The sequence below is a fragment of the Tenrec ecaudatus genome, chromosome 8 (assembly GCF_050624435.1).
Source record: "Tenrec ecaudatus isolate mTenEca1 chromosome 8, mTenEca1.hap1, whole genome shotgun sequence".
Lineage (NCBI taxonomy): Eukaryota > Metazoa > Chordata > Mammalia > Afrosoricida > Tenrecidae > Tenrec > Tenrec ecaudatus.
In genome coordinates, this window is record NC_134537.1 from 97066281 (window position 1) to 97138369 (window position 72089).

Here is a 72089-nt window from a genome sequence, read left to right on the forward strand (position 1 = left end):
AAAATCCAGCTTTGTCCTTTGCTGGCTCTCCTGGGCATGTGTAAATGGACTTTCCCATCCCTGATGCTAGCTACCTAACATTCCCCCTGAAGAGATATGGACCCAAATCTTTGGGGGTACTGGACGACGACATCTCTAGCTGCTTCCTGCTGACAAAGGGGCGTAGTGGGGTTTTGGGTCCATACCCTTCCTACTCTGTTAGAAGGGGTTGTCCATTAAGAGCCTAGGATAAATAAATACGGTCGAGGTGGGTTTAATAGGCAGTGGTTCTGCAGCTAGCACACTTAGTTTATAGGCCTTTGTAACCTGAGAATTGGAAAACAAACAAACAACAGGTGAACAGATTAAGTGAGACATGGGTAAGATTGTAAGGTGGCAGTGCCCTTGAAGTTAGGTTAGTGTCACAGACTTTGGTCATTGTAAACACAGGAACGGAGGAAAGGTGTTCACTGGCCTAAAGGCAGTGAGGGGTCTGAGGTAGACTTATCTGTCCTGGGGTGGTGATGAAATATCATCCTCAGACCATCCAGTGGCTCACAGGAGTATTTGTCTGCCCCCACGGTTCCTGTGGGGGAATCTGAGGCTCCTACACTGTGAGGAACAACTGGAAAGCTGTAGAGGGACCTGGATGAGGCCTGATGACTGCAGATATGCAGTTTGGGCAGCAGGTCTAGGCCTATGAGAGGAGCTGGACATTCAGGTATCACTAGGAAGCTTTTGCTGCTGGGCCGTCCGGACCAGGTGCTTTCAATCCTCCTCCTCTATTACCAGCTGCGCTGTGGCCTGTGGACTCCTCCCCTCCAGGTTTTGGGCCTTAGGACAGAGGCCAGCCCAGTGGCCAGTCCGCTTGCAATGGATGCAGGAACAGATTACAAGGTCTACATATAACCTCCTCCCTGGGGGACGGACAGCAGAGAACTGGGTGAGGGGGAGGGGGAAGGGAACAGCGGTAGGGAGGGGGAAAAAGAGGAGCTGATACCAAGGGCTCAAATAGAAAGCAGGTGTTTTGAGAATGATGATGGCAACATATGTACGAATATGCTGGACACAAATGATGTATGTACAGATTGTGAAAAGAGTTGTATGAGCCCCTAATAAAACGATTATTAAAAAAAAGAAATACAGGTGTCATAGCTAGCCTGGAGCATCATAGAAAAATGCAACTGCCACAGTATGACAGACAGACAGAGGGGGCGTAGCAGCTAAAACTAGTTAGTCTTAGAGGAAACAAAGTTAGATCCACGTGGATGCACCTCTCTCCAAAGGCAGACAGGTACATTTACATTTAAAACACCCTTAATCTAATTGGAATGCTTTTTATTGTTGGTAGTTCCTTTGCTCAGCACATGACTAGACAAGTATTTATTAGGCACCTCTCCTGTGCTTACAGCAATGCTTGATACTGAAAAAGTCTTATGAAGGATGGAGGGTGTGATTTCTGTCAACAGAGGTGCAGTGGTTTTGTTCGATGAACCATCTTTTCTATCTGGAAAGAAAGTAGTGAGTGTGGTAGTTACATAATGGCACTTGGATATATTTATTAAAGTGGAGGGGTGGTATTCTGTCAACCAGGTCAGAGCCTGATGGTGCATCCGTGTGGGCGTGGCCTTCTCACAGGAGGGACCTGGAAACCTCCCCTGTTCTCTCTGCTTTCACCTTCCTGCTGGCTCACCTTGGTTGCTTCCAGAGCCCTGTGATGTGTCCATAGCCATTGCATCCACATGGCTTTGCATCCACCAACCTGTGATCACCCTGCATTCTGCATCGTTGCTTGTGACTGTGTGAGTCTGAAGAGGGACTTACAGATTATTATCAGATTTATGGACTTGAGTTGGACTGGACTGGGATGTTTCCTTGAAATATATTTACTTTTGATATAAAGCTCTTCTTTACACATATGAGTATCTCTGGATTTGTTTTTCTAGTCAACCCGCCATAGCATAGTAAGCCCTATTGTGAACCCTAACCTACAGTTGTTTGAGAGTGTGGAGGATTCGGTTGCTTGAGGGCGTAGAAGTAAAGTGAGATTATTTGTATTTTACTGTTTTGTTTCACGTTGGTCAGACCCTACACATGGTCACATCTCTGAACTGAGGTTTTACCAGTTCCTTTCTAGCAGGAATTTCATTTTTATGAAGGCAGGGTCCTTAGCTCACCTGTTCACAGTTGTGTCTTCTGTATTCAATGAAATATGTAACAAAATATCTGCTAAATTAAGGAATTAATAAAAAACAACAACAACTGGTGTAGTTCTCTGGCTCACACTCTGGGTAGCAGTGGCATGGCGGCAGCATCTAACCTCTGGTACCTTCATGCAGGGGCAGAGAGAATCAGCACCAGCAGCACTAGCTCCCAAGGCTGAGGCCTCTAAGGAGGAGGCATGTCTGACTACCCTCCAAGCTCTTTACAAGTGTGAATTCCAATCATCCCTAGCAGGGCACTTCATACCTTTCTGCTGGATTCAATAATTCTTTACCATGTCTACACAGAACTCACAGCCAATAGTCACAAATGTGGGATTTATTGGGATGGAATAAGTTACAATTAAAATTCAGCATACAGTCCTTCAATCGGGACAGCTTCTTTTCAGTCGCACACACAGACCCCCAGGTCTGGTCTCCAGCCCGCTCAGGCTAGCCTTACACAGCTATTTTCGTTCTGCCAATAAGTGCTCAGAGGCATCCTACTCTGCCAACAAACTTCCTGCCTGAAGGCGCTCAGCTCTCTTGTTCTGTGGGCAGGTAAGCTCGCTGCACCATCTCCTGCCAGTCTCCTGTTACTGCTGCCTCTTCTTCTTTTAAAGTACATTTTATTGTGCATTGGGTGAATATTTACAGAGCAGATCACCGGTTTTACATTTGTAATTCATACACATTCTGTTTTTCTTCTCATTCATTGCAATGACCTCAGTGGTACCATTACTTATCCCACCTCTTGTCTGTGTTTCCTATTTCAATTCTTTCTCCTCTCTTTTTTCTCTCTTCCATTTTATTGGAAGTTCTTATAGATATTATCACAATTCATAGCTCAATTAGATCAAGCATGATTGTACAATTGCTGCCACCATCATTTACAAGACATTTTCTTTTTTCTTGCACTCTTCGATACCAAGTCCCCTTTATCCCCACCCCCCCATTTTACTCCCCAAGAATCCTTGGTATTATATTAAACACTCTTATTAGTCCTATTTTTGCCGTATCTTACACCATCCAATGTATCCATTCACCTACCATTCCGTCATTCATTCCCCTGGAGTGGGGCTGTACAGTCATCATTGCTATCAGTTCCTCCTTCCTTCCTTCCCCTTCTCTTTCTAGAACCTCAGGGAATCATTACTCCCACGACTGTTTCTGAAGGGTTTATCTATCTTGGATTTCATGCATCAAATGATCTTAATTGTACAAATGAACATACACAGGTCTAACAGGATTAGTGCAGTAAAACTAAGACGGTAGTGGTGGGGGTAGGAAATAGTAAAGAGCTAGAGGACAGTTCTGTATTCCAACAGTGCTGTGCTGCACCCTGGATATAGCATTCCTTCTGTGGGGGACTATCCAATTATCTTGCAGGTGGTTTGGGGTCTCTATTTTGCCTATGCTCCTTAACATCAATTTGGTTATTTGTGTTTGAACTTCTGATACCTATTCCTGTCTACACCTCATGATCACACAGGCTGGTGTGCTTTTACCATGTGGGCTTTGTTGCTCCCCTCCTAGATGGCTGCTTGTTTATCTTTAAGCCTTTACGACCCCAGGCACTATATCTTTTAATAGCCGGGTACCATTAGCTTTCTTCACCACACTTGCTTATGCACTCACTTTGTCTTCAGTGATTGTGTCGGGAGGTGAGTATCATACATTGGCACACTTTTAGAATAAACTCTTCTTGTACTGACGTAAGATGAAATTCGAGGCCCAGAGTTCATCTCCTTCCTTGTTGTATTTATACAACTATCTTTATACATGTAAACATATACATATCTATATTTATACTTATATGTGTAATTTTTACTTTCTTATTCTTTCCTCTTTGCTCCTGCCCCACTTTCATGTTTACCCATCATTCACCTTTCAGTAATTCCTCTCGGATACATTTTTATTGATCAAACATGACAGGAACGCTTCCCCCTCCTCACCATCACTTTTAGATCCCTTGCTATTCCCTGTCCCTGTGGTTATTGGCTCATTGTTCCTCTTCCTCCCTCCTTCTTCTCTCCCATGCTTCCCCACCCCCCCCCCTGGTCCCCTTGCTGTCTCCTTGGGATTGTTTATCCTGCCTGTCTTGTATAGATAGACACCCATTTCTCTTTCTTCCCTAACCTTTCTGAATTTTGTTTTTGGGTAAACCCTGCCCCTTTGATTGTGAATGGTTGCATATTTCCTTAGTGTTATTGTCCCCCCCTAAAAACCGGTCTATTATTAACTGAAAATTGAGCCATGGAGATGAATATGTTCTCCGAACTACAGGATGACTAAGGGCCATAGTTTCAGGGGTTCCACCCCCCTCTACCCAGCCAGTGTGTCTGTTTTGTTTTGAATGATTTTGAGTTTTGTTCCACTTTCCCCCCACTTTCCTCAAACCTGTCCAGTGTGGTCCCTTTCAGAGCACTTGGTAGTGGAAACTGGGCTCCTTCTTACTCGGGTTCAGGGTAGTGAATGGAGGTTGGGGTTGTATTAGGTCTCAGGGTAGTGAATGGAGGTTGGGGTTTGTATTGGCCTCAGGGTAGTGAATGGAGGTTGGGGTTGTATTAGGTCTCAGGGTAGTGAATGGAGGTTGGGGTTTGTATTGGCCTCAGGTAGTGAATGGAGGTTGGGGTTGTATTAGGTCTCAGGGTAGTGAATGGAGGTTGGGGTTTGTATTGGCCTCAGGGTAGTGAATGGAGGTTGGGGTTGTATTAGGTCTCAGGGTAGTGAATGGAGGTTGGGGTTGTATTGGTCTCAGGGTAGTGAATGGAGGCTGCGGTTTGCATTCGGTCACTGCTTTTTGCAGCCTCTCATCACCTCCAGTGCCACAGCTCTCTCTCCCTCTCTTGAAGAGAGGAGGGAGGCTCTGATCAGGGGTCTCATGTCCAAAGGCTGTTCATTTCTGGCTCTTCTTTTCTGATGGTAGTCAGACCCCTTCTCCACCTCAGGGATGGCTCATTTTTAGCCTAGCAGGATGGCAACACTGACTAATTCCTATGTTAGGGCTCCACACGCTTTATTTAAGTGGTCTTATCCCTAAAAGTGCGTCATCTTCTTATTGGAAAGTTACCCCACCCCACTAAGCCATATTTCCTAGGCTATCATATGTGTAGGTCTATTCAGTCATTTGGGGTGGTGGTTATAAAGACTATACCTGGAAGGACACATATCAAGCAATTCACTCCTCTTCTTCCTTGTGGGCTGTCTTTGCATTTATTTCTGAATAAGCTCCCGTTTTTGTCCTCATGTCCTCGGCACTGGGTAGGGGTTTCAGGGATGACCAAAGTACGCCACCGCAGGAGGGACTGTATTGCAGCCACTCTTTCTTCTGTTGCTGGTCTGAGGGGCCCTCTAAGAGCTTTGCAGGAAACCCATGAGAGAAGGGAGGCATGTGGCCTTTGCTGTCTCTAATGGGTGTTATCTGAAAACTGCCTAGACTTTCCATCTGAACTGGATGAAAGAGAAGAATGAAATGTTTCTTCACTTGATTCTGGGGGTGACAACACAAACTATCTCCTCCCTTCCTGACCTCCCTGATAACTTCCTGCAGAGCCAGTTTGCTGCCTCCTCCATGCAGGGAATGGGATTTGCCGGATTCCAAATGATGCCCCATCTCAGGGAGATGCACAAAGGGTTTTTGTAACAAGCTTCCATTTGGTGGAAAGGGAGCAGCCCAAGCTTTCTCTCTTGCTTTGTGCATTGTGTTACCTGTGACGGGGTTACGGGGTTACGGTGAGAACAGAGCATTTCAGTGGGACAGTGGGAGGTGGGTTCCAGCCTCCTTTTGGATTCCTGTCTAACTTATTTTCATTTTTTTAAAAGGAAAAAACCGAAACAATCCAAACCCTCCTTTTTATCCCAAAGCACATCATGCTGAGCATCCAGCCAAAAATACAAATTTTTGCCTTTTATTAAACATGTTGCCTCTTAGATCTTATATTAAAATCTATTTCCTTTCTGTAGGGGAGAAGTTGAAACCAGAAAAGTTGCCTGGTAATCGTTTCCACTCTGAGTCTGCCATGCGCAAAGGGCACCTCCAGCTTGCCAGTTGCAGGAAGCAGTTGCTCTTGTGGGGAGGAAGGGAGTTAACTCTTAATATGCTTCCTCCACAACTGGACACGACTGTTGGTGGACACGCCCAGCTTTGACTTGGCATTCAACAGAATGAGTTAGGAGGCATATCGGCTGTGAAAATTAAATGGCATCCAACTCTCCCTTCATCTATGTCACAACCAAACAGAAACGGCTATCTACTGTTTCAGGCCCAGAAGGGGTGCTCCCAGTTCTGCGAGGTCTTCCTTGAGCACTCTGCGGCCTTCAGTGAGGGCGCCCTCCAGGGGTCTTCTGGAACATATGCCTTTCGTGCTGGGCATTTGAAGGTCAGAAGGGGTTCAGTCTTTTTCCGGAGACTGGACAGTTCCCCCGAGGAGAAAAAACAAAACACCCCCAAACTCACAACCAGTTCATCCCATTGCAGACCTCTCTAACTACTAAGTTCTTCCCTCTGCTGAGTTGAAATTTGTCTGTCTCCAGACACCTAGTTAAATTCTTATCACAACACCCCTCCAGCAAAGAACGGAGCAGTCTGCTCCTCCAGAAAGGTGTCTATTCTCACCCCAAGTATTCAATCTGTATGCTGAACAGGTAATCAGAGAAGCTGGACTATATAAAGAAGAATTAAGCATCAGGATCAAAGGAAGGCTCATTAACACCCTTTGATATGCTGACGAAACAAGCATGCGTGTTGAAAGTGAAAAAGACTTGAAGCACTTGCTGATGAAGACCTTCAATATCTTCACTATGGATTGACCCTCAGTGTAAAGCAAAGCCAAATCCTCACAACGGAACCAATAGATAACATCGTGATAAATGGACAAGATTAAAGCGGCCCAGGGTTTCATCTTGTTTGGATGCAGCAGCAATCAAGAGATCAAACTCTGCATTGCATTGGGTAAATCTGCTGCACAAGACCTCTTTAAAGTGTTGAACAGCAAGGATGTTAGTTTGAGGACCAAAGTGTGCTTGACCCAAGCTATTTAAGATGCCTCACATGCATATGAAAGTTGGACATTGAATAAAGAAGGCCAAGGAAGAATTTGTGCTTTTGAATTATGGTGCTGGTAAAGAATATTGAAAGCACCATGTACTGCCCCCAAAACCCCAATCTGTCTTAGAAGAAGTACAGACAGAATGTTCCTTAGAAGTCAGGATGGCACGACTCTGTCTCAAGTACTTTGGACATTTTATCAGGAGAGATCAGTCTCTGGAAAAGAATATCATGCTTGGTAAATTAGAAGAACAGAAAAAGAGGAAGGCCCCCAATTAGGGGTTCACAGAATGGGTTCAAACAACAAGAGTTACGAGGATGGTGAAGCACAGGCAGTATCCCATTGTGTGGGTCACAGGGTCCCTAGAACTAGGGACTGCCTAGACAGCACCCAACCACAACGTCTATCTACCTATCATATCTTTGCCTATGAAAATGGAATTTCTGAGACACAGGGAATCCAGGACAGACAAACCCCTCAGGACCAGTGGTGAGAGAGATGATACCGGGAGGGAGAACAGGGGCCTAGAAAGGGGGAACCGATTACAAGGATCTACATATAACCTCCTCCCTGGGGGCCGGACAACAGAAAAGTGGGTAAAGGAGGACATCGGGCAGTGTAAGATATGATAAAATAATAATTAATACATTATCAAGGGTTCATGAGGGAGGGGGAAGCAAGGAGGGAGGGGGAAAAAAAAGAAAGAAAAATGAGCTGATTCCAGGAGCCCAAGCGGAAAGCGAGTGTTTTGAGAATGATGAGGGCAACGGATGTATAAGTGTGCTTTACACAATTGACGTATGTATGGATTGTGATCAGAGTTGTATGAGCCCCAATAAAATGATTAACAAAAAAGAAAATAGAATTTCCAAAACCAAGCCCACTACCATGGAATCAACTCGGACTCAGCACCTCTGTCTAGGGTCTTTGAGGCTGAAAATCTTTATGGGAGCAGAAAGCTTGACCTTTCTCTCCTGGAGCTGAAGGTGGGTTTGAACTGCCAATCTTCCAGTTAGCTGTTGAACACTTAACCAACAGCGTCATATAAACTGGTATATACTCAGAATTAAAAAATTCACGACTGTTTGCAGATCGGTGTTGTTAATTGTCCTCGAGCCTCTGACTCCTAAGACTTCATGCACCACAGAGGAAACACAGGGCATCTTCATTATTGTGGGATGTTGAAGTCTGTTGTGGCCACTGTGTGTTTTGAATGCTTTCCAGGATAGGGGGCTCATCTTCCAACATTATATCCAAGAGCATTCTCTTGCCTCCAAAGGATTACCACGAGCTCTATTTCAGAAGTAGGTCACCAGGCCTTTCTTCCTTGTCTAGAAGCTTTCCTGAAACGTGCCCACTTGTTGATATTTGAAATGTATGCTGGAATTGACAAGTTATGGTCGCATAACTTTCAGTGACACAGCAATATACAAGCCCCTAGGGTATGCCAAACTGATAGATGAGTGATGGTTACATACCTATATTCAGAAATAACTGCATCATATTTCAGAAGATGCTGAGATGCTAAGTGTCTAGACACAGTTACGGGTTGCCATCGACTTTAGGGATGCTCTTTGAAGTTCCTGAACTTCTCTTTTATTCTTCAGTAAGCCTTATGCCTTCTGAAAGAATCATTACATCCGTAGTGCATTCTTAAATTGCTGTAACTTAAAGAAGGTCATATGAAAAGAGAGAAGGGTTTTCTTACAGAAGTTATCTACTTTAAAGGTATTTGAAATTCCAGATGTTGATATTAAATTCTGGTTTTTAATTCATACAAGAACTGAAAGAGAGAATACGTTGGGCCTGAATTGAATTGGTGGTGGATCTTTTTCTGCGTCTGTCAACCTGGGGCACAGAGAATCTATTAGCCAATAGTGACAGGACCTGTGGTAGGGAGAGAGGGAAACAAACAAACAAACAGACAAACAAAATCCAAGGAGAAGGCCCTTCCTTTTTTTCTTTAAGACAGCTGGCCATGATCATGTCAAACCAACCGTGGCTGCTTTCAGAGATAGTGGGGAAGGCGCTTCCCTCCGGAAGGAGCCATGGAGGTTCTGCAAAGGGCTTAAGTGGAGAGCAAATGCCTTGAGAATGATTGGGGCAGGGAATGTATGGATGTGCTTTATACAATTGATGTATGTATATGTATGGATTGTGGTAAGAGCTGTTGGAGTCCCTAATAAAATGTAAAAGAAGAAAAGAGAAAAAAATGATTAGGCCAAAGACTGTACAGATGTGCTTTATACAATTGATGTATGTATATGTATGAACTGTGAAAAGAATTGTATCAGCCCCAATAAATTGTTTAAAAAAAAAAAAAAAAAAGAATGCCTGCCGACAAGGGACCAGCTGGGCCGAGGTGAATAACACAATGTGGGGGTGGGAGGGAGGAGAGAGGAGAGAGCGAGAGAGAAAGAGTTTCAAGAATGTTATTCTCCAGCGACCCCAGAAATTCCATGGTCATGTGTCCTTCCTAAGGCTAGAAACAGAAACCCCGAAGATGCAGAACATGATTTACTGCCTTCTCAGACAAACTGGCCCCACAGGTCTCTCGGCACCACGTTAGCTGGGCACTCCTTCGACTCTGCTTCCATTTGGTTCACACCAGGTGTCAGTTTTTTCCTAGTTCAGTTTTTTTTTAGATAATCTTTATTTAAATCTAATGTACATATTCTGAGAAAAATTTTCAGCAACCATATCCAAAATTGAAAGTCATCATATACAAAACTCACAATAATTACCAGTAAAAAAAACCTTAAAATACACTGTCAAGGTTGGTTTTATAAGAACATTGGTGTTTGTAATATTCACAACCCTACCCTCTCTCTCTCTCTTTAAATACCAATTGAATGGCTAAAGTATTCTCATGATGTTTTCATCAGATTTTATAAGGCTTGGTTAATTTTAAGAAATCTGAGATCTCAAAAGTGAAAGCATAATTCCTTTATAATTTTATCACTCTGCACTCATATAAAGAGGAAATACAGTCAGAACAACATAAGCAAAGGATAAAGTTCAGAACACACTGTGGCATGTCACCAAAAAAAATAATTAAGTGGGGCTGGATCATCCATCGACTTGTACCTGTAATCTGTATTATCTTCTAATATCAAAGCAAAGCCGTATTAATTATTTTATGGCAGAGAAATGGAAGAGGAGATCTCTTTGATCAATTCATACTTTAGGTCAATAGTATTTGCAACGTGTGCGATGAAATGGAATTCCTTTCATGTCAGCCCTGTGATCACGAGCATAGTCCCATAAGTAATAATCCAGAAGGACAGAATTGATCTCTCCGCTAGTTTTTGCACCTTTTTTTTTCAATAAGCACCAGAAAATAATCCCTGATCAGTTCAACACACCAAATTGAGCATCCTCGAATTTCAACTTCTTGCTTATCCCCGTATGAGAGCATTTCTCCTTTAAGAAGCTTCTTCAGTAGTTCATCGGAGTATCTCAGGGCCCCAAGGTGAGCAAGCACCTGAGGTACTCTATAGTCAGCAAACATGGTGATACTGGAGATGTCCTTAAAGCAGCCATCTCCTTTTCCTTCGAACACACCCCAGGTATCTGCCACAAGGATCTGAGCCCGTTTATAAAAAGAGATCTGTTTTCCCTTCGTCGAGGGCTCGGTTGACTGTGGCGCACAGCAACCAGAATCCGCTGTACGTTGTCCCTTTGTAGCCCACCCGACACTTGTGCTCGTCGCTCTCCTAGTTCAGTTTTGTCACCAAAAGTTTCTTTTCATAGGCTTTCCCCATTTTGTCCTGGATTCAAGAAGAACCCTAGTGTGTGACCCTCCAGCCGGCCCTTGGGGGGGCCTTTCAGTTGGCAGAAGGGGGATCCCCAAACAAAAACCAACTGACTGCCATGGAGACAAGGCTGACCCATAGGGAACTTACAAGGCAGGGTAGGACTGCTCCTTGTGAGTTTCTGAGACGGTAAATCTTTATGGGAGTAGAAAGCCCCATCTTTCTCCCAAGGCCCATGTGAAATCAATTCTTGTCTAAGTGTTCTTTGATATTTTGTCATTTACAATATTTATATACTATTTACTATATATATCAATCTGTCTTCCATATAGGCATGCCTTGTCTTATTGTGTTTCACTTTATTGATCTTTGCAGACATTACGGTTTCACACATTGGAGGCTCCTTGTGTGGAGCTAGTCTATTAGGGCCCTTTCCCCATCGCTTCTGCTCACTTCGTGTCATAGTTTGGTAATTCTCTAAATATTCCAAACTTCTGCATAATGCTATTGCACACTTAATAGACTATGTTTTTCTGGGCAGGTGCCGTCAAGTTCGCTCCAGCTCACAGCAGCCCTGTGGACAACAGAGTGCAAGACTGCCTGGTCCTGCCCCATCCTCATCAAATCTGTCCTGCGTGTGAGGCCACTGTGCCGATCCAGATCTCTGAGTTTCTTTCTCTCTTTTTTGATGATCCCCCCACTGTACCAAACACCACTTATCAGGAGCTAGTCCCTTCTGAGGACATGCGCAAAACATGTGAGATAAAGTCTCACCACTCTCTTCTAAGGAATATTGTGGTTGTGCTGCTTCCAAGATAGACTTGCTTGCTTTTCTGGCAGTCGTTTGTGTATTCCACATTGTTCCTCCACCCCATAATTCAAATGTAGCCATTCTTCCGTGGGATTGTCTTACTCATTGCCTATCTTTCACATGCACGCGAGGAAATTGAAACTACTATACGTGGCTTCAAAGTGACTTCTTTACTCTCTAATACGTTAAGGAAGTCTTGTGTAGAGATTGGCATGTGATTTCTTGACCTTTGCCTCCATGAGCACCGATGGTGGTTTTAATAAAATGAAAATGTGGGCTTCATTTTTTTCTCCGTGTAGCATGATGTGGTTTTATTGGACCCATTCTGAGAGTTTTCTTTCTCTCTACATTGAGGTGAAAGTGTATTGTCTGATTTTCATCAGCAAATGTTTCATGGCTTCTTGTCTATCAGCAAGCAAGGTTGTGTCAACTGCATACAAACAGCTGTTGATAAGCCTTCCTTCAACCCTGTGTTCTTCATGTAGGACAGCTTCTATAATGTAGTGCGAACATAACTTTTATATGAACTGGGAAACAAAGACAATTGTGCAGCCTGTTTTTGTATGGTAGCCTAGAATCAAACCTGCAGTATAGTTGGGTTTACGTTTGCATTTATGCACCTCTGTCTTTTACTTCTATTTTATGCAGAATTTTCAAATCATGCCCAACTATTGAATTTTTCCATCTGCTTTTCCAGAATCTCTTATAGCAGATGCTATCCGTACCTTTTCACATCTCAGTGATTACCTCTACATGCCAAAGACGATTAACTCTGAACAACTGTGACTGTTTGAGAACTTTGTTTCCTGGCCATGAGAACAGGAAGGTGATGCATTAGAGAATTAACATTTTCAACCAATGGCAGATGGGGAAGCAGTTCTCAACCAACGGCAGATGGGGAGTTGGTGGGTAACATCTTAGTTGATTTGCCTCTTGGTAGAAAGAACTCTAAAACATGCTTGCTGGTGTCTCCCAGAGCTCCACAGAGAGACTGAGCCCCAGCGCGCACACTGGTAATTTGTTGACCGTGCGTACTTTCATTGTATTTCTTTCCTACACCTCTCATTTTTTATCCCGGTCTTTCCTTGGCTTGTGTTCTTACCAAATGACTTGAATTAGAATTCGTATCTTAGGGAACGGATCAGGAGCAACCTAGGATAAGACAACTGCAATAGCCACGATTTTCTCCATTAATTGATTGAGGTAATGCAAGTCAGAATGCCAGGTGTCTGTTTTTATAAATAAAGTTTTATTGAATCATAACCCTGAACATAATTTACTAATGCATATGGATACTGTGTTAGGCAGGGTTCTCTAGAGAAACAAAACCAGAATCCTAATAATTTTATATATATATACACACAGATAGATATATGACATAAGAAATAAAGTTAATTAAATTATAAAGCAGTACAAATGGCTCAGTGTAACTCACTCCCGTGAGACAGTTGTGAGACGCTGGCAGTCCTTCAAGTCTCGAGGGTCACTGGGTAGTCCTCTGTAGAGCAATTCAGGCTATCCCGGCACAGGCAGCAAACAGCGAGGCAGGTCACCAACAGTGAGCCAGATGACAGGGTCCCACAGCCATCTAAATTTACAGCTCAAGGGATGCAAATTCCAATCTTGTGGAGAAGCAGATCTTGAAGGAACCTCAAATTACAGTGAGAAGGTCCACAGAATAGGTGTCCCACAGGTGGTGTAGCTTGCAAATTGAGGCACAGAACAAGCAAGGCGCCTACACACTGGTCTGATGATCAAAGAGCAAGAGACATAAAAGGGAAGGCTTGCCGAGCAATTTATCTCCTCACCCTTCAATTAATCCCTCATGTGTTTATCGGCCAGGTTGACACAATAAACTAACTACCTCAGATACTTTCACATTACAGTGACAGTTGAGTAGTTGCAACCAAGACTGTCTAACTCAAAATCTAAACTATTTGTCTGGCTTTTTAAAAGAAAGCTGTACAATACAATTGTAATGGGCTATTTTGATAGTTACCTTGTTACTTATTGCATGTTACATAAAAGCAAGACTCACTGTCATTGAGTCAGTTTGACTTGTAAGGACTCTATACTTCACGCTCACTGCCATCGAGTTGCTTCTGACTCACGGCCGTCCTACAGGACAAGGTCGAAGTGCGCTGTGGGTTTCTGCGACTGTGGCTCTTACAGGAGTAAGCCCCTCGTGCTTGCTGCAGAGCGGCTGGTGGTTTCAAACAGATGCTCCCATGAGGAACAGCCCCGGGCACAGCACTGCACTCACACGACTCCAGGGACTCTAGGGGACAGAGTCAACCTGCCCCTTTGGGCTCAAGGCTATAGACTTTTATGGGAGCAGAAACCCGTCTCTTTGATGGAGTGCCTGATGGGGTTCTACTTCTGACCATGCCCCTAGCAGCTCCTGTGCCACCAGCGCTCCTGTATGCCACACGTGTTCCTGAAATAAACTCGATTCGATCAAAGTAGACTCTTCTTTGGAAAATTCCTTTGCGTTTCAGAATTCGTTAGAAAATTCCTTTAAATTGCGTGTGCTTATCCATCCATCCGCAACCAACCTACTGCTGCTGAGTTAATGCGGACCACAGTGACCCTATTGCTTTAAGACTATGCCAGCTGAATGTAGGGGTTGCCAACATTCTGGCAACATTGAAAGTTTTCTGAACGTGCAACAACCCCAAATTCATTCAAAATCAAATGTGTAATGAATCCCGGTAATCCTGGCAGCGCTTACCTCTGGTGCCTCATCCACTGCAGGCTTGATTCTGAATGTGCCACAGATGTAGTTTGCAGTGTGCATGCCTTCATAGCATGCCATGCCACCGAGCGCCGCCAGAAATGCCTCGACTCAGACTAGACCATTGCATGTTATGAATTGCCGGGTTTCCACCACACACACAAAGTTTCCTGCTCTTACAGAAACGTAACAGTTCAATGATGTAAAACAAAGACAAGATTTGCCTGCCATCATTCCTCAGCATGTCAATATCAAATTAGTATCTCTTTGGATTGGATTGTGTTAGAATGTTTGATTTTTAAAGTTGCTGTTATCTCATTCTTTTATAGACCCGAGCCTTTAATTGCAGTAAGCAAAGACAAAGCTCTGTAATAGTTTCTCCCCACCATCACTGCTGTATGTGCATGTAAGTGTAAACATCAACTTTCAAAAGTAAACACAAACACATGTAATCGCACAAACTAAATGTAGAATATTTGGGGGAATTACTAATGATATTTATTTATATTTTAGAACAAAATATTTTTAGGTTGTGGATAATTGGCTACATTTAGACAGAAGAAGTAAAAATACTGATAACAATGTAGCAGAGTTTTTGCCACCAGGTTGTAATATACTTAAATTGACAAGAAATATATGTCAAATAAATTTCTTCAGGATTGACTTACTTGTAATAATGATGATAACATGGAAAAATCTTTTGCTGAAGATTTGGCTGTCGACATCATGAACCAAGCAAACTGAACCGATCGTCTGAATACCAAGTGTGCAGTGCACGGCAATTAACGCAAGGAATATCTGGAATGGCTTTAAAAAATCTTACACTAAAGAAAAACAAGGATTGGAGGAATCTGTTACTGGTAAATGAAAAGTATTTACTTGTATCTTCTGAAAGTTCATATTTAACCTCAAACCTTCCAAAGCCTTATATTATAGGAATGATCATGTGTTTCCTACTGCTATTAAAAATAATTCAAAAAGTAGTTCATGAGGAAAGTATGAGGATGAAATTTATAAAATTCTTTTATTGAATATTTATGTTTCTAAAAGAATTTCTGAACTTAGTAATGACCATTTCCAGAAATTACCATGCTTAATGGCAGAGCAAAGTTTGTGATTCAGTTAGATTGGAAAAACTGGTATTTCTAACCTGGCACAGTTGTTACTTTATGTGAAATATGCGTATGAAGGAAGTAAACATGAAGTATTGCTTCATTGCCCTTTGGAAGGGCACACAAGAAGGGAAGACATGTATCTTTAATTTAACAGTCAACAAACATGTTATTTACATATTCTTTTGAGATAATAGGATATTTTCAAAGGTTTCCCACACACTATTTCCAAAGGAAGTATGAACATATTTTCAAGAACTGATGTTGTAGCTCAAATGTTTTACTCACCACAATGAAATGAAATTTAAAAGATATTTTAAGATCACACCTATATGATTCACTTGGACGATATGTTTCCTAAACTCAATAAATTTTTCATAACTGAAGTTTTACGATGGGAAAACTGCATTGGAGACTGTGCGGCAGGTGTTGGGGCCATGATGGGTGAGAATGCTGGATTTGTAGCAAAAGTTAAAGCTGGTAGTAATGAGTCACTTTTACTCACTCATGATCCATTGGAAGGCACTCACCAAAAAATTATCACCAGAGAAAGTGTTGTGCTTTGTGATACCATCAAAATCATTAACTCCCTTAAAAGCCATGCCCTTAAAAGTTGTTTGTTTTTCAAACTTTTGCAAAGATATGGAGTGCAATTACAAATTACTACATGCAGAGGTAGACTGGCTCTCTAGAGGACAAAATTTAAACAGAAGGTTGAAATTGAAATATGAGTTTGTTATCTTTTTTGAGCAGTAATTTTATTTTGTTTTTTTTTCCATAGTGAGTTATGGATTTCAAAACTGTGTTATTATGTGGATAATTTTTAAAAACCCTCAATGATTAAAGAATGTAATTTTAAAGAAAAAAGTGTAACATATTTGTGTTAAAAGATTAAATATAAAGTTTTACTAAAAATGTTAACATGGAAGAATAGGGTGGGAAAATGGTACTTTAGAAATGTTTACAGCTACAGGTTATTTTATCATTGAAAACATCCTTCTCAAAGATTTAATGGCAAGAGGTATAAATTATCATCTGAAGAGCCTGGAGATACAATTTCAGAAATATTTCCCTTCAAATTTTGGCTCTAAAACACTAAATTGGATTCAAAAATCACATTCAACTGAAATAAAAACTGTCGGTCACCTGCAATCAAAAGTTTAAGAAGAATTTACCAAGTTATCAATCAACACAGGTTTAAACTCAAGCTTCCTAAAATATTGTTAAATGAATTTTGGCTTGAGATTAAGACCAAATTTCTAACAATTTCTGAAATGGTCCTAAACATACTTATGCCAGTTTTTTTCTTCTATTCATGCAAAGTGGTGTTCTTAGCATTCATGATTATAAAATAAAAATGTCGATCAACTCTGAAAAACGTTGAAGATGCTTGATGCTCTGCCAAAATTGGGCTCTTTACATAAGAATAAATGATCCCATTACTATGCAAATTTTAGTCTTTAATAAATGGCAAAATTATATGTATACCAAATTGTTTTAAAATAAATTTCTCTATGATTTATTATCTGTAAATGTTTGATTTGTATACCTATTTTACATACCTACATACCCTGGCCTGTACAAACATTTCCTGAATAAAAGGGAAAAAATCTCAAGTGAAGAAGGTTTAAGAAGCCCTGAAATACAGGAGTAGGTGTAAGTAAAGCAGTTCTTATGGCTCTGAGTTAAGTCTGGGTGCTTACCACAGGTCAGAAGTTCAAAGCTACCAGCTGCTCCATAGGAAACAAATGAGGCTGTCTACGCTCATAAAGATTTGTAGTCTCAGGAATCCCAAGTAAGATCACTATGTGTTAGAAACAACTCAACAGTAATAGCTAGTGGTGATGTAAGTAAGAAAGAAACTCTAATGGTACAATGGATTAAGTGCTGGCTACCAATTGAAAGGTTGGTCAATGGTTCAAACCCACCAGCTGATGGGAGAAAGATGAACCATCTTACTTTTGAAAACATACATAGTCTCAGGAACTCTTTGGAATAGTTCAATTCTATCCTCTAGGGGAACCATGAGTCAGAATCAACCCGATGACAATGTTTTTCGTGCATATAAATAAGAAATCTGAAACTTAAGCTTTATTTGTGTCATAGTAAATCAACCTATGACTAACTACTCTTACAGTTATTTGGCTATTCATATCTAACTTGTTATGTGTCTCATAACTAGTGGTAAAAAGTCAGTGGGGACACTTACATAGACCCCTGAGTACTTCCAAAGAAGAATCCTACACTCAACCTCAAGATAGCATTCATTTATTAGGAAAGTGATGTTTCTTTGTAGAGACGACTTCATAGAAAATATCACCTATATACCCAACCTAAGAAAATATTTTTAAAACATCCAAATAAAAAATAAAGAAGCAGAAAGGAAATTTCAAGGTGGGAGAACATGAGAAAAAATGTTCAACCATGAAAAGAAAAGAAATACGAATTTATAAGGATAAATTGTCTGGATCTGAGTACCATAAATTCAAAATAAAAACTTAAAAAATATATCACTAAATTATCCCACCGCAAAACAGAGACTGGTGCCAAAGGGGAGAGGAGGTAAGAAAAATCATTCCAAATGCCTCAAAAGGGGTAGAGGGAAGATGGCCTCTATCGTTTGTATTTATCAGTCAGACGATAAGACCACATTTCATTATGGTTTAAGAGTACCAATTTTATTATTGGCATTATACTAATATTGTTCTTCCTTTGTTACCTTGACTGTTAGTACAGTTGAGTAGTCTTAATTTAAAAGAAAATGTCATGAGAGTTTAATTATTGAGTGTGATGCTTGCTGTATGGTTTTGAGAATTTTTCATTAGGTTAGGGATACATGCTCTTAACTTTTTTAGGTTTGTGAAGGTATTTGAATTTTGTTGAAATCTTTTCCTGCATCTGCTAAAATGTTCACATGGCTTCTATCATTTAAACATTTGATGTGGTAGAGTATATTGTTTGATTTTAAATTTTGGGTCAACTTATTATTTCCAGAATTAACCCAAATTGATTATGAAATATTAACTTTCAAAAGACTTACTGCTAAGATGAATGGACTATACTCACAAATAAAAGATGGTTTAAAAAATTGATGGAAAAATGAAATGATAATGGAATTTTCCCCAGAATATTTTGAAGTTTTTTTTTATGTAGGTTTGCCCAAAGCAATTTCTGCTGATAGATTTGTATGTGCTGCAGCTAGATCCATGAATATAATGGGACATACAGGGCCCGAATCATGAGCATTTCTTAGCCACAACCAAACCCCTTGAGGGAGTGAGTCACCAGGCCTAAGTGCTCAGAACCATAGGTTTAGCAGATACCAAGTTCAACTGCATAGTGTAGTCCACAAAGACCACGCTCTACAGTCTACATTGGTGAGTGGCAATGGAGGTCTTAAAATGTTTAAGTGGCCATCCAGAGCAAAGAAGAACGAAGAAACTCAAAGATGCCAGGAAACAATAAATCCAAAAGACTAATGGGCCGTATTAATCTTCACCCTGAGAGAACTACATGATGCCCAGCTATCACTGCCAACCACTTTGAAAGGGCTCACAATAGGAGGTCCTGCATAAATATGGAACAAAACTCAAAATCAAAAAAGACTAGATCTAGTAGCGACTGGTGGGAGTCCTGAGCATATGGTCCTTAGTCACCCTTTTGTCTGAAACTGAGCTCACCCCCGCAGCTCAACTTTTAGTTAAACAATGAAAAGGCCTATAAAGTGAACAATAACACCAGAGTGGTTCAAATTCCTTTAGAACAATCAACCATGCAAGATCAAAAGGCAGAATCTGCCTTGGGATAAGCCTTAGAAGGCAGAAAGGGATAAGAAAGGAAGTCAAATGCTAACCACTGGGAAGAAGTGAGGAGAGTACTGTTACACTGAGGGGGATTTCAATCAATGTCATGAATCAAAATGTTTATGAATTGTTGAATGAAAAACCAATTTGTTTTGTAAATTGTTACCCAAACCACAACAAAAAGTTAAAAAACCAAAAAAAAGAAAAAAAGAAAGGAAAAATACTCCATTGCTATATTTGGTAAGATATTTTGCTTAGGAATATTTTCCCTCAAAGTTTATAAGTGAGTATAGCCTTTTTTTAAAAGAGAAAATTTCAGGCTTTGGTATCAAGATTATAAATATAAAATAAGTTGAATAAAGGTTCTAACTTTTCCAATTCTATGGAACAGTTTATGTATATTTTGTAGCATTCACCTGAAGTTCATTTAGGCATGGCATGAGGTATCATCAAGAGCAGGTAACAGGCATCAGAAGATTCACAACAAACAGTAAACAAACAAACAAAAGTGCATTGGTGAGAATGGAGGGGGGTTGGAGCAGAGATCCAAAGCCTATCTATGGAAAATGGAACTTCCCCCCACAGAGGGGTCGCAGGGAGGGAATGAGTCAATCAGGGTGCACTAATGGGTCACGCAAAATATCTCTGATCTCTTGAGATCTCCTCACCCTACCCTACCCCTGTCATGACCCCAGTGCTACTTCCCAATCTACACTAGAAGGGAGCATGAGAGAAAACTCACAACACATGGAGCCCAGGAACGGGAATGGGAATAGAGATACTGAAAGGATAGGAAAAAGGAAGGGAGAGGGGGAAAGGGGAAGCCCCAATCACAATGAAAGGCACATAACCACACACCCTCATCCAGGGAGAAGAACAACAGAAACCAGAGAGGAAGGGAGACAGCAGTTGGTGTGAGATTTGAAAATAATTAACAATAATATATAAAATAATATATATAAAATAATTATAATCTATCAAGGGGTCACGAGGGTTGGGAGGGGGTAGGGAAAAAAAGATGAGCTGATCTCAAAGGCTCAATGGAAAGTAAATGTCTAGAAAAGAACGATGGGATATATGCACTAATATGTCAGATACAATTGATGTATGGTTAGTAACAAGAGTTGTAAGAGCCCCCAATAAAATGATTTAAGCATGGTGTTTTATTGAGAAAGATTTTTATTTGTAAGTTGAAAAATATTTTTTAAAAGAACTTATCTAGATTTCTAATTTATTTTGAATCAGTTTTTATAAATTATCTATCTCTAGTATTATGCGTATTTATCTGATCACTTATTCAACTTTTCATCCTTTCTTATTTTAAACTGTATTTCATTTGTATAACATAACCAAGTGATACTACTACTTAGGATTATTTTGTATTTTGTTTGTTTTTATTGTTTCTTTTGAAGTTCATCAGACTTCACAAAAGCCCATCAATTTTACCTACACAACTATTAACTTTTGACTTTTTATTCAGTCTCTATTTTACCTTTGCTCTAATTAATTTCTCTCCTTCAATTTTCCTCTAATATATTTGTGCTAATTTTCTTCTTATATTTTTAAAGCTTTTTGATGTTAGATACTAAACTTATTAATACCCATCTTTGTTCTTAAATAAACAATGCTATCAATTTCCCTTTGGTGCTGCGTTGGCTGTTCCTCTAAATCTTGTTAAGTAATGGTTTATTATTATTTAGTTCTAAGTAGATCTAAATAGCCATTATAATCTCTTCTTAGGATCACTTATAACTTAGATGCATTATAAAATTTGGACATCTACACATAGGATAATTCAAAATTATTATGTTATTTCTAGCTCAGTTAATACTAATTCTCTGAAATTTGTTAGCCCTACTTTGTATTTTTGTGTGTATGTGCTTATGATCCTGGAAATATTTTCCCCAATTTTTAGGCACAGAAATCTGTATGTATGTAGATAAAAATATGTATATGCTGAATATGCATAAATGTGGATATAGATAAAGCGCATTTATGTGCTTTTAAGTATTCTATATCCCTACTGATTTTTATTTTCTGCTAGAGCTATTAATTTTACATTAATTTGTTAATTATATAACTATAATAAGGATGTTGTCAATTCTTGGTTGGAAAGTTTTGCAGTTTTTATACAAATACTATTTTGTTGTGTTTTTAGTGAAGGTTCACACAGCAGTTTAGGTTCTTTATAAAATCATTTTATTAGGGGCTCATACAACTCTTTTCACAATCCGTACATACATCATTTGTGTCCAGCACATTCGTACATTTGTTGCCATCATCATTCTCAAAACACCTGCTTTCTACTTGAGCCCTTGGTATCAGCTCCTAGTTTTCCCCCCTTTCCCCTCCCCCTGAATCCTTGATAATTTATAAATTATTATTTTATTATATCGTACACCATTCGACGTCTCCCTCACCTACTTCTCCGCTGTCTGTCCCCCAGGGAGGAGGTTATATGCAGACCTTGTAATCTGTTCTCCCTTTCTCCTTCACCTTCCCTCCACCCTCCCGATATCGCCACTCTCACCACTGATCCTGAGGGGTTCATCTGTCCTGGATTCTGTGTATTTCCAGCTCTTTTCTGTGCCAATGTACATCCTCCAGTCTAGCCGGATATGTAAGGTAGAATTGGGATCATGATAGTGGGGGTGGCAGGAGAAGGAAGCATTTAAGAGCTAGAGGAAAATTGTATATTTCATCATTGCTACACTGCTCTCTGACTGGCTCGTCACCTCCCCACAGCCCTTCTGCAAGGGGATGTCCAATTTACCCCAGATTGGCCCTGGGTCCCCACTCTGCCCTGCCTCTCATTCACAATGCTATGGTTGGGGTTTTTTTTGGGGGGGTCTTTGATGCCTGATACCTGATCCTTCGATGCCGTGTTATCTCACAGGCTGGTGTGCTTCTTCCATGTAGGCTTTGTTGTTTCTCAGTTAGATGGCCCCTTGTTTATCTTCCAGCCTATGGGACCCATATTCTATATATTTTGACAGCTGGGCACCATCAGCTTTCTTCACCGCATTTGCCTATGCACCTGCTTTGTCTTCAGCATTCGTGTCGGGATATGCTGGTGTGCTTCTTCTGTGTGGGCTTTGTTGTTTCTTAGCTAGATGGACGCCTGATTGTCTTCAAGCCTTTAAGACCCCAGATGCTATATCATTTGATAGTCGGGCACCATCAGCTTTCTTCACCACTTTTGCTTATGCACCCACTTTGTCCTCATCGATCGAGTCTGGATAGGCTGGTGTGCATCTTCCATGTGGGTTTTGTTGTCTCTCAGCCAGATGTCTGCTTGTTTATCTTCAGGTCTTTAAGACTTCAGGTGCTATATCTTTTGGTAGCTGGGCACCATCAGCTTTCTTCACCACATTTGCTTGTGCACCCATTGTCATCAGCTATCATGCCAGGCAGGTGAGCATCTCAAACTGCCGAATTATTAGAACAAAGTGTTCTTGTGTTGAGGGAGTACTTGAGCATGGGCCCACTGTCCATCTGTTTTCTTATTATTCAACCTATAAATATATGTACATAGATCTATTTCCCCTTCATCATATATAAATATATTTACATCTTTATATGTCTGTATTTAAATCTCTATGACTACCCTTTGCCTCCTAGTTTTTTCCTCTATTTCTTTGTAGTTTCCTCTTATCCCACTATCATGTTCTGCCTTCATTTGGGTTTTACGAATTCCTCTCAGTTACATTGCCCTTGATCCAGCCCTACCAGACCTCCCACACCCTCCTTGACACTGATTTTGGATCACTTGTTATTCCCTTGTCCCAGGGCTTGTTAACACCCTCTTCCTTTCCCCCGCTTCCACTATGCCCATGTTCCCCTGGAACAGTCATCCCGTTGTTCCCTCTTCTGGCTTGTTTATTCTGCCTCTCCCTTCCAGGTAGATATGCTATGTACTATCACATGACTGAGTACCACGAAGCAACAACAGAAAGTAAAACAATAGCTACAAAACAACAACAACAACACACACACACACGCAAACACACATAAACGTAGGAATAGTTCAGGGTCTGTTTGTTTTCCTTCATGGGTGCTTTTCAGTCAAGTCTGATGGCAGGCCATGCCTTGGCACCGCCTCTATCCCTTGGAATTTCATTGCTCTGCTTCTCCCGCTGCTCTGCTGCATGCCCCAGAGGCTGGCTTCAGCGTGGTGAGCTCATGGTGGGCATAATTCCTGCCGTGTGTCTCTAATGTTGCCCCCAATGGTGCTATGGGTCAATGAAGAGTGCTGTGTCCCATGGTGGGGTGGGCCTGTGGTCATCTCTGTGCATTGCTTTTCTGAGCAGGAACATTGTCCTCAGCGCTTGGTGAGCCAGGATGTGCTTCACTCTCTTGTGTTTCCCTATCCTCCATCGTTGATTGTATCTCCACAGGGAAAGAGGGACCAGACTTCACCGTGGAGCTCCAAGACATGAATGCAACACACTGACATGAAGCAGGGAACTGATAGAGAGGCCTGAGGGGCCGGCCCCATTACCAACTAAGTGTACAGCACCACCCTCCCTCAAGAAGAATTCACTTCAGAGGACAGCACTGACGCTACAGCTCAAGAAGAGGGGAAGGGAGCTGGTCTGGTCAGAGCACACAGTTTAGGTTTTTAATGAATAATTTCTATACAAGTTGTTCAGTGACATCGGTTACTTTCTTCACAATTTTTACTCATCTAGAGCAAAGGAAGTGACATAACCAAAGACTCGGAGAAGAAACTGGTCTATGAGATAATTGCTCTTCATAAAACATGGCCTTATCTGCCGAGACCAGAGGAACCGAGTGCCCCACTACCACTACCGACGAGTCTAATCAGGGCTGCAATACAGGGACATTGATATAATGAGAGGAAAATTTGATACAGAACCCCAAATTCCTAAACAAAAACAAATTTCAAGAACTACTGAGCTAGCTAAGGTAGCACTCCCTGTGTGTTAGGCCAGGTTCTCTAGAGAAGCAAAATGAGTGAAATCTATTTATATGGATCCATGCATCTCTATACAGCAAATGACTCATATCATTGTACAAGTGGGTAAGTCCAGTGCAAGCCCACAAATCAAATACTAAGCTGGAGGCTTCTCTCGACTCATGTAGCTACGATGGCGGAGGTACCAGGAAGTAGGAAGAAGAAGTAGGGAGATCATGGACGAATAGATACAGAGATAGATGAATCTAAGGTCAGCCTATCAGGCCAGACTTGGGGCTACAGAGTACAATGAATCAAAGGTTAGCAGTCAGATGCTAGACTGATGATGACTCCCAGGGTCAACGGGTCATGTGGCAGGTCATTTGCTCAAATACAAAGAACTGTAGGCTGATGAGCTAGATACAGAATGCAGAGCCAGCACGAAGTAAACTAGCTTCCCTACAATGTTCCACATAGCTAGGAATTAGCTCACACCTTAAAGGAAATTGGTTTCAATTGCATCAGGGCTATGATCTGGGTAAGAGAGTTGCAATCATCCTAATCTTATTTCAACTGATTGGTTGTTCATAGCAGATTCCACATGGAGTTGATTGCATTGTATATGAGATTATGTGCAATTACTAGGCCAAACTATTGAGAATCCTGACCCAGCCAAGTTGACATAAAACCTTACCATCACACTCTAACACATTTGCATTGATATATTTTTCATATCTCAGTTGAAACTACAGGAGCCCTGGTGTTATAGTGGTTAAGTGTTGGGCTGCTAACTACAAGGTCAATAGTTTGAAACCACCAACTGCTCCATGGAAGAAAGATGGGGTTTTCTACTCTTGAAAGAGTCATAGTCTCAGAAACTCACAGGAGCAGCTGTGTCCTGTTCTATAGCATCACTGTAAGTTGACATAGAATCAACTGCAGTGTGTTTTTTATCATTGGATGCTAACCCCTGAGGCTACCTGGTAGCTAAATAATAAATTGATTACAAAATAATATTGCCTATGAATACCCTGTGCTCCTTAAAATAAAATCACCAATATGCGATCAAAGGCCCAACAATTACTTTAAAACAAGATGAAAATATAGGGGACAGAGAAACTGAGTGAGTGGAAACAGCAGAATGGAAATAATGAGAATGTTCACAAATTGGAAGAATGTAACCAATGTCACTGAGCAAGTTGATTAGAAATTGTTGAATGAGAACCTAAACTGCTGTGTGACCCTTCCCTGAAAACACAGTAAAATAATATTTTTAAATAGCAATTTTAGCCCGTCCAATTTTGTTTTCACTAAGATATATTCTTCCATTTTCTTCGTTTTTTTAAGTGCTGTTGAAATAAATTAAGATCTAGTGTTTATTTATTTGTAGGTAATTCCCATTTCCCTCCCAGTGTATTGCAGTTTTGTGATCTCTCATTCTTCTATTATTGTTTGATTAGACATATGCTAAAATTCCCAAAACAAATCTATTTCTGTTGAGTAGTTTCTGACTCATAGTAACCCTTTGGACAGTGTAGAATTGTTACACAGGGTTTCCAAGATTAAGCTTTTATTTTTTTTTAGGGGTCACTGATGTTTCTTTATTTTGCAAACAAAACCACTGGGGATGCTGCCTGTTGACACCTCCGGTTCACACTGGCACTCTTGGTGGGAAGCTCTTGGGAGGACAGGAGGTGGGACACTCACAGGCTCACAAAGCTGGGGTTTCCAGATGGTCAGGTTAGGCAGCCACGGTGGCTCTAACGAAGCGAGGGACAGCGACAGATCAGGGACGACCCTGCAGGGCTCTCCTTGGAGACTGGGGGCCCACCTGCCCAGCTAATTTGGCGAAGGGGTTTATGAACTTTTGGCCAGCAAATTTACTCTTGCTGCCCAGCTCCTCTTCAAGGCTGAGGATCTGGTTGTACTTGGCCTGGCGCTCGGATCTACACTGCGCCCCGTCTTGATCGGTCCAGTGCAGAGTCCCCACCAGGTCAGCAATGCGAGAATCCTTGGTCTCCCCAGAAAGAGGAGACACCAGGACGCTGCACCCATTGCACTGGGCCAGCTGCTCGGGTTTACTTTGAGCAGGACGCAGTTGCACGACTTCCCGCTCACGGGTTTGGCTATTTGCTTTCGGTTGATCGCTGGGAACTCAATCCCTACCACCTGGACCCCTGAACAGTCAGTGAACTTCATCCAAGTGTCCCAGTCATCCTGGCAGAAGGGGCCTTTGAAAGACACTGCCGGATAGTGTTTGATGAAGGACGTGTACAGGTCTGCCAGCAGGCGTACCTGCCCCTGCGGGAGTCATCAGGAGACTTGAAGTGTACGATTGTACTTCCCAGACCCGAAGAACTCCCAGGTAGCTACGTCCCCGCCAGTCACACCTTGTCAGTGGGACCGGCTTTCCCGAAAGCATTCCTAAGCGGCTCCAGGGCTTCTTGGATTCGCCACGATGTTGGGGACAAGCCCGCCTTCACCCCACTTTTCTTTATGACATTCTTAAGGTGCGGTACACATATCTCGGCCCAGATGAGCTTGGTTTCTTGAGTTGGCACCTCAGACGGGGAGGATCATGAATTTGTTGCCACTGTGATCGCATGGAAAGCGGGAACTGGCAGAATGACTTTAGAATTGACCAGGTACGGGGTGGGGGGTGGGGTGGGAGTGGGAGTCCCTTCTCCACAGCTCCAGCCTTGGACCAGCAAAGGGACACGCCCAGAACGGCATTTGCACCAAATTTCGATTTATTCTTATCTCTATCTCGATCGTCATCTTATCCATCTTTTCCGGTTCCACACGTTTGGTTTTTGGCACAATTGCTTGATTGAAGTGCCCAATAGTCTTTGAGACCCCTTTCCCGACACTGGGTCTGATCACTGTCCTGGAGTTCCAGGGCCTGTGAGATACCAGTGGAGGCATCACTGGGCCCAGCAGTTCTCAAGAGCCTTTGCCGGTGTAAAGATGGACCTCAGTGGGATTTCCACGGAGTCGACCATCACTCTGACGCGAATCTTGAGGATAGACATGACGGATTTTTGGTTGGTTCTCATCGCCCAGGAAGGAAGTGGAGGATGCCACAGTCACCAAGGTGAGTGTTAGGTCAGCGCAGACTGCCAAAACGTTCTCACCACCAATAGTGAGCAGCCCAGTGCTTAAACACTGCACAACGAGGGCTCCTAAGACATGGGCTAGTTTTATTTTCATCCATGATCTCAGTCATTTCATCGGTCAAGGAGCCTCAGCAGCCTTGTCTAGGGTCGCTGTGAGTTGGGAACTGACTCAATGTCAGTGGAGGGCTCCGTTTTGAAGTTTAGTTTGATCTTCCAGTTCACTAATGTTCTCAGCTTTGTCTAATATGTATTTTAAATGTAACCTTTGTTCCTAATGATGAGGAATGTTGAGACACAAACATGCACGCCTACCACAATCAAAAGGAATAAAAAAGAGCCAAGAAATGCCTGAGATTTTGTATAATGAGCAGTGAGCTTGACCTTTGCTCTGGAGAGAGGTATGATCTCTACCTTCCACGGTTGTTCACTAGACAAACATGAACAATAAAATCCAGAATACAGTTGTCAGTAGAAAGGCAGGCAACCTGTATAAAATCCAGAATACAGTTGTCTGTAGAAAGGCGGGCAACCCAACAATTACAATCCCAAATTTACACGATAGGTTAGGTTTGCCGCTACAAAGTCTCATGAGAGAGAGTTCACTTTCTCCCACACAAAATGAAGGCTGAGTCAGGCAATTTTCTTTATCAGCTCCTTCCCTTAGTATTTTTTCTTACTTTCCCTGTTTAGTGGTGCTCAGAGAATGCAGTGGTGCTCAGAAGTTGTCATGCTTCACTTGCTATCTTGTACTTGGAAAGCCTTACCTATCTTATACTGTGCTCCCAGAGATCCAGTGTGCTCCCAGGGTACCAGTGTGTTCCCAGGAATCCAGTGTGCTCCCAGGGATCCAGTGTGCTCCCATAGATCCAGTGTGCTCCCAGGGTACCAGTGTGTTCCCAGGGATTCAGTGTGCTCCCAGGGTACCAGTGTGTTCCCAGGGATCCAGTGTGCTCCCAGGGTACCAGTGTGTTCCCAGGGATCCAGTGTGCTCCCAGGGTACCAGTGTGTTCCCAGGGATTCAGTGTGCTCCCAGGGTACCAGTGTGCTCCTAGGGATCCAGTGTGCTCCCAGGGATCCACTATGCTCCCAGGATACCAGTGTGCTCCCAGGGATCCAGTGTGCTCCCAGGGATCCAGTGTGCTCCCAGGGAACCAGTGTGCTCCCAAGGTACCAGGTACTAGTAAAACTGCCAGCTTGAGGGTTCTTTGGATTCATGTTTTCTTGTAATTTTGGTTTCTGAGGAATTAATTACCTTATATCCTTGCCAGCTCAGTCATGATCTTTTAAATTTTAATTTTTTATTGTGAATTGGATGAAGGTTTGCAAAGCAGATCATTAGTTTCACATGTAACAATTCGCTTACATCTTGTTTCATCTCATTCATTGCCATCTCCTTAATATCTCACATCCTCTCTGTTTCCTGTTTCCATTCCTCCTTCCGTCCTAACCCTTCTCAAGTTTGTCCTTGGCTAAGGGCTGTGCTTTTGATTTCAAATGGTTGATTTTTCTAATGTGTGTCTCGCTAGTGTTGTTCCTTTTATTGATCTACCCATTGTTTGACTGGAAATGAAGCCCCAGGGGTGAGTTTAGTTCCAGACTTGCAGGGTGATTAAGGAATATCGTCTCTATCTGATCAATAAACCTGGTATCATTTATGATTTTGAGTTTTGCCCCACACTTTATATTAAAAATAGATAGTTTACTTTTATTACAAGAGGGCTTTTCTTATCCAGGAGGAACCATCAGGGCGTAGTGGTTAAAGAACTTGGCAGCTAACCCAAGGATTGATAGTTTGAATCTTTCATCTTCGTGGTGGGAGGAAGACGGGGAGGCCTGCTTCTGTGTAGATTTACAGTGTAGGAAACAGTTCTACTGGTTCCTGTGGGGTTGCTATGAGCTAGACTTGATGCAAAGACAATGGATTTAGCTTTGTTCTCCTTATCCATGAACTTAACCATTGGCGGGTAGTAGGGCTTCTCCTCCGTGAGGTTACCTTCTTAATATTAACTCAGGAGCCATTGAGGGCTTCATCACCAAGGAAACGTATCATTTCACTAAAAGTGATGTAAGTCACTGACCTCTCCATTCTCTAGAAGTGCATTGAAAGACTCTTTCTCCGATTTGTAACTTGTTAATTAAATCACAGAACCCTTGACTGTTCGGTTATACTTCCAAATGAATACATAATCATATATTTAACACTATGTCTTCTAAGGAGTCACACTTTTCAGAAAATTGGTAGTTATGCAACAGAAGTAGCCCCGGTAGCATTGTGGATTAAACCTGGGATTGCTGACATGTTAGTAGTTCAAATACACAGGCTCCTCCACGAGAGAAAGCCAAGACTGTCTGCTACAGTAAAGAGTTACGGCCTCAGAAACTCTATGGAACAACGCTATTCTGTCCTGTATTTTATGATGATTTGGAATTGACTCACCCACACTAGGCTTAGTTTTGGAAGCAAAATGCAAACTTTAAGAACATGAAAATATAAGTAATCCTGTATAAAATCCTTTATATTTCTGATGTGACTTTATTAGTTTAAAATGTAACAATGCTTTGTATATAAGTTGTTTTGCTCAGAATTACCTCAAATTTGCTGTATTAATATCAAAACTAAAAAAGCTCCCTGCCATAGAGTTGATTCTGACGTACAGCAATTCTATAGGACAATGTAAACTCATTCTATGAGTTTCCAGGACTGTAACTCTTGACAGGGGTAGAAAGCCTCATCGGAATATATCAATTTTAGATTCAATCATCTTTAAAATTTTAAAACATTTTTGTTACCAATGGCGTTACAGTTTTCTGAACTTTAAGTAAGCCGTGCGTTTTAGTTTTAAAAGCTGGTTTAAAGAATGCGGATAGCTTCTTCATCCTTTATTTCCTAAAGTATGTGGAGCAAGCAGCTTGATTTGGCTGTTTGACTCTGGTGTCTGAAAACTGTCCTTGGGATTTCCCAGCAATCAAGGTGTCTTTGTTTTTCCAAGAAAGCCAGGTTACACAAATAGAAACGATGAGGCTCTGACTTGGTTTGGGCTGGCTAATTCAGAGGCAGCTGCAAAGGTAATTACAAGGACAAAGTTCTAACTTGGGAAGACCCCATTCTGGGTGAGTGGTGATGGAGAATGGCTGCATGGACAGTCAATGAAGAAGGTCAGTCTTTTCAGCATGCGCCCTGCTGGCTTGTCTGAATTCCAAGGGTTGTATAGATTTCTTCGACTACAGCGGCCACTAATGATGTGGTCCACAGTGACAAGGAATGTGTTGATCTGACCCAATGTGGAGAGGAAGGATGCTCCTTGGAAGTTGGCTGGAGATATATGAGATGGAGATGTGGGAAGTTGAATTCTGGGTTCAGGCCAAGCTAAGATTTGAATTCATGCTAATTCTTAGTACAGTTATCAATGAAGGTGGAGTTTAGCAAAAACAGTTGTTCTACTTTGAGATTTAGCATTTTTTGAAATGTTAAGTAGGTACCAGAAACTTTCATATTAAAAAAGAAAATACAGAAAACAAGAGGAATTGTTTTGTGGGTCTACATCTGCATCAGTAAAAGTGAAACAAACGTGTCTCATTCCTGTGGCATTGTCATTAGCAACATCTGCTTCCTTGATGCTTATATTGCATTTTGCCAACAGGCTTCTGCAGATGTTTTGGTCCAATAGTTTCCATTTTTATTTTTACCTTAGATTATTTGTCCTTATTTCCAAGTTATCTCTTAGCAATGCAAATACAAGCTGGTTTGTGTCACAAAATGTAAAAGATGGAGAAATGCACTGGAGATGTAAAGGTGATAAGAAAGAGGTGCTGAGTCTGTGACATTCAAAAGCCACTTGGCAAAAAGAACAAGTTCGTATGAAACTTAAAATTCCTCTATGATCTCTCACATGATTTGTTATCAATTATAAAGATAGAGAAATTTCTTCTCTCATATAAATTTTTTGGTTCCCTGATGTTGCATTTGGAGTAGTTTCAACTCGATAAAAGTTTCTTAAACTCAGCCAAATAATTTCCTATTAAACAGTGTGATACAAGTACTTACCCAATTCTTTACTTTTTCTATAATTATAAATAAAGCTACAGTATAGTCTCTACAGCTGAATTGCAGATCTAGAGCAGTGTCTGATACCAAAGTGAGGGCACTGATTGGGAAACATGGAATGGGAATAGATGGGCTTATGATCCAGAAGAGGAGGATATTGAGCCCTTAAAAACAATTGACCCACCCCAGTCAATAGATCCACCCCTCCCAGCTGAAAGTATTAATTCACAATCCACACCTGAGCAGATTAGCCAAACTATTCAAGTTGATATGCCAGGTCGGGCTGTATTGGTAGCATTGCCTAAGGGAGTGCCTCACAAGATATTGTTGAGAGCACCCAGGAAACACTCTCACCACCAATTATTTACGCTAGACCTGTCACTAAAATTAAGTTTCAGAAAGCTCCTAACGGTGAGGTTGAGATGATTACCCAAGAAGAAGCGCACTATACTCATAAAGATCTGCTCGAGTTTTCATATACACACAAGCAGAAGCCTGGGGAGTATCCCTGGGAATGGTTACTAAGGGTGTGGGATACTGGTGCAAGGAATGTAATATTAGAGCAGTCTGAGTTTCTGGATATGGGACCCCTAAGCACAGACTCTTCTTTCAATGTCTCTGTGAGAGAGGCTAAGAGAGAATCTAATTCTTTATTTGGTTGGTTCAATGAATCATGGACTGCCAGATGGCCTAGATTAGACCAACTTGAAGTACCTGACCTACCTTGGTACACTGTAGAGGATGGCATCCAAAAGCTTAGAGAAATTGGTATGCTAGAATGGATCTATCAGGATATTCCCATAGACCCCAAAAGGGGGTGTCCTAAGGCATACCCTTTACCACAACCATAAGGAACAAGTTTGTGAAGTGGACCCCAGCATCTCTTAAGACTCCTGTAATTGCTATTTTATGTGCACCAGGATTAACAGTGGACACTGCCTTAAGTGAACTCCGACATTTGCTCACAATGGGGCTGATTGGTCCCAGTGAAGGTAGAGGGCAGGTGTCAGCACTGAATCAACAGAGACAGGGTGGGCGTGGTTATGATAGACAACAAGGTTTCCATAGTAATCAAAGCCACCTGTCTTGTGTGGAATTATGGCATTGGCTACTTAGCCACAGTGTCCCTAGGAATTAAATAGATGGGAAATCTACTAAATATTTATGTGATCTGTACAGGCAGAAGAATGGTAGATCAGATGAACAGCAGAATAGACAGTCATGATCGCTCAATCAATTCCCAGACCTGAGCCAGTTTACAGACCCACAACCCCACTCCTGGTACAAAAATGTGTTAGACAGGGTTCTCTAAAGAGACAAAACCAGATTGCTAATAATTATATATATATATCACAAAAAATAAACAGTTAAATTATAAAGCAATACAGAAGGCTCAGTGCAACTCACTCCTGTGAGACAGTTGTGAGACACTGGCAGTCCTTCAAGTCTTGAGGGCCGCCAGGTAGTCCTTTGTAGAGAAATTCAGGCTATCCGGGCACAGGCAGCAAACAGCAAGGCAGGTTGCCAAGAGTCAGCCAGGTCACCAACAGTCAGTCAGGTACAGATGTAAATTCCAATGGTGTGGAGAAGCAGATCTTGAAGGAACCTCAAATTACAGCGACACAGTCCACAGGTTAGGTGTCCCACAGGAGGTAGTGTAGCTTGCAAATTGAGGCACAGAACAAGCAAGGCAGCCGCACACTGGTCCAATTATCACAGAGCGAGAGACAAGAAAGGCGAGGCTTGCCGAGCCATTTATCTTTTCGCCCTTCAATTAATCCCACATGTGTTTATCAGCCAGGCTGACACAATAAACTAACTAGCTCAAGTCTGAAGTGCATCCTTTGGTAAAATGCAAAACAACAACAAAATAAAAAAAAACAAATGGAGTAATCAGATACTGAGAAACAATATCGTTTTCAATGCAAAGAATGTCTAATTATGGACACTTCTCGGAAAGTTTTCTAATCAAGCTTCTTTTTCAGTTCTTGTCAGAAAGGACCAGTAGCATGTTAAGAATAAGGAGCAATGTTCAGGGAGGACAGAAAGGTGAAGACATGTAAATCCATCTCACAATTTCAGCCCAAGGAAAGACATGGTGTTCATAGGAATTAAGAATAGAAGAGTTCGTGAAATCTCACAAACATCATACAACATGGAAAGAAATGGCAGGTGCTCAGTCCTGGGTGAGTGTCAGAAAGAGGGTCCTTCCCACAGAACTTTTGTGTCTCCATAAATTAACAACACTTTCAACCCAGTTGTGCCTCAGAGACATGGGAGCAAGTGCAGCAACACCCAACAGGATTTAAAAGAACAACGTGCCCATACATTTATGGTCAATGGTTTCTGGTAAGGGTATTAAGTCTATGCAATGTGTAAAGAAGAGTCTCTTCAATAAATGGTGCTCAGAAAATTCTGTTTGTGCATGCAGAAAATAATATCCATCCATGCCTCACACCATGCAAAAAATAATAAAAAATTCAAAATAGATAAAAGACCTAACTGTGCAAAAACAAAACAAAAAACTCAAACCCCATAATATTCTTAGGAGAACAAGCAGGGTCAACACTGTCTCATCTAGATTTCAACAATAAATTGTTTAACATAACAACAAAAGAAAAAATAAAAGAGACCTCGTGAGCTAATCACCTGTTGCTGCAATGCTGGAAACTGTATCACTTGTACTTCAAATATCTGCATGATCACCCAGAATGAATAGGTTTCAATAGAGCTTCCAGACGAAGAATTGATTATGAAGGGATAGGCTGTCTGCGGAGGATGAATTAGCCAATGAAAACTTCACAAAGAGCGGCAGAACATTTTCGGATATAGTACCAGAAGATGAACCCCTCAGGTCAGAAGTCACTCAAAATACGACTGAGGAAGAGCTGCCTTCTCAAAGTAGAGTCAGTCATAATCATCTAGATATAGTAAAACTTTCATGGTCTTCATTTGCTTATGAGACAAAACTCAAAATGCCAAGAAAGAGCTATAAATATGTATTACAATTTGGAACTTGGAATGTATAAAGTATGAATCTAGGAAAATTGGAAGTTATTAAAAATTAAATTTATATAACAACCATTAAAACTAGTGATGAAGAAATTGACAAATTATACCACTATCTTTAGTCTGAAATTAATCAACTATGCAACCAAGATGCATTGATAATTATTGGTGATTGGAATGCAAAAGTTGGAAACAGAAAGGAACAGCAGTTGGAAAACATGGTCTTGGTGATAGAAATGAAACTAGAGATGGCATGACAGAATTTTTGCAAGACCAATGATTTCCTCTTTGCAAATACCTTTCTTGAAGTACACAAAAAGCACCTATACATGTGAACTTCTCCAGATGAAATGCGCAGAAATCAAAATGACTACATTTGTGGGAAGAGAAGTTCAAACTCAGCAGCCAAAACAAGGCCAGGGGCCAAGTGGGGAGCAGACCATCAATTGCTTATAGGAAAGTTGATGTTAAGGCTGAAGAAATTTAAAACAAATCCAGGAGGACAAAATATGACCTGAGTCTATACCACCTGAATTTGGAGAACATCGCAAGGACAGATTTGATGCATTGAACATTAATGTCAGGAGATCTGTTGAGATGTGGTCTGACATCAAGAACATCATAAATGGAGAAAGCCAAAGGTCCTTACAACAACAGGGAAGAAAGAAAAGATCAAAGTAGACATCAGAAGAGATGGTGGAACTTGCTCTTAAGCAAAGAACAGCTGAGGCAAATGGAAGCAATGAAGTAAAAGAGCTGAGCAGAAAATTTCAAAGTGCAACTCCAGAAGTTAAAGTAAAATATGGGTGAAGGCAGATGTTAAACAGTGCAAGATATGACAAAATAATAATTTATAAATTATCAAGGGCTCATGAGGGGAGGGGAGTAGGGAGGGAGGGGAAAAATGAGGAGCTGATACCCGGGACTTAAGTGGAGAGCAAATGTTTTGAGAATGATGAGGGCAATGAATGTATAAATGTGGTTTACACAAATGATGTATGTATGGATTGTGATAAGAGTTGTATGAGCCCCTAATAAAATGATTAAAAATAAAAAATAAAATGGTTGAGTTAAAACAAAATATATTAAAAATGTTAAATGTAAAAAGTATATAATAATAATGTACAAAGACCTAGATTTAGACAACTGTAAAGGAAGAATATGCTCATCTTCACCTGAAATGGTACCTGTGGTCCAGTTGTGAGTATTTGGGGTAAAAAATGAAATAACAACTAAAGGGAATGCAAACATGAAAGCTCTCGCTGTCATTTAGTCAGTTCCAACGCACAGTGCCCTACAGGACAGAGGAGAATTGCCTCACTCTGGGTTAAGGGGATTATATGTTTGGGCTGCTAAATGCAAGATCAACAGTTTGAAACAACTAGCTGCCCTGAGGGACAAAGATGATGCTTGCTACTCCCATAAAGATTTCACAGCTTCGGGTACCCACAGAGGCAATTCTACTCTGTCCTATAGGGTCAGTATGAGTTTGGTTCTGGGAGTTTTCAAAACTTCATAGAGAAATGTTAAAGGAAAATGGAACTGGAAAAACAGAATAAAAAGATAATGGAATATTTCTATGAAATTCGTGAAGTCCCATTGTATAACAGATCCCCCCCCAATTCTGCATTAATTCCTTGCTGTAGTAATTACTATGAATAATGGTGTAGAAAGTGAAACTATTTTAGATACTGAAATAGTCACATTGGCAGGTTCCCAAAATCAAAGAAAAATACAGCTCCTACTTTGTGGAAGAATGATGTAAATTATTGAGTTGAAAGAGGGTCAAGAGATTGTCAATATCATGTGGACCATTTCAAAAGTTCTGGATGATAAAGAGACAAGATTCTGCAGCCAGTACATGTTTCTAGGATGCAAAGCTAATGGTGGAAATCATAAAAGGTGTGGCTACCGTATTGCCGCGAGTTGTCTCTGTCTACTGCTTTGTTTGCAAACTATTCAGTCCTAAGTCATTCAAGTCCCCATCAGTTACAGTTGAATTTAGCAATTGGTACAACTTGCACCTGATTGATAAACATAAAAGCAGTTCAATTCACAGAGATTACATGCTGTACTATTTAAACTGCAGACATGGCTTTGGCCATGAACTCATGAACTAGAAACACAAATTAATGTAGAACATCAGTCTCGGAAAGCCATTTTTACAATACATTGTTTCTGCCATTATAACAGTTACAGAACATAGACTACCTTTTTATGGAAGAAATTACATGTTTGGGATTCCAGAAAATGGAAATTGGGGTTTATTGAACTTTCGGCTTATCTTGTGACATAGTTAAAGTTTATTGTGCCAACGTGGCCGATAAACATGTGTGGGGTTAATTGAGGGATAAATGACTCGGTGAGCCTCACCTTCCTAGTTCTCAGGCCTCTTGCTTTGTGATGGTCGGACCAGGGTGCAGTTGCCTTAGCCAGTTCCCTGCTTCAGCTGGCAAGGCTCACTTCCTGTAAGACATCCCCAAGGAAAAGTCACATGGACCTACCCTGATGCAGCCCTGGGCGCTGGAGCAGCCACTCGGAGACCCCTGCCAGCACTGAGATGCTTACGTGTTCACTGATTCGGCTTTTCTCCTGCAGGCGGCATCATTGTGTGTGTTTTGTGCGATGGATGAGAACTTTTTGGATTGGTGTCGGGCATATGGGTTAATGTTGGACTTGTGGGCTTGTGCAGCACTGGGTTGGGATGTTTTCTTGATGTGCACTTAACTTCTATATGAAACTCTCTCTTATACATGAATTTCTGTGGATTTGTTTCTCTAATGTACCCAGACTAACACAGCTTGATATGTTTCAACGGATCACAACTAAAAGTAAAGGGCAACCTATCAACTACATGTCAATATGTGAAGAATGAATAAACTTATGTGATAAAATTCCATCGACTATTGTCAGTGAAATTAGTTTAGCTTGATTTTTCAGCTTGTCTGTGTATTTCACTCTTGATCTTTCTTATACAGATCAGGTAGGCAAGGTTTTAAGATCCCTATCTCCAACAGGTAGAAAACTTATTGAGAAATTGATTACATTTATTAGCTTAAAATGGCACGCCAGTGAAGACATTGATTCAAGTACTTCACTATTCATACAAAAATAGAGTTTTTCTAAGTGTACATGCCAATCTTTTGACAATGCTGTCAATGTTAGGGTGTTACAAAGGCACGCAGAAGACAATTTTTAGAATGTATTGAGTTTGCCATTTCATGCCATGTGCTATGCTTTTACTAAATCTTCTAAGATTAAGATTAATCTTCTAAGATTAAGTGATTATAACCTTGTAGGATTAAGCAAGTATCTGGAAGAAATTGATTTATTTTTCTACTGTACAATTTCTCTACAAATTGCTGACTTTATTTGTGGATAGGCAGTTATTAAAACCTATTTAGTCAATGAGTAGGCAATGGTCACATATTAACTCTCTACCTAGTGCATGTTGGTGGATGCATGCTGCAGCAACGAGCACAGTCCTGAGATAGTAATACATTCGGATTCTAGATGCTTTAGAAAGTATTTCTGAAGACCAGACACAAAAAAGAATTTCTGAAGACATTGAAAAGCTGAAACATTTCCAATAATAGGCAAACACTAGAGTATGTATTTATGAAAGAGCTTTGATGACATAGTGGTTATGTGTTGGGCTGCTAACCTTGAGATTAGCAGTTAGAAACCACCAGCTGCTCTGAGGGGGGAAAATTAGACTTTTTACTCCTGTAAGAGTCACAGTTTCAGAGAGTCACAGGGGCAGTTCTACCCTGTCTGATAGGGTCACCATGAGTCAGAATTAACTGGATGGCATTGAATTTGTCATATACATATAATTTTCATTGGATGAATCAAGCTTTCCACGATCTGAGATTCAGAAGTAAATGTAATGACACGCACAGATATCTACAAGTCATTAACAGGGTATTTACATAATTCAATAGATTTTGAAAATATGAAAACAAACAACACAACAAATACTGCCAAATGCTGATGACTAGGCAGCGCCTCACTGGAGAGGCATGAAAATGAAGTAACTGATGGACGTGCTCCAGAGTGTCAGTGAGTGCCAGAAATCAGCTTTATACAACCACACACTACACCACCATTGACACATCTGAATCTGGCAACAACGTATGAAGATCTCCAAATAGACGTTCCTCCTTAAACAAAGTGACTATACTTAATGAAGAATGTTCGACAGCATCCAGGAATTTAGCGCAGCCTTATTCCAGACTTAAACATAAACACCTCTGTGGAGATGGGTTACAATTTCATTCTTACATAATAACAAAGTTGACAGATTCAGGAAAGACAACTTTTGCTCATGTAGGCTTATGTGATTTCACAATAAAAGATACAATACAATGCATATTTTCCAATGCTACAACTACTTTATGCATGTTTATAACTTAGCGATCACAAATTGTATAAGATGCTCACTTTAGTGGAAGAAGTGCCAATAAAACTGTAACAAAACACCAAAATACTCACTTTTGTCCTAAAGAGAAACAAAAATTATCAGCATACCACAGGGACTCAAGAAAGACTCCATTCATGATCTTCATGTTGTTTGTATTATGTATGTATGTAAGCTCAGCAGCTTAATTGTGATCAAAGCATTGAAGAATTTATAAGAGTAAAAAATAAGAAAAATGTTGTAGCATGTTAGAGAAGAAAAATCTATTACAATTGACGATAATATGCATTGTTTGTTTTCTGGTCACTAGATATTCTTTTATGCTGTTTTATGAGACAGGATTTAATTTCACATCATTAACCTTTCATTTGTTTACTTATAATCACAGCATCAAAATTACTGTACATGCTCGAGTATAAGCCGACCTGAATATCAGCGAGGCACCTAATTTTACCACAAAAACTGCATTAAAAATGTGCTGAAAAACACGAGTAGATACGGTAAATATGGGCCACCTAAATGAAAATTGGTGAAAGTCTGCTTTTTTGTTGTGGGAGATCAAAAGAAAATTACTTATTTTTGAAACAAGTAAAACTCATATTCTATGTTTCAGAATATGTTGAACATTCTTTGTAGAAAATGTGGTATATAATAAAAATCTTTGTACCTCACATGCGCTAAACTCACCACTGTTGAGTCCATTCTGACTGACAGTGACCCTACAGGACTGAGCAGAACTGCCCCACAGCGTTTTCAAGACTGTAAAACTTTACAGGAGCATCTTTCTCTGACTGCTGGGTTCACACCACAAACCTTTTGGTTAGCGGCCTAGCATTTTAATCATGGCACCCCCCGAGTTCCTTTTTTATAATCCAGTCCATCTCATTTTGTTCAATGGCATATGCCACTTTCAGGCTCCATTGTTAATACTACCATTTAGGTCACATCCCAGATAGCTAAGACACGCCTATTTATCTATCTACATATATAAATATTTCACTACATATATAAATATTTCACATACAGTGATACCTCGGTTGCTGAACTCAATTTGTTCCAAATTCACATTTTCCAATACTGAAAAGTTTGAAAACTGAACATATTTTTCCCATAAGAAGCAATCCTGTCTCAGATACGCTATTGCCATGGCATTGTGTCTGATTTCTCCAAATTAAAAGTAACTTTTCAACCTCTTTGATGGTCTGAGTTCTTTGTTTCGTGGTTAATGATTTCACACCTTCGACTTTAATGACTTTTCCCCCCCTCAAAAATGTTGATGATGTTGACTTAGTCGTGTTGTATCCAGGGGCCAAATCAGACAAGCAGCAACCTGACTCAAATTTGCCAAAGATTTCTTTCTCTATTGCAGCTCTCACAATATGCCTCCTATATTTACTGCTGGTATTATTGTCTTTGGAGCCATGGTTAGATATATTACGAAAATAAAGCATGCACACACAAAGCACAACGACTAACGTAACTCACTAACACAAGCACTCAATGTTGTCTGAGCAAGAGCAGTGCTTAGACTCAAACTTTTTTTTATTATCATTTTATTAGGGACTCATACAACTCTTATCACAATCCATACACATATACATACATCAATTGTATAAAGCACATCTGTACATTCTTTGACCTAATCATTTTCAAAGCATTTGCTCTCCACTTAAGCCCTTGGCATCAAGTCCTCTTTTTTCCCTTCCTCCCCCTTCCCCCCTCCCTCATGAGCCCTTGATAGTTTATAAATTATTATTTTGTCATATCTTGCCCTATCTGGCGTCTCCCTTCACCCTCTTTTCTGTTGTCCGTCCCCCAGGGAGGAGGTCACATGTAGATCCTTGTAATTGGTTCCCCCTTTCCAACCCACTCACCCTCTGCTCTCCCAGTATTGCCCCTCACATCCCTGGTTCTGAAGGTATCATCTACCCTGGATTCCCTGTGCCTCCAGCTCCTATATGCACCAGTGTACAACCTCTGCTCTATCCAGACTTGCAAGGTAGAATTTGGATCATGGTAGCGGGGGGGTGGGGGGGGTGAGGAAGCATTTAGGAACTGGAGGAAAGCTGTATTCTGCATTGGTGCTACATCGCACCCTGACTGACTCATTTCCTCCTCTAGACCCCTCTGTGAGGGGATCTCCAGTGGCCGACAAATGGGCTTTGGGGCTCCACTCTGGACGTCCCCCTTCATTTACTATGGTAAGATTTTTTTTTTTTGATGATGTCTTATACCTGATCCCTTCGACACCTCGTGATCGCACAGGCTGGTGTGCTTCTTCCATGTGGGCTTTGTTGCTTGTCAGCTAGATGGCTGCTTGTTCACCTTCAAGCCTTTAAGACCCCAGACACTATCTCTTTTGATAGCCAGGCACCATCAGCTTTCTTTGCCACATTTGCTTATGCACCCGTTTGTCCTCAGCATTCGTATCATGGAGGTATGCACCCAATGATATGATTTTTTGTTCTTTGATGCCTAATAACTGATCCCTTCAGAACCATGTGATCACACAGGCTGGGGTGTTCTTCCATGTGGGCTTTGTTGCTTCTGAGCTAGAGGGCTGCTTGTTTATCTTCAAGCCTTTAAGACCCCAGATGCTATCTCTTTTGATAGCTGGGCACCCTCAGCTTTCTTCACCACATTTACTTGTTCATCTGCTTTGGCTTGAGCAGTTGTGTTGGGAGGGTTAGCATCATAGAAAGCCAATTTAATAGAAGAAAGCATTCATGCATTGAGGGAGTGCTTGCTTAGATTCAATCTTCACCCCCTTGTGTCCACGAGGAGACGTGACATGTGACTCACTCTTGGCCTGCATAGGTGTTTTTCAAGTCAGATCGTCAGTTCGACTATTGAGCAAAGGTACAAACACTCAGAGGACTTTCTTTGAACTTTACTGTTTGACAGTGGAATGTTTGAACTTGAAGCCTTTCGACTACACAGATATCACTGTGCTCGAAAAAGCAGAGGACATGGGGCTGGGCACCGTAGATTTTCAGTGCCTAGGGGCCTTACAAACCTTAATCCTGCCATGCTTAAAAACTCAAGATAGAGTGATGCCATGTGACTCAGCAATTACACTCTTGATATGTACGTAAAATCTTGAAAGGAGAGACTTACCAAGAGCCTTCTACACCAGTGTTCATTGTTAGAACTATTCACAATGACCCCCAAATGGAAACAGCTAAAAATGCTCACCAACAGAAGAAAGGATACATAAAAGGTGGCTTTGGACTACTCTTCTTGTAGTAGAAAAATGAAATCTTTTCTTGAATTATCTTTATTGTTTTGGCCAGAATGAAATATTTGTTATTAATTTTGAATTAAAATATGTAAAGAGGAAGATAAAAATCATCCCCAAATTCTACCATAAATAGAAACTAGCTCCTGCTACCCTGTCCTATAAGGCCACTCTACACTGGCATTGACTCGATGGCAGTGAGACGTGGGATTAAGTTGACAACAGCAACTCCAAAGACTAGAACTAAACCCAAGGGGACAGTGAGTTTTGTTCATGAAGGAGGCACAGCTCAAAAACGGAGGGTGACAGGGTTGCCAATTTGAAGAATGCAGGTAGTGTCATTAAATTGTAGATACAGAAACGATTCAATCAGTGTACGTGTTACTGTGTATATTCTCAATAACCACAAAACAAACAACATTTGGAAACAAGAATACAGGAAGTTGGATGATTCAGTACTATAAAATCTACTAAGTCGTTAAATCCCACTGCCGGTAATTCTGACTCATGGCGACCCTCTGTAGTAGTGATTCTCTACCTTCCTCAAGCCGGGACCTTTCATACAGTTCCTCATGTGGTGGTGAGCCCCCCACCATAAAATTAGTTTTGTTGCTACTTCATCACTGTCATTTTGCTGCTGTCATTAATGGGGTGACCCCCAGGTTGAGAACTGCTGCTCTACAGGGTCTCCGAGATGGATTCATGCTCAGAGCAGACATCTGAGCAGCTAGTGAGTTTGAACTCCTGACCATCCTTGAGGCCAGCAGTCCAATGCCTAACCTGCAGTATCAAAAGAGCTCCCTATTGACTCACTCACTGTAAAAATGACTTTCGTTTCCATGGATGCTCAAACATCTGCATTCTAGATTTTTCCACATGTTTGTTCGTTCTCTAACGTTCTTCATTGGGCTAATGATTTCTACAACTATAATTGTTAGCTTCCGTGTCACTTCCTTTCAGAAATCTTTCTCTAAAACCCATGCCCACCACCTTGCCCGACCGGCTGGATGTTCCTGCGTTTCACGCTCATAGTGTCTTGCTCTTCTGGTGTCACAGTTACTGGTTCTATTATCTGCCTACATGAGGAAAGCTACATGTTCTAGTATCTTGCAGAGTGTACTTAGAAGACCGTCTACCACATAATAGACCACCATTAAGCATTTATTTATTATTATTTTAAAAAAATCATTTAACTGGGGCCTCATAGCTCTTATAGCATTTGGTACATCAATTGTATCAAGCATATTTATATGTATGTTGCTATCACCATTTCCAAAACTTTTTATTTGAATCCTTGGTATAAGTTCCTCCTTTTTTCCTTCCCTCCCTCACCCTCCCAATCTCATGAGTCTTTGATTAATTATATATAGTTATAATTATTTCATATCGTACACTGTCTGTTGTCTCCCTTCCCTCACATTTCTGTTAGTCATCCCCTTCAGGTGCGGGGAGGGGTGGGGAGCTATATATCCAACCTTGTGAGCTCAAGCATAGGACCAATTATGAGGATGGTGCAGGACTGGGCCATGGTTTTTGCTGTTGTACACAAGGCTGCTATGAGATGGAACCAACCTGATGGCAATGAACAATACATTATACAGATAGATAAATACAGATGTACACAATGAAAAATTTCCAGGATCTACTTGAAGTCTATAGGTAAAGATATAGATGATATAGATATAGATAGAATATTCTTTTATTTCTAGGGAGTTCCAGCAGCCAGAAGACTCAGAATCAAAGCACAGCCCTATGGGGGCAAACTTCTGAGGGGATAAAAATAATTTAAAAGATATTTATATGAAGTCCCCAAATCAAATAAAATCCTGAAAATATGATTTTCAAAGTAAATATTACGTTAAAGGACATAAAGTAAAGGGAAGGATGGCTATTATTCAGACCTAAATATATGATGATCTGAAAATTAAATATAAGATATATCTCAAAGTCTAGAGTAGAAAGAGAAAAAATATTGACTTATTTTATTTTTTTACCTTTTTATTTTCTCACTCTTATTAAAATCATTTTATTGGGGGCTCTTATAGGTCTTATCACAATCCATCCAACTATCCATCCATTGTGTCAAGTACATTTGTAAATGTGTTGCCACCATCATTTTCAAAACATTTTCTTTCAACTTGAGCCCTTGGTATCAGCTCATTTCCCCCTCTTCCCCACTCTCTTTCCCCCATGAACCCTTGATAATTTATAAATGATTATTTATTCATGTCTTCCACTGACTGATGTCTCCCTTCACCCATTTTTCTGTTCATTGTCCCCCTGGGAGGAGTTTATATGTCCATCACTGTGATCGGTTCCCTTTCTCCCCTCACCTTGTCCTTTCTCTCCTGGTATCACTACTCTGTCCTGAATTCCCTGTGTTTCGAGCTGTTTTCTATACCAGCATACTGTCAGGGGAAGCCAGCCCCTAACACATCATTATGGGTCCGGTAGGCGCAATTGTATGGCGATAATAAGTAAAGATCATAGTAAAGTCATAGAAGTCATAGAGAGCACGAGAGATAGAAGTGAAGTATAGAAATAAATGGGAGTCAGTCACAATTCATGGTAGCATGCTCACCTCAGCTCCACTTGATGGTCCACGTGGAGAAAGAGAGAGAGTTTAATGGTAGCCCTGGCCCCTTTTATATTCTCTGGGGACGTGCAAGCCCCCTAATTACAGGTGAGGACATACGTCACAGGAAGGGGCTCTACTATAGGCAATATACAGTAATGAGATGGGGGTGGTCTAGGGACATACACACAATAGGAAGGGGAGGGATCCTAGGTTCAGGATGGCGGCCTAACTTTGACCTATTCCCTAGATCTCCATAGGAACCATTATCAGTAGGGTGTGAACGCTTGGTCTCAGGCCTCAAGGAGGAATAGTTTATTGTCCCCAGTAGCAGGGAGTGAGGCCTGCCATATAGTCTGGTTGACTAACTGCCCTAGAGACCTACCCTGTAGTCTGGTGACTTAACTACCCTGGGGAGGATGTCTGTAAGCGTTTGACCTCTCCCCACAGCATACATGCTCTGTTCTAGCTGGATTTGTAACGTAGAATTAGGTCCTGATACTGGGGGAGAGGAAGCATTAAAGAACTAGAGGAAAGTTATATGTTCATTGGTGTTATACTTCATCCTGACTGGCTTGTCTCTTCCTTGTGACCCTTCTCTGAGGGCATGTATAGTTGTCTACAGATTGACTTTGGGTCTCCAACCCGCCCTCCCCACCATTCACATTGATATAATTTTGTTCTGGGTCTTTGATACCTGATACTTGATCCCATTGTCACCTCATGATCACACATGTTGGTGTTCTTCTTCCATGTGGGCTTTGTTGCTTCTCAGCTAGATGGCTGCTTGTTTATCTTCAAGCCTTTAAGACCTCAGATGCTATATCTTTTGGTAGCTGGGCACCATCAGCTTTCTTCACCACATTTGGTTATGCACCCGTTTGTCTTTAGTGATCGTTTCAGGGAAGGTGAGCATCACAAAATGCCAGGTTATTAGAACAGAGTGTTCTTGCATGGAGGGAGCACTTGAGTAGAGGCCCAATGGCCCTCTGCTGCCTTAATACTTATGTACATATAAATATATATACAGATCTATTTCCCTATCATTATATAAAATATATTTACATAGGTACATGCCTCACATATAAATATATTTGTATGTGTATACGTCTTTATCTAGGCCTCTATAAATGCCCTTTGGCTCCCAGCTCTTTCCTCTATTTCCCTGGACTTTCCTCCTGTCCCGTTATCATGCTCAGTCCCCACCTGGGTTTCAGCAATTCCTTTTGGTCACATTACCCTTGATCATGCCCTACCAGGCCTCTCACACTCTCCTCACCACCAATTTGGATCACTTGCTGTTCCCTTGTCCCTGGGTTTGTTAACACCACTTCCTTTCCCCCCATCTCCCCCTATTGCATGTCCCCCCGGAACTGTCAGTCCCATTGTTTTCTCCTTCAGATTGTTCATCCAGCCTATCTTATTTAGACAGACCTGCGGTGATAATAACATGCACAAAAACAAGACAGAGCAAAACCAAGCAAGAATTTACAACTAACCAACAACAACAGACCACTGACAAAGCACAAAACAAAACACAACAAGAACGAAAAGCTTGTAGTTAGTTCAAGGATTGTTCGTTGGCCTTTAGAAGTGTTGGTTCCATATTTCTTCTACTCTGTTAGTCATGTCTGTTAACTTGCTATTTGCTTTTGTTACCTTATCTCGTGTATTTCCCTTTGTTGCATAGCCTTTATCTCCATTATCTTTCATCCTTTTTCTGTACTGCTAACCTTGTATCTATATGACTCCAAGGTACATTCCAAAGACTTCTTTCCATGGTAGATCACTGCTTGCTTCGTCTATGCATGCTGTTAAGTTCAGGATTTCTTCCAACATTGCCTTTTGTTTCTCCTGTTTTCTCAATGAGATTGTTGGGGTTGTTTGCTGTTTGCATGTGATTTTATTGGAGCCCGGTGCATTTTCCAGAGAGTCAAAGAGCACTGGGATCTTTCTTTGGGACACTCTTAGGAATGCTTCTTCAAACTGCCTGCAGTTAACTGTGTTGGGGAGTGATGCTACTGCTTGATCCTCCTATGGTTTCACTCTTTCCATAGCCAATCAGAATTTTGTTATTGGGAGGGAATATTGGAGGACCCTCTCAGGGTGGGTTGCTTGAGTGGTTGTGGGCCTGCGAGGATGCTGTTGCCCTGGATGTTCTCACAGGAAGCCGTGGTGGTGTGGTCCATAGTGGCTTGGAGCACCTCAGAGGTTGTATAGGGTATCCGCTGCAACGGGAGTGTTGCGGAGGATGGGTGGGTGTGCCCACTTTAGTGTACAGTAGGGGTATCAAACTGGTAGCCTGTGAGTCTCATGCAGCCCCCGAGGTAATGTTTTTGGACCATGATTCTCTGAAATAAAATGAAAATACAAAAAATTGTTATGAAGAGGATAGCACTTAGGGGATATTGAGGCAATACCATACACATAATTCCCTTGTTGCATTTTATTTCAGAGTATCATGGGCAACAAAAAAAAATTACCTTGGAGGCTGCATGTGGCCCTTGGGCCACCAGTTTGACACCCCTGCAATAGAGCACCATGGATGGTGGGTGAAATTGTCCTAGTCGGCAAGATTGCCACAGAGGTAGAGTGAACGTTTACTGCACCAGTGTAGAGCACTAGGGAGGGCTAACAGGGCTTCTTTAGACCTGTGACACACTGTGTAAGGCAGGAGGAACTTCCTTCAGCCATGTGTACGGCTGGGGAGGGTGGGCATGGGATCCCCCACACATATGGCACACTGTGGAAGTCAGGCAGAGGTACCCCAGTCAAGTGGATCACCACAAAGGGCAGAAGGGAGTTCCCCTAGCTACTAAGGAGGCCTTGTAGGGTAGACAGGAGTTTCCCCTGCCACTAAGATGGAGAAAGAAGTTCTGACAGCCAAGTTGAGAGCTGCAGAAGACTGGCAGGGATTCCCCTAGTCATTTGGGGGATGGCAGAAGGCAGGTGGAATTTCCCCAGCCATATGGAGGGCAACGGAGTGCTGGCAGAAGTTGCCCTAGCTGTTTGAGGGGTAGAAGTTCCCCAGCTGCTTGGAGGGCATTGGGGTAGTTGGGTGCGAGTTTCCCCAGCTGGGTGGAGGCAGGTGGATTTGTCCTAGGTGGAGGGTAGTGCCCTGGAGGCCGGCAGTAGAACATGAAAAGAAAGAGAGGGGGGAAACTATATAAAAAGAAAACCAGACAGCATGACTGTGGCAGAAACGAGAGAAGAGAGGAAAAAGTATAGAAATTGATGATCCCTGACCACCTGACCATGGGGCTGGAGGAATTTAAATCCTGCCCAAAGGTAGTGGCAGCTATGACTGTATTGGAGTAAAGCCCTTGGGCTGGCCAAAGTAGCCTGGTGTAAGGCGTGGCTTTAGCAAAGCCCCAGCTAGCCTCTGTAGTAGTAAGCCAAAAACCTACAGCTCTTCAAAGCCTAGTAGGTCTGAGTCTACATTCCGTATATACTTGATTATAAGCTGACAAGAACATCAGCCGAGGCACCTAATATTACTACGAAAGCTGCTTTAGAAATGTACAGAAACAGCTTATACTTGAGTATGTACAGTAGCTTTTATATGCTCCTTCTGCCCCCTGGAAAAGTGTAGTTTCCCTCTCAAGGTTCTTCTGTGTTGTTTTCTGCAGATTCCCTCTGTGTGTGTTTCTCAGTCACTGTCTTTCTGGATCTCAAAAAGATTGACTTATGAAGGAAAAAGAAATATTTGGAAAATAGTATCAGGACAACTTTATTTCAAAATGTAGGCATTCTAGAAGAAGAACATGTTAAAGAAAGAAAAGAGGCCCCAGCAAGTAAAGGAAAAATAGTCCTCTGGGTAAAGAAGGATCTGAGCTTATAGTTACAAGGATTTATATCGTTCTAGGTTGGGCTGTTAGGAATTAAATTAAAAAAGATACTCTGCATATCCTGAAATATTAGTAAAAATTGTTGTCTTGAATTTTTTAAGGCAGAGAGAGAGACAGAGATAAGCTATTAACAATACAAAAAAATAAGACAAACATCAGAATTCCTATCTGTAACCTTGTAAGTTACTAGACCCTGGAATGGTATCTAAGAAAGAGAGAGAGGCAAAGGGAGAAAGAGGAGGAAAGAGAGACAAGGCGGTGGAGATTACAACAAAGGATTTTCAAGAATTCTCCAAAGTTAAGAGTACATCACTCATATACCAGACCAGAAAATTCAAATATAAAAAGATATTGATAAGTCAGAGTAGTGATAAGTAATTACTTTTTCTACTTATGTGTTTAATGACCAAGGAAGAATTCTAACTACATTCTAAGTGATTCCAGCTAAACCTAGAATTTGTTGTTGAGTTAAAGTAGGGAAAGGATATAAACGCTTCTCAAAAAGTCAAAGCAAAGAGATGAAAGAAGAGGAGAGATAGAGGATGAGGAGAATTAGTGTGTTGCGTATGGTGGGGGAATACTTAGAGCAGACATTCTGTTTTTAAATAACATTATTATTTTATGTCTGTGATTAAAAATACAGAGGAAAGGACAATTGTCAGAAATGGAATGAAAATATACAGTGGAGTTTCTAAATTACCAAGGTGGAAAAAAATGAAAAAACAATGGCAACTTAACAAAACAATAGAAAAGAATAATAGAGAAGAAAAAAACTAATCTAAATAGTAAGTACAGAGTAATATAGAATAAAAGAAGACCTGAGCAATCTCAGCAAACATAAATAAGTTAGAAAAACCCATTGATGACATTATTCATCATGAGATTAAAACAAAAAATACAAGCACATGCATAAAATAAGCTTACATAAAATAAAAAACCCTGTCCAGCCCTTTTTAATATATTTAAAGCATTTATTTGAAAGATATGTTAATGTAATTAAAATAAAAACAAAAAGTAAAAGCAAACAAAAAATCAAAGAAAGCAACTACAAAAAAGTATAAATAAAATGTTGTGCAAATTCCGACCCAAAGTATACAGGAGGAGAATACTAACATCAAATAAAGTGGGATTCAAAGTTAAAACACCAAATAGCATAAGGGGTGGGGCTCTGCAATGATAAAATGCACAAAGGAAAGGACAGTTATAGAGTTACATGTTCTAAACTGCATAACAATAATCATAATAATTCCAAGGCAAAAGGAAAGAACTATACAAGATTATAATTTTAGTGGGAATTTTGATTATCCCTCTTTGGATTTGAGCCAGGCAAGGGGTCATGGACACATAACAATGGAAAAACTTGCAAGCAGAAAAGCAGCACAGTGGGGGTTGCCCAGAGCTGTCATGTCACAGCATTGGCTCTGGATGCACACTATGTATGGTCAGCAGGCTAGATGTGCTGCTGAGGACAGTCCCAAAGAGAACAAGTCCTACCCCCCACACCAACGTACAGATGTATTATGGTAAAGAAGACCTGGTTTCGCTGAGTAGCTAGAAATATATCTAGGGATTTTCTAGGTCCAAGATCATTATTAGGGGCCTGCATATTAAGGACTCTAGGAATAGCCTGGTATGCCAGGAATGTTGGCTACAGCCACATGACTGTCTCTCAGCAGATCAGTTCAATCCAGTTGAGCCAGATCTCTACTAACTAAGCTACTTAAAGGGAGAAGAAATGAGCCGCCATGGCATCCAAATTTGTCTCCTACCAGTTTAGATATTTGTATTCGAAGTTAGAAGATAGACAAATGAAAGAATAAAATCAATAACTAACCTTGATGCAATGAAAATTGAACCTCAAAGCCTTTAACTAGAGAACATACATTATTTTTAAACTGTCATATAATCTTCATGAAACTGATTAAAATAAGAGTAGAACCATTATAGCAAACACTCATTATTTAGTGGAATTAGAAATAAATATGATCAAAGGGGATTAACTTAGCTATTCGGAATCCTGATGACATGGAGGATTTTGCAGTGGGCTGATAAGAGCAATTTGTACTCCTTAGCTGCTCCAGGGGATAAAGATGAGGCTGCCTGTTCCTGTAAAGGTTTGCAGCCTGGGAAATCTACAGGGGTGCTTCTATTTTGTCCCGTAGGATCATTATGAGTTGGAATTGACTTGTTTGCAGTGACTTTTTTTGAGAACTTAACTATTTGAGAGTTAGGAACACCATCCTGGAAGAAGACTTGATGCATTTGAATCCATTCAAATGGATTCAAATGAGTGCTGGCAGAGAATATTGAATGTATCATGGACCAGCAAAAGAACAAACAAATTTGTCTTGGAAGAAGTGTGCTCCTTCAAGGCAAGGATGGCAAGACTTCATTTTACATCCTATGGACATGTCGGGAGACACCACTCCTTGGAGAAGGACATCACATTTGGTAATGTAGATGGGCATTGAAAAAGAGGAAGTTCCCCAAGGAGATGGATTAACACAGTGGCTGCAACAATGGGCTCAAGCCTAGGAATACTTGTGAAGACTAAGCAGGACCAGGCAAGATAGTGCTTTGTTCTGTTGTGCATAGGATTGCTATGGGCTGGAACCAACCTGATGGCACCCAACAGCAACAACAGCACCTTAGATAACACCAGCATCAAAGAGGAAATTTTAAAATGATTTCCTATCTAGAAAAAAAAAAGAGAAGATTTACTGAAATAGAAGATAACAACATTAACAACAAAAGTATAAATGCTAAATAAATCCACCAGGAAATTAAAAGAGGAAATCACATAACAGTGAATGCCCAAAATGTATTAGATTAAATGAATCAGCCATTCTTGATGAAAACTGAAAGGGAAACATGGGGACTATTAACTGAAAACCATAGTAAATTCTATCCTAAATAAAAGACACCAAGATGATTGCAATTGCAATAAAAAACTAAGGAGAAGGATGCCTAAATTATTATTATTATTATTTCAGAATACTCCTCAGAGGCAAGGATGGCCCAGATTTCTCATGTCCTTTGGACATATTATCAGAAGAGGAAAGTCCCTGGAGAAGGACATCATGCTTGGTAAAACAGAAAGGCAGCAAAAGAGAGGAAGATCCTCAATAAGATGTATTAACACAGTGGCCATGACAGTGGTCTCCAGGATAAGAATGATTGTGAGTGTGGTGCGGGACGAGGCAGTGCTTCGTTCTGTTGTACATGGGATCACTATGAGTCCAAGCTGACTCGATGGCACCTAACGACAAAACAACAATTATTTTGTAGATTTTAACAAATATAATACAGTGAGAAAAATTAAGTGAATAACATAAGCATTAGAAAAGAATAGGAAAAACCATCTCTCCCCATTACTAATAATATTGTAAGGTAGTAAGAAAACAGAGTCTTGGGGGAAAATGGATTAAATACACCAGTCAAGAGACAGAGAGTAGCAGAAAACAAGACCTATCAGTGTACTGTCGACATGAGAACAACTTAGACATAAAGACAAAAATAGACTCAAAATCAAAGGGTGAACGATATTTAATACGTAAAGTTGGATACAAGACTATTATGCAAAACAACATATATTCTCCACTCTATCTATAAGCACCAGAAAATGAGACCACTTAAAATAATGACAAAATCATTCAACGGTAAAGACAAAGAAGATATATGAGACCCAAGCAATCTGAAAACATGGAAAGGCACATTCCATTTTTGGATGGGAGGACTTAATATAATAAAATTAAAATTCTACCAAGATAATAGAAAAATTGTTCAACTTTTCTTTAAACTGGATGGGGAGGTTCTTGAATTACACATGGAAGAATCTTCAAGAAAAAAAATCAAGAGGAAGGAAAACAGAGGGGGACGACTTGCTTCATCCTCAATATATACAGTAAAGTGTCTATAATAAAAGCAATACAGCATTTATAGAAACATAGAGAAATAAGTCAATGGAACAGAATGGATAATCCAGAATTTGGTGCCAGGATAAATAAGAATTCAACATAAATCAGTGTAGTGGTTAAATTCAGAGAGAAAATAATGAAATCCTTAATAAATTATGCTGGCATAACTGGACACCCTTTGTAAGTAAAACACACACCTTACTCTTACATCAAACACAATAATAAATTCCAGATGTGCAAAAAAAAGTAAGACAAATGTAATAGAAAAAAAGACATTAAAATATTGCAATAGACTATGGGAGTCAAGGGAGAGCCCTCACCAAGATTAGAAACTCTCAAGCAACAAAAAAAAAAACGAAGTAAGGCAGAGCATAAGCCATTTCCACAAACCAAGTGCACAGATAACTGTTCTTGTTAGGTGTGAGTTACTTCTCTCAAGATAACCAAATGAAAACTGCCTGATCCTCTGCCGTCCACATAATCATTGCTCTCTTAGAGCCCATTGTTGTTAGCCATCATGTCAACCCATATCCATATCCTTGAGAGTCTTCCTCTTTTCACCGTCCCTCGATTTTACCAAGTATGGCAGGCTTCTCCGGGGAGTTGTCCCTCCTGATGACACGTCCAAAGTATATGAGATGAAGTTTCACCATCCTTGCTTCTATATTTTCCCCAAGAAAAACCATTTTGCTCTTCTGGCAATCCATGGTACTTTCAACATTCTTTGTCAACACCACAATGCAAAGGCATCAGCTCTCCTTGGGTTCTCCCATACTCATGGTCCAGCATTCACACGCATCTGACATGGTTTAAAAACCCAGGGCTTGAGTCAGGTGCACATTAGTCTTCAAAGTGACATTGTTGTTCTTTAACACTTCTAAGAGGTCTTTGCAGGAGATTTGCCCATTGGTTTCTTGACTGCTGCTTTCATGGATGTTGAGGAAGGATACAAGTAAAATGAATTCCTCGACAATATCCTCATCTTCTCCATTTGTCACGGTATTTAAAATTTTTCCAGTTGAGTAGATGTTTGTTTCTTTACATTGTGCAATCCGCACTGACGGGAATAGTCTTTGATCTTCATCAGTAAGTGTTTTACCTCCTCTTCACTTTCAGCAAGTAAGGTGTGGGATCCGCACATCACAGGTAATTCATGAGCTGCCCTTTAATCCTGATGCAGCATTCTTCCCAGGTAGTTCAGCTTCCAGAATTATTAACTCAGCATACAGACTGAACAAGTATGGTGAAGGGATGCAACCCTGACACATGCCTTTCCTGAATTTAAAGCATGCGCTAGCTCTTCGTTCTATTTGAACGACTTCCTCTTGGTCTGTGCACTGGTTTGCACGTGAGCCTAATGAAATATTCTGGAATATTCATTCTTCACGATGTGTTAGTCACAATCTGGTATGGCTGTATGATTCACACAGTTGAATGCCATTTCCCAGTCAATGAGACCCAGGTAAACATCTTTTTGGTAGACACTTTTCTGCTACTCTCTACTTTCAGATAAAGTCCATGTGACACCAGCAATGATATCCCTTCTTCTACATCTTCTTTTGAATCGGGATTGACTTTCAGATGGTTCTGTGTTGATCTACTGCTGCGGCCATTTGGGAATTATCTTTAAGATACTTTTGCTTGTGTGTAACATGTATACTTTTTGATAATTTCTACAGTCCATTGGATTATTTTTCTTTGGAATAGGCACTACTATGGATCTATTCCAGTCAACTGGCCCACTTGCTATCTGTCATTTTTCTTGGCATAGATGAGTGAGGGCTTCCAGAGTTGCAACCATTGATTTGCATCAATTTGTGGGAACATTTCAATCGGCATTCCATCAATTCCTGGAGCTGTGTTATATGCCAATCAGTTTGGACTTTTCCGGTACTATCAGTTCTTAATCATAGGCTACCTCTCAAAATGCTGAACATGGACCAATTCTCAGTCCAATGATTATGTATTTCTTCCATCTTTCGGTGCTTTTTGCACCATTCAGTCTTTTACTTGTTGGTGTTAGGCGCTATCAAGTTGGTTTCAAATCACAGCGACCTTAGGCACAATAGAATGAAACACTGCACAGTCCTGCGTCAGCCTCACAACTGTTCCTGGGCCTGAGCCCATTGTTGCAGCCACTGTGTCCATCCATCTCATTGAGGGCCTTCCTCTTTTTCACTGCCTCCCATTTTAATCAAGCATGGTGTCTTTCTCTGGGGATTTGTCTCTCCTGATAAAAAGTCCAAAGTATGTAAGCTGATGGTCATGCCAACCTTGCCTCTCAGAAGCATTCTGGCCATACTTCTCCCAAGACAGATGTGTTTGTTCTTTTAGCAGTCAATGGTACACTCAATACCCTTTTCCAGCACCGTGGTGAGACATCTCAACAATTGCTTTGACTCATCGAATCCTTCAATATTTCAGCTGGAGGATTTTTTCCTTCAATTATTTTGACTTGATTAATACTAAGCATATTACTAGATAAATAATAAGTATGGAAAATATGTAAAATACAGATTCCAAAGAATTAATTTCTGTTATATACAAAGTGCTCCAACAAATTGTCAAAGGACATATGAAGTAGTAGAAAACTAGACTGTGCACCGCAGACAAATTACAGAATGAATAGCTAACGACTACATGAAAAGTGTTCACACCCATAAGTAATCAGGAAAATGTAAAGTGATAATAAAGTACTGATTTATACCTATTAGATAAAAAATAAAAGAAATCTTAAACTCATCATAGGGAGATCTGTGAGAAAAAGATAGGCTAATACTTGCTGAAAGATATGCAAAATTTGAAAAAAAATCTTGGAAAAATTAAATTGTAAAATATTTTGTATATCCTTTGAGAATAGGCAATTTCACTTCCAGAATTTTTTACCTTTGAGGGGGCATAGAAATAGATGTACCTCATGCATGAAGCCATATGTGTTTATTGCAGTACTGCTTGTGGAGACCAAAAAGTGAATCTCTTACGAGTAGGGAAATAGTAAGCAAATAATGATACATTCACACCACAAAATGTTGGGCAATTGTAAAATAAGGACTCCGGGACCAGATGCCTTGGAGCAATTTCCCAGGGGAAAGTTTGCATGAGAAATGTGAGATGCAGGAAAGTGCATATCAAAGAAACAATAGTAGAAAAAAAGTATATGTGTGCAATCATGCTGGACTCTGTGTGTGTGTGTGTGTGTGTGTGTGTGTGCAGGGCTATCTGATATTGAAGGAAAATATATAAAGGCCTCTATAAATTACAAACTTAAAAAAAATTTACCTTGTTCACTGGGGAATATGGTTGAGATGCTGAAGTGGATGGGAGGGGTTGTGGCAGGCAGTCAAATGTATCTATGAAAACACTGGCGTGTACGTATGCGATTTTCCTATTTGCAAATTATTTGCCCCTTGGCACCCCATATGGTTCTGTGCTAACAGACTGAAGTGAGATCACATTTCTGGTGTCCCCAGTGTGTAGGGAGAACAGACGGAAATACTCTCCCATGAAACAAAAAGCAACAAATTACCAACAAATTAGGACTTCTACCTGTAAAAAAAAAGAGGCCACTAGGCAGTTTGGACTAGGATGACAAGGCCTACGTCACTTGGGGCCATCATTTTATGTTCAACGGGTAGCATAGTGTGGGCACTCAATGTTTGTTGAGTGAATACAGTGTGTGGGGGTGTTGGGAAAGGACTGCTGGGGTGGCAGTGGGTGGGGCAGGGGGAGTTAGTGCAATGCTTCTGAAAGATGAGTTCTTTCAAATTTGCCAGGAATAGGACCTTTCTATTTGTTTTGGCCAAGGACTTATTGATGTAGTAAACAGCACCTGTTGTTCTTATCATCAGATGGTGATCACCTTGGGAAACTCATTTACAAAAACGATTTTAACTGCTTTTAAAAGCGACTTAACCATGGAGGCATATGATTTGTGAACACTATATCAAGAAAACCATTAAAAAAGAGAATGTTGGTAGAATGTGAAAAATGTAACCAACGTCACTGAACAATAAGTATAGAAATTGTTTAATGGAATCCTGATTTGCTACGTAAATTCTAGTAAACACAGTAAAACATATATGCTTTCTTTTCCATTTTTAATTTCTCTCCAGGCCCCTGGTCAGAGCAAATGGTTAATTGCTCAGCCAGTCTATGGGCGGTTGTTCAGTTGCATCCACAGGGCCAGACGATGGACTTCTCAGAGAGCACAGCTACGGCAAACCCTCCACAGCATAGTTCCACTCTGAAATACATGGGGCCCCCGTGAGAGAGACTCGACTTGACAACAACTGGTTAGCCTATCACTCAGCCCATTAGTGAACAACGAATCCACAATATTACTGATGTACAGACTCCTGGTGGCTCTGTGGGTTAGGTGTTGGACTGCTAACTGCAAGATTGGAAGTTCAAACCCACCAGCCACTCCTCTGGAGAAAAATGAGGAGTGGGCAAAAATCTCCAATGAAGATTGTCTGGATACCCTCTAAAGGGCCACTGTGGATTGGAAAGATGAGGCTTTCTAGTCCTCATTGAGGGTCTCCGAAACCCATTGGAGCAGTTCTACTTTGTCCTATTGGGTTGTTCTAAGCTGGAATTGCCTGGAAGGCAGTGCTTTGTTTCAATATTGATGTAAATGCTATTGGTTGGTTTTCAAGCATTACGCCTGATGAAAGCATGGGAGACATGGGTGTGATTGCTGGTTAAAGGGAACAGCTCTGACTTGTCAGGCCCATGTCAGAGGTAGTGGACAAAGGTGGGGTGATGGTGAGATAAGGAGTGATGGGGTATGACCATCCTCCTCTTACCATATGTCAAGTTAGGAGGTAAGTTGAGAGAGAAAGAAAAGAAAAAGGATGTTCATTTTATTTAAAGATTCAAAGGAAACAGATAATTAAAATATGTGTAAATAGTAGGCATTGGGAAGAGGTAACAAGGAGAGTGTGATGGTAAATGAACCAAATTGTTATTGTTAGTTGTGCATGAGGGAGGTCTATCCAAGGTGACTTATGCATAACATGAAGGAATGGTGTTTAGTCCTGTGTCATCTTCGTCCTCTGAGATATGCGTGAGCCTTGTATGTCAAACCGTCTCACTGAGGGTTCCCCTCATTTTAACTAACCTTCTCCTTTAAAAGACACAATGTCCTCTTCTTGGGATTGATCTTTCCTGATGATATGTCTAAAGTAAAAAGCTGACGTCTTGCCATGGAAATGTTCTGTTTGTATTTTCTTCAAAAGCAGATTTGTTTATCTTCTGGAAGCCCACAGTATGTTCAATACTCTTCGCCAGCACCACAGTTTGAAGGCAGCGGTTCTTCGGTTTTCCTTATTCCTGGTCCAGCGGTAACATGCTATGAGGTGATTGAGAAGACCATGGCTTGGGCCAGTGTATCTTAGTCATTAAATTGACAGTTTTCTTTAAAAAATGTCATATTAAGTAGCCAAACTATGTCTATTTTATAGTTTATATATAGTGGTAAAAATGTATTCTTTAGCTTTATAAAGTAATCATCAGGGGGAAAATTTTTTTTAAATCCTAGAAACTGAAAAAAGAGCTTGCTCTGGGAAGTGGGGCCATGGTTGGTGTGGGGGGGAAAGAAAGTGCGACTTTTCATCATAAGCTTTTGTGTACTATGAGCTTTGTTACTCGTGTGCACATCTTGATGAGAAAACAGACAAACAAACCCTCTGTTTTGTAGCAGGTGAACCACACTAGCCTCCAGCGCTATGGTATCACAGCAAACTAGCTACGGCTAATGACTTTCCTGGTATATGTCAGCTTCTCACAAAGCCCCCCAATCCCAGCTTCTTCCCTCAAGGTGACTCCTTCTGTAGGAGTCCATTTTTTGTTTTAGGGCACTAGCTCTCACCCTACCCCTAGACAGACTAGCTGAACCTCATCCCAAACCTCTCATCTCCAAACTTTTTCCCAGGCTCTGGCAGGATGCCCCAACTGCCAACAAGTAGGAACATTGGGATTATGGTGGCAGAGGCTGGAGGTGGTGGTGGTGGTGGTGGGGAGGCATTACTTGTCAACTCTTATGCTTCTAACCACTCTGAAGTCCAGATAAATTAAATTTTCACTCATTTCTTCATCAGAATGCACGGATCCTCATTTTAGTGCTTATGTACATTATCTCAGTTGATTTTTTTTATAGCCCATTAGCTTCAGTGTTGCATGGAGCCATACTGGCACTTGAAACAAAAGGAAAAACCAGGTATACTGATCCTTGTTTTTATATAGAATTTTGGCATTTTGTTTAGCATGGATCATTTTGCATTAATTTTGAGTTTTAGAAATAGTGAGTTGAAACATTATTTTGATTACTACATTTTTGGCATCTTCTTAAACTTTGTGTTTGAAGCTAGTACCTCAACCACCTCATCCTAGACCTGTCCGCTGCCCTCTGGTCAATTCGGATACTACCTAGGGTTTCCAAGGTTGTTAAGCCTTTAGTCTGGGTAGACTAGAGAAACAAATCCAGGAAGACTCGTGTATGTAAGAAAGAGCTTTATATAAAAGAGTAATAGTATATTGAGAAAACATCCCAGCCTAGTCCAAATCAAGTCCATACGTCTGATATTAGTCCATATATTCAATACCTGTCTTTATGTTCCTCTTCAGACTCACGCAACACATGTGATAACGCAGGATGCAGGAAGATCACAGGCTAGTGGGTGGAGTCTTGTGGATCCAGTGTCAGTGGAAGCATCTCAGTGCTGGTGTGGGTCTTCATGTGGCTCGTCAACAGGATGACCTCCAAATGAGGTAATCAATCTGCAATCTGATTGACAGTTAGCCATCTCTTTCTCCTACTGAGTGGCTAACAGGCTTGAATGCAGACCTTGCGGTTAGCAGTCCAAGGCTTGGCCAATAGTTGGTACCAGCACCCCCTTTACCAGTCCTCCTTATCAGTTCGGTAAAGTAGACATTATTTTCATGGTGTTACAGCAAAAGAAATTTCAGTTTGGAGAGATTGGCTAACTTGTACAAGGTCTTAACAATGAGCAATGAACAGAACAACAATTTAGACCCAAGTTTGCTTGGCTTCAAAGTTCATGGTCTTAACACATTATTCTGTCTTTCCATTGAAGGGATATAATATAATAAAACAATCTGTTAAGATCTAGGAGTGTCACTTGCTACCAGCACGTGAGTGCTTGTGCATTCTCTTAAGGTATTTTATTTTAGATGAAGTACTCTTCTAATTTAGAACATTAGAGGGATCCTGACTCTCTTTGTAAAGGGCCCTGATGGTGTTGTAAGGAGTCAGGTGCTGGGCTGCTCACTGCACAGTGGAGGGAGAAAGAGGGAGATGTCTGCTCTTCTCACCCTCTATGGGTCTTCACGAGTCCGAATAACCTGGATGCAGCAGAGTGTGTGTATGTGTGTGTGTTCAATTTTCTTTGTAAGTCCAAGGAGTTTGATTAATAATAGCGTGTTTCCATATCCGTGATCTATCCTCTTCTCAAAAACTCGAGAGGGAGGGACTACCTGGGTTTATTTTTGTCCCTTTTTTGAATGAAGATACTGAGGTTTACAAAGAGTTAATGACTTACAGACCTGCACCTCAGATTGACATGGAATTCAGTCTCCTTGATGCCTACCCCCCCCCCCACCACCACCACCCCCGCCCCACTGCTATTAGTGGTTGGAGTGCCTACCGTTCTAGAACGGAAGCCCCAAGGAAGAAACATCTCATGATCCTTGCATTAAACAATGCGATGGTAAGAGTACTGGGGAGGAAGGAATGAAGGTCTATCAACCTGGTTTGTAGATCATCAAGTCAATAAAAAAACAGCATTTTTGAGGCTCTTCCTGTGGAGTAAGTAGTTTTCTCAGAAAACTTCTCAGATGCAACCTGCTGCTGTAGACTGGTTTATTAAGTTTTGGTTTGAATGGAATGATCATTATTTATCTTCACCAAGAATCCCTCCACCAGGGAAGAGGAGAGATGGTATCTCCTCCTCTCCCCACCTTCTCCTTTCTTTGGTCTTCTCCAAATATCCCACTTTTTAAAGTATGGCTGTATAATATTTTATTGATTTATTTTTAAGTTGATGGATATTTGGATTTCTGGCTATCATTTTTTAAAATCATTTTATTGGGGGCTTTTACAGCTTTTATAACAATCCATACATCAATTGTATCAAGCATATTTGTACATATGTTGCCATCATTATTTTCTAGACATTTACTTAATATTGAGCTCTTGATATCAGCTCCTCTTTTTTCGTTCCCTCCCCCCGCCCTCATGTCTTGATAAATGATTATTATTTTATATCTTACCCCAACCACTGTCTCCCTTTCCCCATTTTTTTCAAGTTGTGCGGTGTATAAACTCCAGACCAGCAGAGGGAGCTCATGCTAGTTGACGAGCCATTCAATGGGTGCTATATGCAGTGAACCAATGAGTTGTTAGCTCAACAGCCTCAGCTCAGTCTCAAGATAGCAGCGCCACCAGACCTTGAAGCATAAATTTTACTGGAGTCAGAAGAGAAAAAAGATCACCACAGCCTCCCCACTGATCTCTTGGTTTCTAGCTTCACTTTTCTCAAAATCATTTTCCACATCAAAGTCAAAATGATCATTCTCTACTTCAGTGACTCCTTCCCTTCCCTTAGGTCAAAATCCAAGCAGAATGGTTGTTTGCAAACATTCCCAGCCCCATTTCTCACAACTCACAGCTCAACAATTCCGAACCCTTTCAAACCCCCCAATTCCCTAGCCCACCTCACACATCTAGAGCTGTGCACAAGGTCTATCTGCTTAGTCTATATTCCCTTTCCTTTATACAACCTTTGCTTGACTAACACTCCTCTTTCTTCAGTTCCTGTTTTCCTTATTGTTTTGCCCAGAAGCTTTCCCTGTTCTCTACAATGAAGGGCCCTTCCTACATGTTCTCCGTCATCCTGTCTTGCCTGGTGTAGCTCTCGGCCTAGTGTGTTTTTGATGAACTTCCCCACTAACTGTGAGCTCATGACCCCCTGGCCCCCTGGTCTCTAGGTTACTTCATCTTGCCCTCCCGCGTGATCTCAGACCTCACCCACTCGGTCTCCTGCTGTAGGCCCTAGTGGCTTCATTTAGTGCACCTTTGCCCTGATGGGAACTCAGTAGAAGGTGAGTTTGAGGCTTGAAATACCTGTTAGATACTTTGTTCTACAGCATTTTCCATTTCATGAAAGACTTATACATTTTGTTAAAATGCAGGTGTCTGGGCATCAGCCTCACAGATTCTGCTAGATCTGAGGCAAAATCCACAAATCGGCCTTTTAAACAGATTTCTCAGGTGATTCTTAGGAATGTGAGAATTGAGAACGACAGCTCTAGGTTCTATCGATGCTGGAGAAATTCCCCTTCCACTTTTGGCGTTGCCACAGAATATAGTCAACAAGCCTGTCCATCAAATGCCCCGAGAGTCCACTTCCTTGGACTATTGGAAATGAGCTGAGACCAAGGGCTCAAACAGAAAACAATGATGGCAGCATATGTACAAATATGCTTGATGCAATTAATGTATGGATTATTATAAGAGCGGGAGGAACACACAATAAAATGATCTTTTAATTAAAAATGATAAACACATATGGGTGAAGAAGGTAAATAAACAAATAAAATAGAAAAATAAGATGAAAATGATGAGTTGCTAGGAAGAGGAAAGGAAAATACATGGCTTAGGAGACACTGAGCTTCTCTTAAACACACACACACACACACACACACACACACACACACCCCACCCCCACTCGCTGATATCAAGTCAATTCTGACTCATAGGACCCTACAGAACAGGGTAGAACTGTTCCTATTAATTTCCAACACAACAATTGTTCACTTGAGTCTTTCTACCTCAGGTTCCTGAAGTTCCTGTTAAGGGTGTTGAAAAAAATTCAAGAACAATTAATGGTGATTAAACAACATGATGGACATAATGCCATTAAACTGTACATATAAAGATTTTAAAATATGAAAAATGCATTGTTACTTACACATATACCATACAGACACAGCACAAACTTACACAAAATAAACATCCTTCTCAGACTCTTGAATCTCCTTCAAGGAAGGGTTTGGGGGACTGGTGACCCCTCTGCAGAAGTGTCTCTGTGCTCTCTAATTCCCCTTTCCCCTTGCTCCCCTCACTTGACACCTCATCTTCTCTGCATTTACCCAGCCAGCAGCCATCAGGGGTGGGTGTGAATGTAGGGAAAGGGCTTTATTCTTCCAGTGAGCAAGATCGAGGCCTCCCTGGGTGAAAAGCAACCTCGATCCCAACATCCTTGGTTGTTCCCTCTCCAGGTGTTTGTCTAGCTGTGAGTGCTAAGCACTTGGTAAATGTGATCATGAGAGGTCTAATTTGCTGTGCTAACAGATAAAACAAGGGAGCTGAGTGGGTGGGGGAGCAGCAGGGCTTCCTGGGAAAGCAAATGGCAGCTGCATCTGGCTCATAATGCTCCCTCATTTCCCCCTTCCTCTGCTACCCCTACTCAGCTTGAACTAATTAGACTGCTAGCACTCCATAATAATGAAGGCTAATAAATGGCTAATGGATAGTCTTGAACAAACAAGCCGTAAGGGCTGTAGCCAAACCTGGATTTCCCCATTCCCGTGCCCCTTGGGAATTAGACCTGTACCGAGTGAGAGCCAAGACAGGTGGAATGTCTCAGATGCTTCTCAGGCACCTGAGGCCTGAGCCAGAGAGATCGGAACCAGTCCATTCCCTTCCTTTCCCAATCTGCTGACAATTTGCCATTTCAATCAAGGCTCCTGGGTTGGCCAGCCCTTAGTTTGTAAAGAGAGGTGGAAAACCAGCTGTCTCCACTGCCACCAGTGAGGCACCCCCTCTCCCACACCACCCCCACACCACCTGATAACAGGAGTTGGGAGGCCAGTGTCAACCTCCCCTGAGGCGCTGTGCACTCAGAACAATCTTCTTTCAAAGACAAGAACAGATGGATTGCATTTTCCTAACTTTTAGCTGGTTCCAATGTGCAAACAGTTAAGATCGTAATGTTAACATTTTCTCGATGTTTTATGTGCGTATAAAATATTCCTGAAGAATGTGCTTTTGAATGCAAAGTTTGATCCAATTATAATTTTATAGAGTTTATAAAAACATAAAAAGTATGTTTTTTGGGTGTCTGAGACCCTGTTGGCCTTTACAGTAAACTTGGAAGCTTGCAGGGAAACATAATTGCCACCATGTCAGAGAGAGAGCCCTATGGAGCTTAAAATTATGAGCACATTATGTAAATATGGAAACATCCCATAGTCTCTTGGGGTGAATGAGATACTGATGAATGGAATTAAAAACAATCCTGTGGTCTTGGATCAGATTGGAAATGGTTGTTGTTTTCTGTCTTTGAAGAGCCATAAAAAAAAGAGCGAGAGAGAAGAATCGCTAAACTTAACTTCTGTGGTTTAAAAGACAAGGTGGCTCCATGGGAAATGGCCATTGCCCATTAGGGAGGGAGAAGAAACAGCCCAGGGGGAAAGCACAGAAGCCCCCTTTGCTATGTGCGTTGACAAGTCAGCAGAGTGTAAAAGAAGGTGACACTTGGAGTATGGGATGTAAGAGGACAGTCCCAGGAATGGAAATGGGGGGAGGCTTCCAGGCTCATTTTCATGGGATTGGGGCAACTATCTTAGCAATTTGAGCCTCAACACCTTGCTCATAAAAAGCGAAGCTTGGGTTAGGGGATCTCTAATATGCTATGATTCGCTCCGTCTGTCTTCCCCAAACTCCTCACAAGCTGTTGGAACACATGAGACAATTATCAGTAGCATGTCTGGAGGGTGGTGTCTATTAAATGAAAGGATGTCCGGAACTTAGTGTCCAAAGGACTTGGGGTTTGGGAAATATCATTGCACAACAACCCTGCGTGTCAGCAGATTTGCTTGCTGTCTTCCATTCACAAGTAGTTTACAACATTGACACCTAATTCTCATTAAGAGATGTCAATTAGGCGTCACTCTGGATATACCATAGTGAGAATGTGTCCAGGATGGTAAAGAATAGTTTTCTTAAGGAAATGTGGACTGGATTTCTCTTCAGGGACTGCTCCAGCTCAAGCCACTTCCCTGTGACAGTCAGGTGCCCCATGAGGGTGAGAGTGTGTCCATTGCACACATCTTGGGCAGGTCCCCTAACTCTGCAGTAACGCAGCTTTGCCTACCACCAATTGTTCTCACCTGAGTCTATACCATTGATTTGGAGAATTCTCAGCTCCCCAACCTGGAGGAAACATCGATGATTTTATCTTGCACACAGGGGAAATGCGTTGGACTCAGAGAGGCCGTGAAGCTTGACCAAAGTCACGTAGGCTCTCATTTTCAGAACTCCTGCCCCTTTGATAGAATCCTGCCGGCATCTTCGTGTCCACGGGGGCAGTTTGAAGAGACCCGTGTGGCTCAAGTCAAGTGAGTCAGGGAGCAAAAGGTAGGAGGTGAAATCAGACAGAAGAGCAGGCTCCTAGAAGCTCTTGAATCATGCCAAGCCTCTTCTCACTTCATAGCTCTGTACTAAATGTTCTAATTAGTCTCTCTGCCTGGAATGGTCTTCAGATAACTGTGTGGCATGCGCCCTCACTTCCTAGAGATATTTTTGATTATGTAGGGAATTACACATTACAAAATTGGTCACAACTTTGGTTTTTGTTCTCAGTGAGATGAGAATTCCTTAGATGGTTTTGAGCAAATATAACTCGATATGATTTATGTTTTATAAGACTCACTCTGGTTACTTTGGGTGAAAGGAAAGAGAGAGATGTGATATTTGCATTAGATCGGGGAAAAGAGTTTTCAAGTTAGAAGTGATAGAGACATGGAACAAATTCTGAATATTTTGAGGAAGAACGGAAATGTTGACTATTTTAACTTGAGTTATCTTTTAGGCATCGACATTGGACATGCTGACTAAGGGTTGGGTTTCTAAGCCTAGAAGGAAGGTGAGAGGTCCGGGTTGGAGACACAGGTTTTGGAGTCCCATCTTTTAAGTGTCATTTAAAGTCATGCGACCAGAGGAGATCACCTTGGGAGTGAATGGAAGGTGAAGAAGAAAGAGGTGTGAAGTCCTTGCCCTGGGAATTTCCGTGATTTGAAGTTGGAATGCTCAGGAGGACCTAGCAAAGAAAACTGAAATGAAGCAGGCAGCAAGATAGAAAGAAATCAAGATAAAGTGGTGTCTTGGAAGCCATGAAAGATTTCAAGATGCAGAGAGTAGTAGATGAGAGAGGTTGAGGCCCAAGGACTGGCGTTCTTGGTAACCTTGGCAAGAGAAGTTTTATGATGAGTTATGAAGATGGAAATGTGATTGAATGGCTGGCCTGTGAAGAACTCTGGGTCAGGTGGACAAGGATGAGGATGAAACCTACCCCTCCCCATTGCAGGTGGAGATCTTGGGTGGTCTAGTCAAGCATCACTCCATCTGCCAGCGTCGGCTTTCGTGAGCATGTCACCTACTTGGGGCCCATGGGGAACACAGAGGAAGTTGGTTGAGAGGATCAAGAGAAAAATGTGTCTTTATTCCTAGAAAGAAAACGCTGGAAAAGATGTGCTCTTCTTTTGCTTGATTTCTGGATGTGGCACATCAGCTGGATAAGCTTTCCTCCTGAGCATAGGAACCATGCTTCCAGCCTAATCAGAGATCTGGATGACGAAAACCTCACTGTCTCGTCTCCTAGGTTTGGGGCTTCAGTGCATGGCAACATTGCCAGCAAAACTACAGCTTTCCTTTGGTTTCTATCTTCTGATCACCAAATCCATTCATTCATTCATTCACTCATTCATGCCACTGATGTTGTGGTTCTATAGATTTTTGCTTTCTGCCTCTTTAAAACCTCTTTTCTGTTTAAAAAGTGGACTCTAAAGTTGGGGAGAAAGAAATCTTTCAGACTCCAAACATTGAAACGGGAATGGAAGACTCTTTAGCATCAAGGTGGCCCCCAGAGACTCGCTTTGAAGGTGAGGGGTTCAGCCAGTGGGTACAAACACATCACAATGAGAAAGCTTTGCTATTTAGTCTCTCTTTTCTTAAGGCCTTTCCATCTCCCAAGCAGACTCCCTGGGAGCTCAAAATATTTCACAGGAAACTAGACAAGAAGTTCTTGGAAACATACAGAGAGGCCAGCTACGTGGGGGTGAGCAAGAGGTAAAAGATTTTTGTTCCAAAAGGAGGAAGTGCAGTGGAGGATGCTTTCATTTAGCCTGTGATGACAAGATAAGAAATTAATAGATTTAAGCTGCATCGAGGAACGCTGAGATAACAGTGGGTGATAAACCTCCCAACCAGATGGTGCTCCAGACAACATGGGGGGGGGGGTGTCCTTGGGATCTGTCCAGCCCAGCCTTTCAGCGTGTTTCTGTGCTTTCACGGCCTTAGCCATGGCTTCGCTATGACCTTAGGAATGGGTGGGAGGTGGACATAACAGCCCGGGAAGGAACACATGCAATAAGAAAGGTCTCTGAGCTTGTGGAAAATCCCGGAGTCAACCAGGACTAACCCAGTGTAGGAGATTTGCTTATTTATTTCAGGAAGTGGAGAAATCTCTGGGTTCTGTCAGGAATCTAGGACTTCCCAATGTGAGTTTCCAACGAAGTGATCAAATTTACTGAACGTCAGTAGGACTCTCCCACTTGGTTGTGAGAACGATGGGAAGAGTGGAGAGAGTGAACACTGGAGGGAGGTCTTCTTTCTGAAGCATCCCTGTGAACTTAGCCAGCCCCCAGATGAGTGGTACGGGGAGAATTCTGGTCTCCAGAAGGGGGAGTCGATGTCTGTTAGCAAACAAGTCCTGACCTCTTGTGGCTTCTACTCTTATGAACCTCTTCTCCCCATCTTGGCTAAAGTCTAGTCCCACTCCTTTTTTTCACACCAGTGGAAAAAAGAAAGAAAAGCCAAATAAATGCCCTAAATGGATTTACAGAATGCCTTTGGCAACAGCCAACATCTCTAGAAACTGTCAAAACAAGCATCTTTAAGGCACAGCGTCGACCAACTCATCCAGACTCACTCCCTTGAAAGGGTGCTGGAAGGAGAGGGCTCCCGACTCCTGGTGTTCTTTTCCAGTGTCTTGGTCAGATTTAGTCCCTCCATGCCTACCTGGGTCTGTCTTCTTCCTATACCTCCCTTCCTCTTCATATATACCCCTCCATCTGGGAGGAGAAGCCAGTGCAAAGAACAGCAGGGGAGCCTTCCCTTCCTCCTCACCATCTTGTAACTCTTGTGAAGCCCACCCCCAAAGTCCTCACTCTGAGCTGTGGAAGACTCGGGTAATTTGAACCTGCATCGGTGGATAGCTTTGTCTGTGTTTACAGATAAAAGACAAGCTGCAAGAAGCAGGATTGGATTTGTTATTGGTAAGTCAAACCAGCTGTGATCTTCCGTCGATGCCTGCTGCCTTTGCAGATGCCAAATGTCATTTGTGGTGGGAGCCACTTTTCTTCCCAGAGAGTTTAGTTTCCCTGCATGATTCCAGCTTTCCTCCAGGCCTCCCCTCCCACCAACTGCTTTCCTGTAAGATGTCAGTATGTTGGGTCAGCCTGTGCACTGCCTCATGTCCCTTGGGGAGGATGATCCAGGCGAGGTGTCAACAACACCTCTTGGAAGGCTGTGTGGCTGGGTGAGGGGGGCGGCAATAGTCGGGAAGATGGGCTCCTCCCTAACAACTTTACATCCTCTCCATGTTTAAGAAATCAACTTGAAACTCATCGTCATGAAGCTAAATGGAGAACCACATGGGGAAGAAAAACAAAACAAAACAAAACAAAACAAAACCCTTGACCTAGTTTGCCTCTCATTGGAGTCCCTGGGTGCTGCAAACAGTTGTTGTCCTCATCTGCTGGCTAAAAGGTTGGAGGTTCAAGTCCACCCAGAAAAACCTCAGAAGAAAGAGCTGGTGACTAGTTCCCAAAAAATCAGTTATAGAAAACATTAAGGAACATAATTCTACTAACACACATGTGTTGGCAGAAGTCATAGTCAACTCAACGCAACTGGGACTAGCTGGGGGGGGGGATATTAGAGTGATTCTATACGTATTTTGGGAAAATACATTTCAAATCTGTAATATTCAAACATGCCTGCAAAATAATTGAAATAGTCCTATTCACAAAACCTGGTGACATGGAAGAGCAGCAGATATGAGAAAAACTCTAAATAAGAGAAATTTATGCAGAGGCTGCAGCAAGGAGCTGAAACACCCGAACAATCGTGAGGATGGGGCAGGGCCAGGAGGGGTTTCCTCCTGTTGTCCTTCAAGTTGCTGTGGGGCAGAACTGACTCGATGACACTCAGCAACTCTCAGGGTCGTGGAGTCAGTGCGGATGCAGCATGGCCCTATAGGTTTCCATGACTGTAGCTGTTTACAGGAGTAGAAAGCCCTGTCTTTCTCCTGAGGAGTGGCTGGTGGTTTTGAACTACTGACCTTGCAAATCTTTAGAAATTATTTTAGTTGTAGAATTCATATTTATTCTGGTTTTTCCTTTTTAAAATTTGTAATCTTTAAAAATTATTCTATTAGGGGCTCATACAACTCTTATCACAATCCATACATATACATACATCAATTGTATAAAGCACATCTGCACATTCCCTGCCCCAATCATTCTCAAAGCATTTGCTCTCCACTTAAGCCCTTTGCATCAGGTCCTCTTTTTTTCCCCCTCCCTCCCCTTTCCCCCCTCCCTCATGTGCCCTTGGTAATTTATACATTGTTATTTTGTCATATCTTGCCCTATCCGGAGTCTCCCTTCCCCCCCTTCTCTGCCGTCCATCTCCCAGGGAGGAGGTCACATGTGGATCCTTGTAATCAGTTCCCCGTTTCCAACCCACTCACCCTCCACTCTCCCAGCATCGCCCCTCACACTCTGGATTCCCTGTGCCTCCAGCCCCCATATGTACCAGTGTACAACCTCTGCCCTATCCAGTCCTGCAAGGTAGAATTCGGATCATGGTAGTTGCGGGGGAGGAAGCATCCAGGATCTGGGGGAACACTGTGTTCTTCATCGGAACTACCTCGCACCCTGACTGACCCATCTCCTCTTCTAAACCCCTCTATGAGGGGATCTCCAGTGGCCGACACTTGAGCCTTGGGTCTCCACTCTGCTCTTCCCCCTTCATTCAATATGGTATACACACACACATACATATACATATATATATATTTTTGCATGATGCCTTATACCTGGTCCCTTTGGCACCTCGCGATCGCACTGGTTGGTGTGCTTCTTTGCTTCTGAGCTAGATGGCTGCTTGTTCACCTTCAAGCATTTAAGACCCCAGACACTATCTCTTTTGATAGCCGGGCACCATCAGCTTTCTTCGCCACATTTGCTTATGCACCCGTTTGTCTTCGGCGATCGTATCATGGAGGTTTGCAGCCAATGATATGATTTTTTGTTCTTTGATGTCTGATAACCGATCCCTTCGGGACCACTCGATCACACAGGCTGGTGTGTTCTTCCATGTGGGCTTTGTTGCTTCTGAGCTAGATGGCCGCTTGTTTGTCTTCAAGCCTTTAAGACCCCAGTCACTATCTCTTTTGATAGCCAGGCACCATCAGCTTTCTTCACCACATTTACTTGCTCACCCGCTTTGGCTTCAGCAGTTGTGTCGGGAGAGTGAGCATCATAGAGTGCCAATTTAATAAAAGAACGTATTCATGCATTGAGGGAGTGCTTGAGTAAAGGCCCAAGGTCCTTCCGCCACCTTAATACTAAACCTATAAATGTAGACACTTAGATCTATTTACCCATCCTCATATTTATGTTTGCATGTACATGTCTTTGTCTACACCTCCATAAATGCCCCTTGACTCCCAGCTCCTTCCTCCATCTCACTTGACTTTCCTCCTGCCCCACTACCATGCTCCGTCACCACCTGGGCTACAGCTATACATCTTCTCTACACAACCTTACCCTTGATCATTCCCCAACAGGCCTGCCACTCCCCCCTCACTACCTTTTTGAGTCCCATGTTGTTCCCTTGTCCCTGTGTTTGTTAACACCACTTCCTTATCCCCCTCCCCCTCCCCCACCCCAAGTCCCCCTGGAACTGTCTGTCCCATTGTTTTTCCTCCAGATAGTTCATCCAGCCTGTCCTATTCAGACAGACCTGTGGAGACACTAACATGCATGAAATCAAGACAGAGGAAAACAAAGCAACAGTATACAACCAGACAACAAAACAACAAAAACAAACCACTGACAAAGAATAAAACAAAACACTTCACAAAAGAAAAGCTTGTAGTTCGTTCAAGGATCGTTTGCTGGCCCTTAGGAGCGTTTTCCAGTCCAGTCTGTTGGGGCACCACGCCCTGGCCCCGAAGTCCACTTTCAGCATTCCCTGGGGACCTTGCCACTCCATTCCCTTGTTGTTCCGCTGCACTCCCTCAGTGCTTTGCCTCCGTGTGGTGGAATCAGGTGTTCATACAACTCTTATCACAATCCATACATGCATCAATTGTGTAAAGCACATTTGTACATTCATTGCCCTCATCATTCTCAAAACATTTGCTCTCCACCTAAACCCCTGACTTTAGCTTATTTTCCCCTCCCTCCCTCCCTCATTAACCCTGATAATTTATAAATGATTACTTTGTCATATCTTGCACTGTTTGACGTCTCCCTTCACCTGCTTTTCTGTTATCTGTCCCCCAGGGAGGAGGTTACATGTAGATCCTTGTAATTGGTTCCCCCTTTCCAGCCAACCTTCCCTCCACCCTCCCAGTATCGCCACTCACACCACTGATACTGAAGTGATCATCTGCCCTGGATTCCCTGTTTCCAGTTCCTATCTGTACCAGTGTACATCCTCTGGTCTAGCCAGATTTGTAAGATAGAATTGGGATCATGATAGTGGGCGGGGGGTGGGAGGTGGGAGGAAGCATTTAGGAACCAGAGGAAAGTTGTTGTTTCATCGTTGCTACGTCGCACCCTGACTGGCTGGTCTCTTCCCTGAGACCCTTCTGTAAGGGGATGTCCAGTGGTCTACAAACGGGCTTTGGATCTCCACTCCACACTGCCCCCTCCCCCCAATTCACAATGATATGATTTTTTGTTCTGATGATGCCTGATACCTGATCCCTTCGCATTGGCTGATGTGCTTCTTCCATGTGGGCTTTGTTGCTTTTGAGCTAGATGGCCACTTGTTTACCTTCAAGTTTTTAAGACCCCAGAGACTCTATATCTTTTGATAGCTAGGCACCATCAGCTTTCTTCACCACATTTTCTTATTCACCCGCTTTGTCTTCAGCGGTTGTAAGACTGCAAGTCTTTATAGGAGCAGATAGTCTCACCTTTTTCCTGAAGAGAAGCTAGTGGATTTGAACTGCCCTCTTGCGGTTATCAGCCCCAAATTTCACTTGTTGCATCCAGGGCTCCTAGCAATCTTGCAGTTTTCTGTTTTCTGCTTTCGTCATGCCTTGGGGATGCTTCCATGTGGCATAGAAGGACTCCTGACTTCCTAGTCTCTGAATCTTCTTCTTCTTGATTCTCTTCTTTTATCTTTGGTATCTTCTAGGTTCTCGTCGAATACAAAAACTTAATCTTTCACTTCAT

At 41.6% G+C, this 72089-nt stretch overlaps 1 pseudogene; it reads right to left on the bottom strand.

The window, feature by feature from the left end:
- Positions 1 to 9975: 9975 nt before the first annotated feature.
- LOC142455481 (queuosine 5'-phosphate N-glycosylase/hydrolase-like) lies at positions 9976 to 27396 on the bottom strand (annotated as a pseudogene).
- Positions 27397 to 72089: the final 44693 nt, after the last annotated feature.